This window comes from Crocuta crocuta, unplaced genomic scaffold, assembly GCF_008692635.1.
Source record: "Crocuta crocuta isolate KB4526 unplaced genomic scaffold, BGI_CrCroc_1.0 scaffold266, whole genome shotgun sequence".
In the NCBI taxonomy this organism is placed as follows: Eukaryota; Metazoa; Chordata; class Mammalia; order Carnivora; family Hyaenidae; genus Crocuta; species Crocuta crocuta.
In genome coordinates, this window is record NW_027531005.1 from 5,787,494 (window position 1) to 5,858,973 (window position 71,480).

Consider the following 71,480-nt stretch of genomic DNA (forward strand, 5'->3'; position numbering starts at 1 on the left):
TAACTGACTGAGTCACCCTGATGCCCTCCTTTTACCTTTTAAAATGTAGTTACTAGAAAATATAAAATAACATACATGCGGCTTGCATTTAAATTTCTGTTGGGTAGCACTGTCTAGACTTTAAAAAAAAAGAAAGTGGCATCTAAACAGACTCCTACTAAAATACATTATAGTTTCCTGCAAATGTACACAAAGTCTAATACATAAAAACTAAACAGTGGACTGACCTGATATAACAGGGTAGAGTAATTAATCCTCAAGAGGTAAAAAAAAAAAAATTAAAAATCCTTAATTTCAACATGAATTAAGTAATAGCCTTTTATCCCAATTGAAAAAGTAATTCATGCTGCTTGTTAAGAATTGAAACATTACAGAAATAACTCTGAAAGTTAAGGTACTCCTTAGAAATAATGAACAGTTTTAGCTATATGAAAACATATTGTGGGGCGTCTGGGTGGCTCAGTCGGTTAACTGTATGACTTTGGCTCAGGTCATGATCTCTCATGATCTCGTGGTCCATGAATTTGAGCCCCACATCAGGCTCTGTGCTGACAGCTCACAGCCTGAAGCCTGGTTTGGATTCTGTGTCTCCCTCTCTCTCTCTGCTCCTCCCAGCTCATGCTCACTCTCTCTCTCTCTCCTCTCTTTCAAAAATAAATAAACATTTAAAAAAAATTTTAAAAATAAAAATTTTTGCTATTATTGGTTATTTTTGTTTGTGTGACATGATAACTACACTCTGGGGAAAGCTGAATTGTACCCCATGACATGGACATACTATAATATATTTAAGCAATTCTTATACAGGTCATCCAATATTACAAAAGAACATTCCTTAAAAAAAAAAAAAAAAAAGGAACATTCTTGTAGTACCCTTTTTTAATGTTCATTTATTAACAGTGAATTACTAATAAATGAATTGTTATTAACAATTAATAAAAGAATGAGAGCAGGGGGAGGGTAAAAGGAAAGCGAGAAAATCCCAAGCAGTTTCCACGCTCAGCTTCTGGAGCCGATGTGGGACTTCATCTCATGATCATGACCTGAGCCAAAATCAAGAGTCAGATGCTTAACCAACTGAGCCACACAGGCGCCCTCTTGTAGTACCTTTGTATACTTTTTATGTTTACTTTTTCTGCTTTTAAAATAATATTTGCATAATAAAAACATTTAAAACATTACCGAAAACTATAACACAAAAGGTAACTACCTCTCATGTTGCCCATTCTCCCTTGTCCCAATCTGTATCTCTGATGACTGCTCCCAGTGAGTGTATGTTCCACCAGAATTGTTTTCTTTTTTTTTAATGGTTTATTTATTTCTAGGAGAGAGAGAGAGAGAGAGAGAGACAGCGTGAGCAGGGGAGGGTCAGAGAGAGAGGGAGTCACAGACTGAAACAGGCTCCAGGCTCTGAGCTGGCAGTCAGCACAGAGCCCGACGCGGGGCTGGAACCCACAAACCGCGAGATCATGACCTAAGCGAAAGTCGGACGCTTAACCGACTGAGCCACCCAAACGCCCCTGTTTTCTGTATCTATATTAACCAGCTCATTTTACAAAATTTTGGACAGACGATACATATTATTCAACATACTTTTAAAAAATGTTCTTTAAACTTCGTTTATTTATTTTGAGAGAGAACAGGGGAGAGGCAGAGAGAGGGACAGAGAGGGAGAGAATCCCAGGCAGGCACCACACTGTCAGTGCCGAGCCGGATGCAGGGCTTGAACTCACGAACTATGAGATCATGACCTGAGCCAAAGTCAAGAGTTGGACGCTTAACCAATTGAGCCACCCAGGCATCGCCCACACCCAACAACTTAAAAATATTGTTTGGGTGAAGGAAGTCAAAAAGTAAAAAGAAAAATATGCAGTTGATATAAAACAGACAGAAACTTTAAATAATACTTAAAAATTGTTTTTAAAAAGAGTGGATTGCTGGATCAGAGGAGTAACCCTATGTGTAACTTTTTGAGGATCTCCCAAAATGTGTGCCCAACATTTTCATAGGCATTTTGGAAGACACACAAATGAAGATTATCCCTCCTTCCAAAGAGCTCACAATTTACAGCGTATGGGAAGATGAAATAAACATGCCTGCATTAAACATATAATTATAATCTAGTTTATAATTAAGAGCCAAACCATGTAGCTCTGAATTAAAAATGGACCCACAGTCACAGAGTAGGAAGGGAATAGAAAAATATACGTATTATCTGGATACTTTTCCATGTTAGTGCATATATTTAAGTCACCAGTAAAGGCTCATCTGTAAGAAACGTGTTCAATAAATTATGATATAACTCTACAATAAAATACCATGTAGACATTAAAAAAATGAGATCAATCTTTATGGATTAACATGGAATGGTGTTGAAAATATACATATAAGCAAAAAAGGGAAGTTGCTGAACAGTGTATACTACAATTCAATTGTTGTAAGAGAAAAAATATTTATACAATTATCCGAGGCTATCCAAATTTATTTATTTCTAAATTCAGAGAGCAAGTATTAAAATCTGGGTAATAAATTCAGATAGTAAAGGATATTGAGTTTTCTGAATGTATCCCGGTCCTCCGTTTCAGATAGCAAATAGTAAGAGTTAGGATAAGGAGAAATATTATCTCAAAATATGTATCCAAAACTATATAGTTGTTAGGTTTGGAAAGCAAGAGTTAAGCTTATTATGTGTGTTTATGCACAAAAATGGTCTGGAAATAATACTCACTGAACTGTTAGCAGTAATCATCTATGGGGTGGAATTTTCTTTCTATTTTAACACAACTGTGTTCTGTGAGTTTCTTACAATGCACCCCACACTTCTAATCAGAAAATAACACAATAAAAATGTCACTTTTAACATTTTGGGGGGCACCTAGCTGGCTCAGTTTGGTACAGTATGCAACTCTTGAATCCAGGGTCATGAGTTCAAGTCCCACGTTGGGCATGAAGCCTACTCAAAACTAACTAAATAAATAAAAAGTAGATTCTGAGAGCCTGGCAATCCAAACGTACAATATTTCAATGAATATCCTTAAGTATGCACATATTCAGTTGGACTCATTCTTAACAGTAGATTGACAGGTCACAGGTAAATTTTTTATATTCCCAGCTTGCCCTCCAAAGAAATTATGCCAATTTTCTTTCCCACCAACACTGTTTCAAAAGGGCCATTCTTCCCAATCAGTACTGGTATCATCAAACACTAAACCTATGAGAGGCTAAAATAAGAAAAATACTTTGTTGTTTTATTTTGTACTTCTTTCATTATTTGTGAAGTTGAGCATCTTTTTGCATATCATTTAGAATCATTCAGAATTCCTCTTCTGTGAACTTTCTATCCGTGTATTCTGATCATTTTGCTACTAACTTGTTTGGCTTTATCTTATTTTTAAAAACTCTTTACATATTGGGGATATTAGGGCTTGCTCTAATTTGTGTTCCAAAATTTTTCCCAGTTTGCCTTTTCACTTTATTTACTGAGATTTTCCCCTCTCTCTCTCTTTTTTTCTCTCCAGAAGTTTAAATATTTATATGTAGTCCCAGGAACACCTTTTTTTTTTTAAGCTTCTGGATTTTATTTATATTATGCTTGGAAAAGTTTTCCCAGCTTTGAGATTAGGAAACTTTTTACTAGTGCTTTTTTTCTAGTGCTTTTGTGGTTTCCTTGTTTTATCTTTTAATTTTGTTCCATCTGGAATTAATTTTTAAAAAAGGAATTAGTTCACATCACCTTTCAGACATATTCTTCAGGAATATGTTATTCAGCATTTTATAGATGTTCTTTAATTTTGACCTCTTTTTTCCCCGCAAATGAACAGAGTCAACAGGCCTAAGTCCAAATACGTGATTGATGCTAAAGTGCACCACTTCCAGAATGTCTAATAATTTCCAGCTTTCTCTCAACTGAACTAAATTTGTAAAATCTACTTTTCTTATCACTAACGTCAACACATTCACTTTCCCATGTATACATGTCAAGAACTAAATATTCAAATAGATGTATAAACATTGATGTACTAAGATATCAACACCATTGAAAGTAACGCAGTTGTTTAAAATGTTTTTTCATGTCAAGTACAAAAATCCAATTTCTACGAGTTTAGGAGTACCGACGTATAATGGCCAAAAACTCCAGTTATTTGACCGTGAAACATGAAAGGAAAAAGGATGGGAGTTCTTTATAGTAAGATAGAATCAGGGTTACAACACTAGTCTTAACCATAGGATCCTATCATTTCCTGGAAGAGCCACAGGAAATATTCACTAGAGCAGTGATCTTTGAGATTGGTCTTAATATCGAGGAGGGGTTCAACATTGGAAGAGTCCAGCATTTGCAGATTTGGTGACTAGGCATCTCAGGCAGAGGAATCAAGTGTGGGAACGGTGGTTAGGCCGGAAGGGGCTTCTTAAAGTCCTGAGGTCACCATTCTCCACACCTCCCATCCTCTCCTCACCAAAGGAGGAAAGGATATACTGTCAGACTTAACTCTTGCCGATTGATTATTTGACCTCATTCATGATAGAAGTATTGCTCCAACCTCACATTTACATTTTATACCTTCTTATCTTAAAAGGTTTTTCCATCCTTAAACTTCAAACAAAAACAAAGCAGACCGGCAGATTGTACAGGTAATAACGGAAGAACCAAACTTAGTCATTTGCTGTGTGATGACCTGGGATACCAGGTAGACTTAGCTTCTCACCCCTAGAATGCCCCTCTTCACGGGAAGGAGGTGGCATTCTCCTTTTTGTCGAGGCCTAGATCGTGCCTTCACACAGGTCACCTTCTTCCACATCTTTCCAGCCTTCTTCCTTTCCTTGGTTCGAGCCCCCTACCTCCCACTGAGTCCCAATACACCCAAATCATTATTACACTAAACAAAAAAGAATCTTTCAATAGTATTTAAAAAGTTAATCCTACTGCTCTACTCCCTCAGCCCCAAGACTCTGCACATTTGAAATTAATTAAAAAATTTTAATACCAGTTTTCCCAACTTAGCAACCACCAGGATATACCCCTGGACCTCCTATATAACACGGATTTTTGCCAAGTGCTATGTGCTGTATTCCTTAGGCAGTGATGTGCTGGAGCCGCCTCAGACCAGCTTGCCAGAGACCAACCTGCTCCTCCCTTCCCAACTCCACGTTCACTGATGCCACTTTGGTAGCTGAAATAAGCAATAGTGGGAGTATTTATATCATGCCAATCAGCAAGTGCTACAAAATCAAGGCTTTTAACAATCAGAGCCGATTGTTAAACATTTACCAGCACACCACTGTTTTAATGATTCTTTTGGTTTCCAGTAATAGAAACCCACTTGAGCTAGAGTAAGCAAAAAGGGGAAATAATTATAAGAATCTGCTAGTGAAGTGTGTGATGCCTATGAATGCATAAACAAAGGGGTCTCAGAAATTAACTAGAACCAGGGACTTGAAAGCCATCAGATCTCTCTCTGCCCTTCACTTTGGTTTCAGTCTTATCTGTCAGTTACAACCTGCCTTCTCTGGTTCCCAGTGTGCATAATGGGAAACATGGACCCTGACAATCTGCCGTAAGTCCGGTCACCTGACACTGATCTCTTTCCTGGTCCCAATTCCAAATCCGCAGGTAGAGACTCTGATAGAAACGAAGTCCTCCTGAAATCCATGCCTGCATAAGGTGAAAGTGGGATGAACAGGCAGGATCACTATGTACCCACATTCATGAGAAGCAGGGGGAAAAGAAACTCCCGGAATAAAACAGGAATGAGGCTGTCAACGGAAAAGGCCCACAGCATTTATGAAGATCTTTTCTCAGTGTTTAAATAGTTCCCCCTATCGTCATCACAGGCCAAGTCCAGCCCCCATTAAAGGAGCACACACACTTTATTATAAGTTACTTCTCTTCAGGGGTCACGTGGGAGGCTCAGTTGGTTAAGCGACCGACTCTTGGTTTTGACTCAAGTCATGATCTCATGGTTCATGGGTTCGAGCCCCACATCAGGCTCTGTGCTGACAGCTTGGGATTCTGTCTCCTTCTCTTGCTGCCCCTCCCCTGCTCAGTCTCTATCTCTCTTTCTCAAAAATAAATAAACACTAAAAAAAATTTTAAATGAACAAACAAACAAACAAATAAATAAATAAGTAAAAGAAGTATTTATCTTCTAGGTGAAAGGAGCCTCTCTAAGAATCATAGAGAACAAAAAGATGGCTAAGACCCTGTATTAGGTGCAAGTCACAGAAAAACCAACTTAAAATGCTCAGTAAGACGAAGTTTCTTGCCCAAAAAGAAGTCGAAAGGTAGGATGTTTTCAGAATTTGTAACTTCAGCAACTCAGGTCCTAATCTCTTCCATATTCTTGCTCGGTGGTCTTCAGAGCAATAACCGATATGAATACAGGTCGTTGTCACTGCTCAGCCATCGCATGCAGACTGGACATCATTCACCAAACGAAAAAAGGGCCATTTCTTCGCTGTGCAGGTCTTTAGAAGACTGAAGAAACTTTTCTCAGAATGCCCCCCCATCACCACCAGCGAACTTCCCTTTCCAGAATTAGCTCCCATGCCCAAGTGTGCACCACCCCATTGACAAAGGAATGGCGGCAAGAAGGAAGCCCCCCACCGATACCTTCTGCATCTGAAGAGGTGCAGAGAAAAGAGACTAGAAGACCCTGGCCCGAGGTGGCATTTTTCCAAGTCCCTTTGTCCCACACTCAACTCTGACCTGTTAGTCAGTCTTACTAACTCTGGCTACAGAGCCTTCCACTGGGGCCTGGTTTTTATCTCCCTGCTTCCCTCTCTTGATTTATACTAATTAGTAGCAGAGTTGGCTCCCCGCCTGATATTCTCACGGCTAAATCAAGATTTTGAGCCCATGAAACTTCATGGTGACAGAAGGCCCTAATAAATGAAGACAATAATAGACAGCAGGCCCCCGTAATAAGGCAGCTTGAGGAATCATCTCTGAAAGCAGCCAAGCTCCAAAGATAAAAGGTGAGGACTAGAAAAGGGCATTGCCTGGGATTATAACATTTTTGTTTTGTTTTGTTTTTTTTAAAGTAGTTCATGCATGTCCTTTTGTGCACTGAGCTGTAATCTGCAATGAGAAATAAGTTATTCAAAACAGGACAATTATATGTTTTTTCATAATACATCTTTCCACTGCCAACTCCTCGAGGTCTCTCTAATAACTTCCAGTCTACATAAAAAAAAAAAAAGCTCCGTTTTCTGTTTTTATCTGTAGCTTTGTTAAATTTAGATCTGAAGTGAGGTTCTTCTTTACACTAAAAAGTGCCTATAAATGTACTATTCAGGTCATATGCAATAGATACTTAAGAAAATATATTTTCTCCCTTTGTCTCCTTCACCATCACTGCATGTTTGCATAGTTTGTATTTCCTCTTACCCTTGCATGCACCTCTGTGACCACATATTCCTGACGGAGAATATCCAGGTGGCCTGGTACTTGGAAACTTGTCAGATGTTATTCAAAGCAATAAAGAACACATCATACGAGTCTTTGGTATATTGTTACAGGGAAACTCTGTTTAAAATTTACTAATTGGGAATTTGTGATAATTTGAGGAAGGGCTGGCTGAAGTTAACCTTTGTACTATCTAAAGGGGAGAGAAAAAGAGTTCACTGAAGTTCTGAATAGTGTAAACAAGATTGGAAGGGGAATAATTATCTACTTAAAAGAACCAGTTGTTTTGAAAAGCTTTAGAAGTATCCTTTTACATACAAACAGGGTAATTACGATTTAAACAAAGGCTGGCCTGTTTCTAAGCCTTCTTTGAAATGTCAATTACAAATTACTCTTGTTTATTCATCAAGGCAAAACCTACCCCTGTTTACCAGGCAACAGTTGGTTAGCTTGCTTCCACCTACTCTATTTGAAAATAATAAACCTGAAGTTCTTTTAAAGCAGTATAGTTTAATTCAAGCTTTTCACTAATCTAGACGGTTGGTCCATCCTACAGTGTGGGTGAAGATTTACTGAGTACTAGCGTACAACACTCGGGAACGCCCAGAGTGACGACTGCCTTCCCTAACTTGGGGGGATAGCTGACTGATACAGAAAATCCACAAAGAAAACTACCCCAGAGCAGTGGCTTTTATTTTTCATTTCACCATAGTGAGAAACACATTTTGCATGGAAACTCAGTACGCACACACTGAAACAAAAACAACACTTACACTTATTGTGTGCAGCACACTGTTATTTTCTATTTATTTTTTAATGAATGCCAGTCACAGCCCTCTAAAATTGATTGCACAATCCATGAATGGGTTGCTGTTTTGAAAACACGAGGATCTGTTGAGAGACAGTATTCCATCCTGAGAGAAAGGGGCGGGTGCGGGGCAAGAGTTGTGGCTTCTCCCAGTTTTCTTGGCTCTAACCCCAAGTCCTTGGCCATCAGCCTCACTAGTCACTACTGCCTCTTGTAGTGTGCAAGCGCGTTCCTGTCCTCACCAGCCCTTCCAGCCAAGTTTCCAGCTCCCTCCTTTTCTTCAAAAGACCACCCTGAGTTTCCGCCTGAGCTATCGATGAGCTGGCCAGGCTCACCAATGGCAGATGAGGCTCTAAGGCCTCTCCACTCCATGGTAGGGGACCCCCCCCCCCGCCAACGCAAGCTTTACCCATCTCTGATTCTTGGCTCCATTTTCGATGAACAGTCCTCCTCTGGTGTCTGGACTCAGTTTGGTATTTAGGTCTCCCAGCTTCTTATCTAATTGCTCTCCATTAAGGACATGGAGGATGTATTACCTTCACGGTAAAAACAAAATCTTTGTGACCACACAAAACCCAAGACCTAGCTCCCCTACACTCACCAGCTGTGTGACCTTGGATGAGTCATTCAGTTTCCCTGACCCTCAGTTCCATCATCTGTAAAATTGGGAAAACACCTATTTTGCAGGCTTGTGAAGGGTAAATAATCCTTGTAAAATGCTTACGCTGGGGACACCTGGGTGGCTCATTCATCTGAGTGTGCCACTCTTGAGTCCGGCTCAGGTCAGCCCCGAATTGGGCTCTGTGCTGACAGTACTGAGCCTGCTTGGGATTTTCTCTCTCCCTCTCTCTCTGAGTCTTCCCCACTTGGGCTCTCTCTCAAAAAAAAATAAATAAACTTTAAAAATAAAATGAGGGGTGCCTGGCTCCGTTGGGTAAGCTTTTGACTTCGGCTAAGCTTTCAACTTTGGCTCACAGTTCATGGGTTCCAGCCCCTCAGTGGGCTCTGTGCTGTCATCTTGGAGACTGGAGCCTGCTTTGGATTCTGTGTCTCACTCTGTCTCTGTCTGTCTGTCTGTCTCTGTCTCTCTCTCTCTGCCCCTCCCCCACTTGCACTTTGTCTCTCTCCCTCTCTCAAAAATAAACATTAAAAAGCATTTTAAACAAAACAAAATAATAAAATAAAATAAAATAAAATAAAATAAAATAAAATAAAATAAAATAACTTACCTCAGTGCCTGGCACATAACAAGCATTCTCTAAATGTTGCCTGTTCTATCAGTATTACTGCTGTTATTATTGTTGGCTTAGATTTAACCTTCTCATCTCTTCTCCCACCAAAACCACACCACCCAGTCTTGGAAGGCAGACAGTGGTTCAGAGTTTGAGACAGTGTACCCTGTAGACATAGTTCTCATTCCCCGTTCTCCAGCCTCTCTCCAAATACCTCCTATGTGATACTCTTTCGTCACGACATCCACCTCAAGTTAGACCCTTGCTTCCCCCCCCCCCACACCCATAGTTCTCTGCATTGCAGTGCTTGACAAGAAGCGTGATGCTTGATATAAGCGGACAGAGGTCACTTGTGACCGTTTAGCTGCCTGAAGGGACCACAGATAGGAAGCAAGCCCAAGAATTCCATGCCTCCCCTCAAGCAAGCTACCCAAACAGGTTACAGCCTTCTACCATGAAAAGCGGAAGCTTACTTTCTCCCATGCAGCAAGGAGGGACTGAAGAAGAACTGTAAGCCAACCCTGGGGACCTCATCCTTACAGCTCATGCCAGACTCTACATGCAAGCAACTCCCGGCCACAACTAGTGTTTGCAGCCGGGGTTTCGTGAATTATCTCCCACCACACAGGTTCTGTTCCTCGCTCACTAATCCTCTTCCAACTGTGCCTGGCCATGCTTTGGCTCCTCCCTGACTCCATTGTGCCTTAGTCCATTGATTCTGTGCATTTCTCTCCTTGGCTTGGGATGTCCTCCCTGCTGTGTTTGACCCCTGTTTTGATTTAATGTATTCACAGATTCCCCTAATCTCATTATTATAGCCCTTGGTTTAACTCAATCCTGATTCCTTCTTCTACCCCCACTATCTCCTATCCCCTACTCGAATCTGTTCTGGCCCCATGGAGAAGACCAAGAAAAGTAGCTGTCTTTGCTATGACTCTTCAGATAATAACGTTTATATGACACAATTTGGTTTATACTCTAAATCCACAAGAAAAATTTCTGGGGCATGGGTCCTTACTCTGTTATTTGGAAAATAGTCATCATCTTCCTTTTCCTGGTGAGATTATGTCGCTTGGACATCACTTATGGCTGTGTGAGAGGTGGTGACTGACTTACCTCGAAATCAGGATCCTTTATCTTCAGAGAGTAATGGCGAAGATCAAGGTAATTAAGAGCCCAAGCTCTGAAGCCAGACACTGTGGGTCTAAATCTTGTCCCTGAAACTTGCTACTATATTTTCAGCTTGTTCTTTTGTGTTTTTGTTTGTTGTTTTTTTTTGGGGGGGGGGTTTGTTTTTGTTTGTTTGTGCTATTTTGGTAAACAACAAGCATCTCAATCATATCAAGTTAGAGATTCCAGAATTATTCACTACGTCTTAGATACTGGCCCCCGTCCTGCTGTCTCTGTCTCCGATTTCCCCGACACTTTCTTTTTGTATTTATTCAACTGCATTATTTATCTGTCATGTTTTCTGGCACCCTGCTGGGTCATAGAGATACTAAGATGACAAATCATGGACTCTACCTTTAAAGGTGGACAAATATGTATAGGAAACAGAGAGACTTGCAAACAAATCCATTCATTAAAAATGTTAAGGATGCTGAGATAGAGAATGTTTCAAGGTACACTAGGGCATAAGGGGTGCACAGTGTGTTTCCTCTGCCTGAGGGAACAATGTGAAAGAGGGTGTCAAGGAGTAAGAGAAGTTTTCATGGAAAAGGTCGATGCTTGAGGGGACTCTTGAAGTCCTGCTTTTTGCTCATGGCCTCAGACCTGTTCCAATACTCGGGCAATCTGAACAAGACAGTCTCCACAAAAAAAGCTCAGAACACCCCATGTTCTGGATTCTAGGGACCTAGTTCCAGTGGTTGGGGCTCCCACATTGCCCCCCCCAGTTCCCTTTGTTGCAATCAGCTAAGAAAGCTACTATTAGCAGCAGTAGCCCCTGAGCTGCAGTAACCCCTGAGCTGAAAGTCATGGCTTGTGATCTCTCTGCCAGTGAGTCATGAAAGGCTCAGTCCCTAGTATCAGGGCTGAAGTCTTTATCACTTATAATACTTAAGTCCTTCCCCAAAATTTAAGCCCTTCTTTGAACTCTAGCCCAGGACTACAGTCCCTACTGTTTATCTTGTCCTTGCCAGCCCTCTTCTCTGGGATTTGGGGCCTCCTTTCATATCCCACTATCTGCTATCTATCTGGAAAATGGTTTCCGGAATGGCCACCCATCTACAGAGGCCTACCTGAATGCCTCACTGCTCGGGGTCCCACTTAACTAAAAAGCCCAACCCCATGTATGTCTGGATTGTGGCTAACTTTCCATAAAGACTCTCTCTGACCAAACTTTAGTCAGGCTCCTCTGAGCCCTCTCCACAACCAGATCTCAACTTTGGTGTCTGGCCCAAGTTTTAGCAAGAATCCAGCTAAGCAACTTTAGTGAGAGCTTCCCAACTCTTCATATCGGATCATATCCTCATCATCTATCTTTGATGTCTAAGTCCTTGGCTATCTTTAGCAAGAATCCTGTTAGGTCAGTTTGGCAAGAATCCTCTATCCTTGAGGTCTCCTCATAGTAATCTTCCACTCATTAACCCCTTTACCTTGCTCCTTGGCTATAAATCACCCCTTGTCCTTGCTGTATTTGGAGTTGAGCTTGATTTCCTCCCTTTTTGCAAGAGATTTGACCCCTATTACAATAGTCTTTCTCTTTTCAAGCGATGGTTGATAGATTTTCTTTTGTAGCACTTTGTGGCAGAGTTATTTTTTTTAATTCTTTAATCTCATCTTTATTGAGATATTATTCCAACTTTATTGTATAAGTTTAAGGGGTACAACATGATGATTTGATACACATATATATCGTGAAAGATTACCACAATAAGGTTATTAAGCACCTCTGTCACCTCACATGATTAACATTTTGCTGTGTGTGGTGAGAACATTTTAGATTTTCTCTTAGCAACTTTCAACTGTGGAATTGTAACAGCATTGTTAACTCGAGTCACTATGCTGTATATTAGATAACCCGAAACGTATTCACCTTACAGCTGGCAGTTTGGACACTTTGACCAACATCTCCTCATTTTCTCCAGCCCCAGCCCCTGGCAACCACTGTTCTATTCTCTGTTTGTGTGAGTTTGGCTTGCTTAGATTACACATATAAGTGTGATTATACAGTCTTTGTCTTTCTCTGTCTGACTTATTTAAAAGTATGGAGCACTTCACAAATTTGCATGGCACCCTTGCGCCAGGGCTGTGTTAATCTTTAATAGTTCCAATTTTAGTATATGTGCTGCCAAAGTGAGCAGTACAGTTGTCTTGAATAAAGTTCTCCTTACCATATTTAACACGTGTCAAAAAATTTTTTTCTTTAACACTTGCCACGCCCTTTGGACAATAACCATGGACATCCCACGGTCCAGTGGCCCTTGGGGCCATGCTGCCTTCCCTCCTTGCTCTACTCTGAGGATCGGGTCTTTCTCCAGGCTCTCTTCCTCCTCATCAACTGTAGCTGATACATGTGCAGTGATACAGCTCAGAGAGTGTCACCTGAAAATATGGACCTGGAGAATGTGGTCCATTCCATGCCAACCAGTGTCACCTAATTCATTCAGTCAGCCAGCCAATCAAAACACACGAATAAATTTAAATGGTTTCTGAACATAAATATATTTTCAAAGAGCTTCTTTATTTGTATTACAGATATAAACAAAATACATGTATGTGAGGAGTAAAATAGGTCTTCCGCTCTTTTGAATAAAAAACCGTAGTAGATGCAGATCTTTGAGGTTCTAATGGGGCCATAAACAAATTCACTGGCCTGTTTTTGGACAAAGGATTATCTGACATTTTACCTCTTGGGTTCCAAGTATGTTTTTGTTGTTAGTAGAGAGACTTCATTGTAAAAGCCTCCTCACCTAGAGATCTGGTGATTTTTTGTGTTTTATTCATCTCTTTCATTTGGCTTCAAGTAAGGTAAGGACATGATAAAATTCAAAATTTACTGCATTTTGTGCTACTGTCAGGTACACAAGTTTCCTCTTGAATATCTGCCTTCGTGAGGGTTGTTCCTGAAGTATTTTGAAGGAAATGGCGTGTCAACCATTCATTGGTTCTCATGGCTTTGCAGTGGAGGCAAGGCCTTTCCCTGACTTGGTAACTTCCCACATTCCTTTGCCTCTGAGCTGTTTTCCTCTTCTTAATACTAGCTGGTGATGGGTGATGTTCGCTTTCACTCTCCTTCCACGAGGAGGCTCCGGAGTTAGATTCTTCACTGTCACACTCAGTACTATCACTATCCTGTTGGGTCTGAGTCATCTGGCTGAATTGAGAATGGCGCCTGGCCTGTCTTTGTTCAAGATACGCATTGACCAAAGCCACTTCTGAGTCAGTTACAGGGGTGAATTGGCTCTGCTTTGGTTTTTTCATCATTTGTAAAGAGTCCCAGTCACCACCTTTGCTTTGCCGCTTGAAGGAACTATCTTTGCTTGCTAACAACCAATGAAACAAATCAATATGTTAGACATATTATTGGTTACTATAACTTCATCTTACCTAAGGAAGCTTATAGTGTGTGTACACTCACTCTCAGTTGCATTTGCCAAGTCATCACTTTTCTCCACTTACTTGGAAGTGTTGGTGGCTAACTGCATCTTCCAGTACCACACCAAATCTCCTAAAGACCAGAAGGGTCAAACAGATGCTTGACACACTGCTTTTGAAGTTTTGTGGGCCCCAGATATAAGATCAAGGGAAAGGTCTCCAAGCTTTTCCAGAGAAGGACCCTTTCTAACCTTGCCTTGAAGTCTTAAAGATTCAAGTATGTATGTGACCGTGATCTGGGTAGCGGGAAACTCAAAAGGATCTTTTCTTTATGCAGTGGTGTGCTGGAGTTGTCTTCTACCAGCTGGCTGGCAAGAATGGATTGTGAAACTTTCAGGAGTTTAATAAGATCGTTGTTAAAACACAGCCATTAGTAAAAATTAAGTTATACAAACTCACCACTAAATCAATTTATGATACATAAATGTAATAAATATTCAAAACTAATCACTTCCTAATTATTTTATTACATTTTATTATGAGGTATGCTCTTAAAGCTATTTCTGTCGTATCTGGTTGGAAATACTATGTGATGATGTGCTTCTCTGCATCTCTTCCCAACTCCACATTCAGTAACATCACATTGGTAATTTGAAATCAGTTTTGCTGGGTGGGATAAAAATCAACAAGCACTAAAAATCAGGTCTTGGTTTATGGTTTTGTGGGTTGTCTAGGCTTAAAGTGATACGGAACATGTTATTAACGTAGATCACAGTTGAAAGTGTCATGGACAAGGCACCTGAGTGGCTCTTGACTTCAGCTCAGGTCATGATCTCTGGTTCATGAGTTCAAGCCCTACATTGGGGTCCTCACTGACAGTGCAGGGCCTGCTTGGGATTCTCTCTCTCTTCTGTCTCTCACCCTCTCTCTCAAAATAAATAAATAAACTTAAAAAAAATACAAAATAAAAATATCACAGGGTGCATGGGTGGCTCATTGGTTGAGTGTCTGACTCCTAGTTTCGGCTCAGGCCATGATCTCATGGGTCATGGGATTGAGCACCGTGTTGGGCTCTGCACTGGGCATGGAGCCTGCTTGGGGTTCTCTCTCTCCCTCTCTCTCTCTCTCTCTCTGTCCCTCTCCTGCTCACACATATGTGCTCTCGCTCTCAAAATAAATAAATAAACTTAAAAAAATACAAATTAAAGTGTCATGGGGCGTCTGGGTGGCTTATCGGCTGAGTGTCTGACTCTTGGTTTTGATAATGTCTAATCATCATTGACCATGGGATTGAGTCCCATGTTGGGCTCTGCATGGGGCATGGAGCTTGGGGTTCTGTCTCTGTCCCTCTCCCACTCACACGTGTGTGTGTGTGTGTGTGTGTGTGTATGTGTTCTCTCTCAAAATAAATAAACTTTAAAAAAAGGTGTCATCCTGTAGCCACCACATTGTGAATAGCACCTGAAAACAAATACTCTTCCAGGGTATTCTAAAACTATTATCCAATTCAGCAAAGAAGTCACATCATTGACAACCAAGTTAAGTTCTAACATACAGCTTCCTGTTTCTTTAATCTTACTCCTTAACTTAAAGGAAAAGAGCATTCATATTGGAACTATACTTGTTTGTCCATTGCAGCCACAGGTTGGCCAAGGGTGCAAGGGCCTGGCAAAAATCAAGGAAAGTATTTTGCTAGAACTGGCGATCTGTATGGAATTTGACATAAAAGTGTGTTACCTATTTTACTACTTGTAAATTGTGTGACCTACGTCCTTTCTATCAGCCACATTAAAAAAAAAAAAACATGTATATACACATACACATTTTTTGAGAGCTGGTTGTTAAAACATTTACCAGCACACCGCTGCTTCTAGGTTATTAAAAAAGATGTCGTATAAAGCTCACACTAACAATAAAGGTATGTGAAAGGGGAACTATATGAAGGGAGAAGGCTGAGGAATGCAAAGAGAACTTGAACTCTACCTACCAGTAATTTATAGCCTCTAGCAGCTCTGCTAAAGCAGGTAAACTGTCCTGCGCTAAAGCCAGGAGCTCACGTAAGGGGCCACCACAGGTCTGGAGAGGTCTAATAACCATTCTGGGCTGTTTGTTTCCAAACTTCACTTTCCACATTCAGCACATATTTCTCTCCTCACAGTCCAATAACAAATATGCACCAGCACTCACCTTTACTGACCGAGGTGCTGGCCCCACTGTCCTCATCCCTTTTCTTCTCTGACATCTGTTTCGGAAATACAGATTAGTAATAGCAATCTCGGTTGGTTTTCACTTACATTTCCTTATAAAACACCATTGCCCTAGACTCTTGGATAATGTCTAATCGTAAACACTCAGTACCATTCAATAAATTCCTATTGAGTTCCTATTACAGTGATCTTACTTCTGCTGCCCATGGAAGACCAGGCTTTGATGCAGAATCTGCCAACATGTTTTGAACAAACTAAATGGAACAAAGATTTGAGAGAAAATAATACTGATGAGGATCTATAGGTTATCAAGTTTTCCTGTATTCACATTGTAAAGAAATATCATTTAATATCTTTTTTTTTTTAGAGAGAGAGAGAGACAGACAGACAGAAAGAGCATGAGCAGGGGAGAAGTGCAGGGACAGAGGGAGGGAGAGAGAATCTCAAACAGGCTCAGTGTTGATCCAAAAACCTGGAATCATGACCCAAGCCGAAATCAGGAGTCGGATACTCAACTGACTGATCCGCTGCTGGTGCTCCTAAAACTCATTTAAAAACAGATTTTATAGTACTGGGATTCATTTTAAATTACTTAAAAAAATTTTTTTAATGTTTATTTATTTTTGAGAGAGAGAGACAGTGTGAGCAGGGAAGAGGCAAAGAGAGAGAGGGAGACACAGAATCTAAAGCAGGCTCCAGGCTCTGAGCTGGCAGCACAGCTCAAACTTGCAAATAGCGAGATCATAACCTGAGCCGAAGTCGGACGCTTAACAGAGTAAGCCACCCAGGCACCCCTTAAATTACTTTGTAAAAGGATATTTCATCAGATCTTTTTTTTTTATAATGCTTGAAGATCTTTACCAAAGTTCATAAATTCAATATCTCCTAAATCCTTCAGAAACTTTCCTCCAGAATGCAACCATAACATACTATCTGTGAATTTGGCAACAAAAAAGGAATGGACTTCTTTGAACAGTTCCAATTTCAAATATTCTACTCCAATATTCCATAAATAAATTCCATTGTTCAGATCAGTGCCCCATTTTTTGATGCTGAACATGATTTTGCCAAAAGATATAAATATAAAGCAACTCTTTCAGAATGTATAAAAAATTTTAGAAACACTGGTAACACTTTTGACACATAATATTCTCACTGGGAATCTAATAATCCAGGAAATAATCCCCCCAAAGAGAGAAAACTTTATGCACAAAAATAATCAGAGTGTAATTAGGATAATATAAAATTCAAAATTCAAAAGGAGGCAATGGTTACATAAACTATTGTACAATAATACAATTATAATATATAGTTGTAAAAATTATTATAATAAAGGCATATCGCAACATAAGAAAATGCACATTGTAATATTAAGTTAAAAATCATGTTAAAAATTACGTTAAAAGTCAAGAGGCAAATCTGTATATGCAATACGATCACCAGTTCGCTAAAAATATGAAAAAAGACTAAGCGATGTCCACAAGTGTTAGCAACTGTTGAGTTTGAATGAAACAGGGTTAGTTTTCCTTGTAACTTTTTAAGTTGTCTACAATTAGGGAAAAAATGAATTTTGTCGAAAGTCAAACTTCCTTTGGGTAGAAAGTGACAAACTTGGGTCTTCGTAACTACAATCCAGGACCCTTGGCCCATTCCTTTCTTAATATCTGATCCCTGCAATAGCAGGCAAGTATCTTTAACCAGGTGCCTCTCCGCTTTTTGGGTTACTGCAACCAGTCTCTGAAAATGTTAAGAATGGAATCTTCTTTTAAGAAACCACTCTTTTGAACAAACTGAGGGTTGCCGGCTGAGTGTTGGGTGGGGGGATGGGCTAAATGAGCAATGGGCTCTAAGGTGGGCACTTCTAGGGATGAGCACTGGGGGTTACATATATGTAAGTGATGAATTACTAAATTCTCTTCCTGAAATCATTATTACACTACATGTTAACTAACTTGGATTTAAATTTATATATATAAAGGAGACCACTATTTTAAAAATGGTTGGGGGAGGGGGGTGCCTGGGTGGCTTAGTCGGTTAAGCGTCNAACATTAAAAATAAAATAAAAAATAAAATAAATAAAAATGGTTGGGGGCTTATTTTAAATTGAATATGTATAGAGGTAATTATTAAATGATTAGCTGTTTATAAAACCTAAATGTTAATAGTAGTTGGTTATTTCCACATAATCTGGAGTGGTTTTTATTTCATTTCTTGCACTTTCCTATAATTTCCACATTTTCTATAATGCATACTTTCGTAATGGAAGGGGAGGGAGGAATGTTTAAAAACATTTATTAGGCTAGGGGTGCCTTGGTGGCTCGGTCGGTTAAGCATCCAACTTCAGCTCAGGTCATGATCTTACGGGTCATGGGTTCGAGCCCCATGTCGGGCTCTGTGCTGACAGTTAGCTCAGAGCCTGGAGCCTGTTTCAGATTCTGTGTCTCCCTCTCTCTCTGACCCTCCCCTGTTCATGCTGTCTCTCTCTCTCTCTCTCTCTCAGAAATAAAACATTAAAAAAACAACAACAAAAAAACACATTTACTAGGCTTATATCATTTTCACGGAAAGCTTCTATATTTGACTTGATGTCACATCAAAATATAATCACAAAATCCTAAAGAAAGATTTTTCATCAAGCTAAGTGGAATCATATGAACTGTGGTTACCCAAAGCATTTTATTAACTATCTGTGTATGAGTCCGTGAGTAAGAACAGCAGCAGAGCCCGCTGAGGAATAGGGTAGAATAGTGGAGAGATCTGGGCTATGGCTCTGTCTTTCTACCAAGGGAAACCTGCAATTTCCCCAATTCACTTAACACCTCCTAAGCTCAGTTTCCATATATGCAAAATGAGAAGCCTGGACTGGTATTGTTTGGAAAAATACCAGCACTAGCAGTCTGAATAAACACTAAACAAATGTGTAAACTAAATATAGTATTTCTAGTCTCCAAAAGCAAAAAGGTAAATGCAACCTGAAGAGTGGCAAATCCAGAGGAAATCCCTGTGCTTCACCTCGGAGGATAATTACCACCACATTTCCATCACGCTTTCACCATGACTTCAAGGTTTGTAAATAAAGGCTCATAGTTCAGCAGAGAAAATGAAGTTCAAAGTGAAAGAAAAATTCCATCCTTCTTAACTAGCTCTCATATGGTTCTCAGATTTCAAATCTGGGACCCTTCAGAGAAGCAGTTCAGCCAATTGTAACTGCCATAAAGGTACAAAATGAAAGACGAAACCTCTGAGATAATTAAGGTTTTAATCAGCACTGAATAGATTGAATTCAACATTTCAGCTATGCTTTGAAGCAAACGAATTATATGGCAGGAAACCTTGGTCTATTTCTCCTCTGTCACTAACCACTTGTGTGATATTGGACAAGTCACTTGATTTCCTTGGGGCTTATCAATTAAAAAAAAAAAAAAAAGGAGGGATACTGATATCTTACTTGCCTATAGAAAGGTCCAGAGACTGGACCACATGCTCTCTTCAGGTCCATAAAGCTCAGAGCTCTAGAACTCCAAAGAGCTTATGCAAGCAAAGGAGCAGAAGAATAGCTTAGACCTTATAAGTGGTCTTCATGATGAAATTGCCAGGAATCAATTTCAATTTTTTGTTAATTTTCTAAAGTATCTTTTCTGGCCAATCCAGACAAATTCAATATACTTAGCTAGGGAGTCTAGGACACATATAAGCGATCACTATTCTAAATCTCCTTTTGGCAAAGTATCTACTTGAAGAAGCATTTAAACTTTAGATGAAACTTCTTAGGGGGAAGAGGTGGTGAGGGAAGAGTCTCTGATTATTATAATGGAATCCAGCTGGCATAGATATAACAACCCTCCTCCTCTCCTCCTACAGCTGATGCAGCACTCAGTCTGCCCATTGCCAGCCCGGTGTTCTGACCGTAATGCCAAATGATGGTGGTTTGATTAATCATCAGCTTGTATTAATGGCCAGCAAGGACTCCATGTCAGCAATTTATAAGAGCTCGGTTACTCATAACATGTTGGAGATTCCCAGTCCTGAAAAATTGGGCTACCTCTTTCCTAAGAGGATGGTATTTTCTTCTGCTAGTAGGTGGTCTAGAATGGTGAGTTTCATTCTGTTTAATTTAGTTTAGTTCTGCATCTTATCTTTCGGGAGAGTATATTGCCTCATTCTAAAAACTCCCAAATCCTACAACACGTATTCTATAAATACGGCAGCTTTTGTGTCTTTGATTAGAATTACGTGGCTATGAAAGGAATTTGGAGGTCATTAACCAGTAGGGAAGTTTATCCCAGCATTACATAGCCTATGGACAAACTGCAAACAACCTAAATGTCTCAGAATTGCGGATTTGGTATGCTGTAACCACAAGACAAAGTTATGCAGTCATTAAGAGTGCTGCTGTGTGAACATGATTTGAGGAAGTGTTCCAATATAATATTAAATTTTTAAAAAGCAGGATATGAAACTATGCACAGTCCAATGCCAACAATGTAAGGTCAAGGAGAGATGGAGAGAAATACATCGAGATAGAGAAAAATAAAAAAAACTAGAATATGCTCCAAAATGGTAACAATGGTTATCTCTAAAGAATAGGATTACATTAGCTTACATTTTCTTCTTCACCCTTTTCTATATTCTTAGATGCTCTAGAACGAGATGGCGTTACTTTTAAAATAACTTTTAAAAAGTAGTTTCATCGAAGTAAAGTGAATTTATTTTGTGGAAAATCCCCTATTATTATAGCATTTAAAATGAAATAGGATATCCTACCCAGATAGAAGCCCGCGAGAAGAACATCAGGACCAATAGAATGACAAAGTACCAAAGCAGGAAGCTCCCTATTGCCCCACAAGAGTCATCCTTCTGGCATTCATAATCCTGATTTGGGATAGTAAAACTTAAAGGTAGAGGGGGAGGATCCACCTCCCAAAATAAGGATAAAAGGTCTCCCATGATGGCTTCTTGCTCTGGAAATAAAGCATGCTCAAAGGAATGAAGATGACTGGCAAGTACTTCACTCCATGCGTATGACCGTTTCCTTAGCAACCTATTATGACATATGCCTCAGTAACTGTGACAGGCACTGACAAACCCTCCCTGGATTTCTAAAGTTTTTGGAAGATTTCCCTAAATTATTTCTATGAAAGTTTATGGTATTTACCCCCTACGTCAATAGGGTGCGTTCTGCCTTAATCTTTTTTTTATTTTCCTGAAATTTGTATATACTGTATTTTCTTTAAATTCTAATGCCTATAAAATCTACATCTCTGAGGTATCCATTCATTTTTTCAGTCTTTTATATGTTTCATATCACATACCATATGTAAATTAACATACATAGGTCTAATTTGTTATAGACTGAATTGTGTTCCCCTGAACTCGTAAGTTGAATGAATAACCTCCAATTTGACTATAACCACAAAGAAGGCCTTTAGAGAGACAATTAAGGTGAGGGGCATCTGGGTGGCTCCGTGGGTTGAGCGTCGGACTCTTTTCATTTTTTTTTAATGTTTATTTATTTGTGAGAGAGAAAGAGAGCACAAGCAGGGTAGGGGCAGAGAGAGAGAGAGACACAAAATCCAAAGCAGGCTCCAGGCTCCAAGCTGTCAGCAGAGAGCCTGAAGCAGGGCTTGAACTCACAAGCTATGAGATCATGACCTGAGCTGAAGTAGGAAGCCCTATCTACTGAGTCACCCAGGAGCTCCACTGAGTTGGAGCCCCACATAGGGCTTTGCACTCACGGTGTAGAGCCTGCTTCTCTCTCCCTCTCTCTGCCCCTCCCCTGCTCATGAGCTCTCAAGAATAAATAAAAATTTTAAAAAGATAATTATGATTAAGTGAGGTCATAAAGATAGACCTTTGTGTCCTTATAAGAGGAAGAGACACCCCCCAGGGGTATGTGGACACAGAAAAAAACGGCCCTGTGAGTACATAGAAATCAGCAAGCCAGGGAAAGAGGCCTCAGGAGAAACCAATTCCGCTGGTGTCTTCATCTTGGACTTGCAACCTGAAAAACTGTGGACAAATTAATTTTTGTGGTTTAAGCCACTCCAGTTACTTTTTACGGTAACCCTATCAAACTAATACATAATGCCAGCTATATATATATCAAAGTTGGATAGTAGTAGTGTTCCTTTTTAAGCCTTCAACAAATGCACAGTAACTTAAGGACCTCAAGAGAGGAAAGATGTGTCTGTTGAAATGACATCAAGTGTATACAATTTTTTAGGAAAGAGAGATGGGGTGGGGAGGAACCTGGTATACTATTGACTCTACATTGAGCCGTTTCACTTTGAACAATTTTTGAGTTAGTTCGTCTCAATCTAAAACTAGAGCAAAACACTACTGCTGCTAAGGCAGTCTAAAATTTATTAAAATCGCAGTTTAAAATATGTTAGATCTTTAAGAGCATAGCATACCTGCAGATTCCATTAATTTGCAATAAATAAATACCAATTCTTATTTATTAAGGAAACTTAATTTTCTTCTATTTGACTTTTGATGCATTTTAGGAAACATTTTGGTCATTGAGACGTACATGATGTAACAATCCGCTAGCTTATTGTGAAAAGGCGTTTTCATTAGGGTAACATTTCTCCACATCCCCAATGGTGCCCTGTTCTTCCTGGCTGCTGGCCCTGTGCTTTAGGCCAGCATCGCCTCTTCCAGGAAGCTCGCCTCTGGGCTCATCGCGCCCCACTCTCCTGCCCACCTAGGGCACCAGCTGGCTGAGCTCCTCCAGACACCAACAAGGGAGCTCCACTCTCACATTCCTGCGCGCAGCTCAGCGGCACATTGTAGGCGTTTGTATTTGTTCAATAAAACCAAACTGAACTCCCTGATGGACCTTTTCCTCAGGCTTAGTTCTTCCGAAGAATATGCAAGAAAAGGAACGACTGGATTTTTTGAAACCTCAAAACCACTAGCAACTTTGACACGTTTGGGGTTTTCTTCTCACTGCTGCACCCTTATTACAAGAATATTTAAGAATTTCCATTGGGTCAGAACGTTTTTTTGTGTGAGAAACGCTTTGACGAGGCTGATGGGTATCTGGACACGTTACCACATTCTCTACCCTACAATTAGCTACCCTGCTTTAATAAAATCTGTCTTAAAATGTGAGTCCATAAACGCCCTAAGAAAGCTAAAATTATATTAATACATAGAAACTCAGCTTGTTACAGTTATTACTTTTTACTGCGAGTTCACAACTTGGTCTGAATTTCTCCCCGCAGCTGAGTAGGAGCCACAAACCCAAACGTTGTTTCCCTGGTAACGCTCCTACCCCTGAGGGCTCCCAGCCGCCCGCCCCACCCTCCTCATCTCGCGAGAAGGTCCGTTCTTCCGGTAACTAGTCCGGCAAACTGGTTGCCTTCGCCTTAGCGCTTGGCTTCGCGCATGTGCAGTAAAGGGTGGCGCGAGCCAGCAGCTTCCGGCCGAAGAACATGGTGGGTTTTCGGGGTCATTTTTGTGCTTGCAGGACGCGGAGTCCACGCGTGCCGTGGGGTTTCCACGACTGCTGATCTGCAGAGGGTTCCTCCGAAGGGGGGTGTGGCCAGGCGTCCCTCCACCTGTAGTGAAAAGGAAGGAAGAAGCGTTAGGGGCTGCTGAAGTGTGTGCTGAGAGACCCAGGGAGGGAAGCTCTCGGGACTGGGAAGTTTTGACTCGCGGACTGGGTGGCGGGAAGAGTGCTGCTCTACTTTTTGGGATACGACTCCAGATGCGGAAGTCTTAAAATGTTTTTCTGCAGGAGATGAGGCTTAGCGAAACAAAGGAAATATAAATCCCACATGGACCCAAACTGCACACTCCCCAGTGGCTCTCTTTCCCTTCACATCAGGAGTGTTCACCCTTAGAAAACCTCAATCCTTACACTTTATCAGCAACACAAAACGGGGGTCTCTGGCGCCCAGCGGTCCGAGTGTAGAGTTGTTTAGGATCGTAGGCGGGTAATGGCTTCTGCGTGAAGATGTAAGAGGAGAGTCTTTAATGGCTTATAGCTAATATGGAATATTTTCTCTCAACGCTTGGTATTTTGAGTTGTTTAAATTAGCCAGACTTTGTGACCTTCCGAACACAATACGGAATAATTGCACGTAAAATCACCACCCTTTAAATTACAAAATAAGGCATTTTTATTCATTGAAGCTGTTCTGTGAAGCGATGAGCAGGTTCTCTGTTGATAACAATATGGTGCCAATAAAGTTATAATTTAGGGCTCCCTTTTCACACGATAGTCATGAAATAAAAAGTATTGGAAAGCTATTTTAAAGATAAGGAAAGACATGTGCAGTTCTTAGTTACTATTATAAAGGACCCAAGTTGGATTTCGTAAATGGAGAAGTGGTTTCTTTTCGTTAATTCCTGTGCTTTTTGTTTTTGGATAGATGCAAGGGGAGTCAAGTCCTAGTGCTTCTCTTATTGACAGAACCATCAAGATGAGAAAAGAAACGGAAGCTAAGAAAGTGGTTTTAGCCTGGGGCCTCCTAAATGTATCTATGGCTGGAATGATCTATACTGAAATGTAAGTTACTTAGTCAAAAAAGGTGAAACTTGAAGAGGACAGTGGTTGGTTCTACAGGTTTTTGTGTTTGTTTTGATTTTAGGTGTTTTCTGTTGTTAAGATTTTGAAAAGCCTTTTTAATTTTTTCAGGACTGGAAAATTGATTAGTTCATATTATAATGTGACATACTGGCCCCTTTGGTATATTGGTAAGTAATTAATTTTTTTACTGTCATATAGGTTTGCTACCAATGAAAAACTGCATTCATGTTTAATTCAGCTTTGTAATCATTCCTTCATTGCGTAAATATTTGAGTGTGTGCTGTGTTCCAAAAACTGGGAATCTTGCAGGAAGGGAACAGGAAAGATTCTTACCCTCATGGAAGGAACATTCTAGTAGAGGAGACAAATTAAACAGTACAATTCCAGGTGATCATTGGAGTTCTGTGATGAAAAATAACGTTTGGTGATGGTGATTTGTATTTATTTTCTCTGAAATGCCTTCCCTACTTCCCTACCATTTCTCCTTTCAAGAACAATCAGATTTCCATTCCATTGATGCCTTCCTCAGTTTCCTTGTTCCTTCCTCTTCTCTCGTCTACTTCTCTCTGCTGTTTAGTAGTCCTTGAGTATAGAGTCTTTATGGCCATTAAAGTGAATTCCATAGTCCAATACACACATTAATGTGGAATCCGTGGTAGGGACGTGGTGTGGCAAGTGAATGAGCAAGAGTTTGGGAAGCACCCTGGTGGCATTGTAGGTTAAGCGTCCGACTTTGCCTCAGGTCATGATCTTACAGTTTGCGGGTTCAAACCCCGCGTCGTACTCTCTGCAGACAGCTCAGAGCCTGGAGCCTGCTTCAGATTCTGTGTCTCCCTCTCTCTCTGCCCCTCCCCTGCTCGTGCTCTATCTCTTTCTGTCTCTCAAAAAATAAATAAACATTAAAAAAAATTTAGTAAGCACAAGTTTTGAAATCTGCATACCTGAGTATAGCTGTGTGCTCTTGCAAAAGTCACTTGACTTCTCTAGTCAAATACAGGTGAAAATCTTTATTGTACAAGGTTGTGAGATTAGTGATTTTTTTTTCTACACCCAACGTGGGGCTCAGACTCAGAACCCCCAGATTGTGTTGCATGCTCCATCAACTGAGCCAGCCAGGTGGCTGATAATATTTTGAAATTCACCAGTAAATTCCCTATAATAGGCATTTATGTAATAGACATTATACATAATAGACATTCATTAAATGGCAACTGTTATGAGGACTAAGAAGATAGTTTTCAGTTTTGTTGTTAATTTGCTAAAGTATGAAGGGTTTTGTTTCCCACCCACCTTTAAATGTTCTCCCACCCTCCCCCTTAAAAAAATAAATTGTTCTCTTCCAGAGCTTGCCCTTGCATCCCTCTTCAGCCTGAATGCCTTATTTGATTTTTGGAGGTATTTCAAATACACTGTGGCACCAACAAGTCTGGTTGTTAGCCCTGGACAGCAAACACTTTTAGGGTTGAAAACAGCTGGTAAGTGTTTTATGTCTTTTGCAAAGGTGGGGGAAAGGTTGGCAATAAATCTTTCTCAATTTAATTTGCCCTTTTTATAGACTCAGCTGGAAGGGACTTCTAAAGCCATCTGGTTGAACTATATTAAACAAGTCTGTAATAAATTGTCTTAAGACCAATGATTATCATTCCTATTTGTATAAACTGAATGGAAATACTATTCAACAGCCTCATGAAAGTTTGTTCCATTGTTTAATTACAATTAAAATTAAATGACTAACCCTTAGGGATTGAAGCTAATCTCTTACTTTAAACTGTATGGAAATGGTAAAGCACTACTTTGTGTCCTTAGGTGATAATACATTATGTAATTTAAGAACCAAGTCACTCTATTACTTTCTCCTTTCTTGAAAAAAAAAGATTCATTTTTCATTGTCTATTTTTATAGAAATTTTATTTAAACATGCACACACACATTATTTATTTACTATTTATTTATTTATTTATTTATTTATTCTTTCCTTCCTTCTAGTTGTACAGACTACTCCTCCACATGATCTGGCAGCAACCCAAATCCCTCCTTCTCCATCTTCTCCTTCAATTCAGGGTCAGAGTGTGTTGAGCTATAGCCCATCTCGTTCACCCAGTACCAGCCCCAAGTTCACCACCAGCTGTATAACCGGATACAGCCCTCAGCTGCAAGGTCTGTCATCAGGTGGCAGCGGGTCCTATAGTCCCGGAGTGACTTACTCTCCCATCAGTGGTTATAATAAGGTAATGAATCTTTTCTCCTGGCCAGTCACATTATTTTACAATTGGGAGCTACCTTGAAAGTCACCAAATGAATCAAAACTCCTCATTTTCTCACTGACAGGACTGAGAAACAGTGGGTAATTGACTTGCCCAAGTTGCCGATATAAGAGCCAAGAACAGAACCCAGATCCTGATACCTAGTCAGAAGTTCCTTATACCATACCCTAAAATGAAAGAAAAAAAATAGCTTTTGCAAAGATCATGGACTGAGGGTCACCATCTAGGATCTTTCTGCAGGGTCTTTCAAACAAATTGAGACCGTGATAATTTTTTACTTTAGGTTTTTAGATTCACGTTTGCCCTCTTTCTTTGCTTGTTTATATGAAACTTTTGTATATCCTTACAGAATCTTAATGTTTTTCTTCATGTTGGAGTTATCTCCTAAGCTAAAAACTGGGAGTGTTGTGTAGTTTGACTCTTCATGATGGCCACCACCCTTCATGGGATGACTAGAAACCTTCTTTCCAACTCCCACAGTAAAGTGGGATGTTGTTCTCATTTTGGGGTTTGATAGAAGCAAAATTGACAAATATGAAATCGTGACTCCTCCCTGAAGCATAAGAATATAAAAGGAGTGTTAAAGGGGGCATGGTCACGTTTTCAGAAGATCTCACTAGTTAGAACTACTCTCTGTAGCTGCTAGCTAGATGAGGGATGTCCGGAAGTGATATCAACACACTGCCCTTACCCATTACATAATACTTCTTTGTGATGAACTTCCATACTACTGGTTCCCCAATAATAATTTTGGCAAGTAATAAAAGGTAGAAAATTTTGTACAAGTTAAATATTAGGAAGTGTGTATGTAGCAATATTTAATAACCCATAGGTAAATATGACTTGTAAAAATAGTTTTTGTTTTCATGAGGAAAAAAAAATCATAGTTTTACCACCCAAACATAATTTCTGTTTAATGGCTACTTAATACTCATCTAGTGGAAATACCATAGTTTACTCTTGAATATGCAAGTTATTTTTATTTCTTAAAAACTGTTAATCTCTACTAAATAGCTCTGTGTATAAAATTGGTAACATTAATTATCTTTTTTTCTCCTGGACTATAACCTTCTTGAGTACAGGATTGTGTGTTTTTATTCATGTTTGTTTTCTTAGCACAGTACATGAAATATAGATGCTATATATACATATTTGTTGAACTAAGTTAATACAGTGGAAAAGTTAATGAAATAGAATCATTGTTTTTCTAGGGGAAAAAAAAACGCCAAGATTGACTAAGAAGTAGAAAACTTAAGTAAAAAAGGAAGAAAAAGTTTAAACTCTAATCAAATATATCTGCAGAATATGTTAGGGTTCTGAAGTTTTGTCACTGAGTTATTTTAAATTTTCAAGAAACTTTTAAACTTCTGATAATGGAAATGTTCAAATGTAGATGAAAATGAAGGGACTGGTACAATGCATTTCTAGAGTCAGAAAATAGAGAAGGGGGCATCTGGGTGGCTCAAGTCAGTTAAGTGTCCACCTCGTGATTTCAGCTTGAATCATGATCCCAGGGTTGTGGGATAGGGTCGGGGTCCGTGCTGAGCATGAAATCGGCTTGGGATTCTCTCTCTTTCCCTCTGCCCCTCTCCCTGTTTGTGCTCTCTATCTCAAATTAAAAAAAAAATTTTTTTTTTAAAGAAAAAAAATAATAAGAGAAAGCAGGGCACCTGGGTAGCTCAGTCAGTTAAGCATCCAAATCTTGATTTTGGTTCAGGTCGTGATCTCATGGTTATGAGATTGAGCCCTATGGGCTCTGTGCTGGTCATGGAGCCTGCGTAAGATAATCTTTCTCCCTCTTCTTTCTCCCCTCTCCCCCCNCAAAAAAAGAGAAAGAAATCAATGTGGAAGAGGATTAAATTTTTCTTTTTTTTTCCAACTTTATTTTGCCACTGTACTGGAGTAAATAGTTGATAAAATAGGTAATACCAGTGACCAATAATTGTATTCTTTTAAGTTTTATTTATTTAAGTAGTCTCTACACCAAATGTGGGGCTTGAACTCACAACCCTGAGATCAAAACTTGGATGCTCTTCTGACTGAGGCAGTCCCATGCCCCCCTATTTTTAAAGTGTTTAACTTCACAAGTATAAGGAAACGGAAGTTAAATGTAAATTTTAAAAAATTCTTCTGTATTCAATAAGCATTTTAAAATCGTAAAATGGAGGTACCTATCAACTTTCTTCTGAACAGGATTAGTACAGCATTTTCATTTAATAGATGGGGAATATGTATTAAATGTTCATATGCTTTGATCAAATCATTTCAGTACTAAGAAGCTCCTGAAGGACATTCTCAGAAATTAAGAAAAGATTTATGTAGGGGCGCCTGGCTGGCTCAGTTGGTTGAGCGTGTAAGTCTTGATCTCAGGGTCATGAGCTCAAGACCCACATTGGGTGTGGAACCTACTTAAAAAAAAAGAAAAGAAAAGATATATGTACAGAGATGTTAACGTTTACAGTGGCCAAAAATTGTAGACAACTCAAATGTATTGAATGTAAAAATAAATGATGGTATATATGTATAATGAAATATTATACAGCTAGTAAGAATAATATTATAAAGAATTTTTATGGGAAAATCCTTGGTTAACTTTAAAAAAACAATGAAGTTGAGCGGCACCTGGGTGGCTCAGTCGGTTAAGCATCTGACTGTTGATTTGGGCTCAGGTCATGATCTCACAGTTTGTGAGTTCAAGCCCTGCATGGGACTCTGCACTAACAGTGCAGAGGTCACTTGGGATTCTCTCTCTGCCTCTTCCCTGCTTATGTGTGCACACATGCATGTGTGCTCATTCTCTCTCTCAAGTAGAAAAAAAATTAAAATTGAAGTTTAAAAAACAATTGTTTTTGTTTAAAAAAATGAAAATATGTAAAAACAAAAATATATTGATATAGCTATGTACAATTAAAGATTTGAAAATACAGAAAATGTGAAAAGGGATTATATTATCTCTAGGTTGTAGTTATAAGTATGACTGATTTTCTTCAAACTTCCCATTTTTTAAAACATGCACATAGTGCTTTTTAAAAAAAAAAAAAATAGACTTTATATTTTAGAACAGTTTTAGGTTTGGGCACCCAGGTGGCTCAGTCAGTTGAGTGACTAACTTTTGATTTCAGCTTGGGTCATAACCCAAAGGTTGTGTGATCAAGCCCCGTTTTGGGGCTCCACCCTGAATGTGGAACCTGCTTGGGATTCTCTCTCTCCTTCTGCCTCTCTCCCCACTGCTTGCCCTCTCTCTCTCTCTTAAAAAACAAAACAGAATAGTTTTAGTTTCACAGCAAAACTGAGCGGAAGGTACAGAGACCTGTCCTATACTTTTTGTCCCGGCCCCCCCCCCACCACCTTGGGCACAGCCTTCCCAATATCAAAATCCCCCACCAGAGTGGTACGTGTGTTCCAGTTGATGAACCTATATTGGTATATCATTATCACCCTGAGTTCACAGTTTACTCTAGGGTTCATTCTTGGCGGTGTACATTATGCGGGTTTAGACAAATATGTAATTCTGTGTATCCACCATTCTGGTATGGTATCGTACAGGGCCATTTCATTGCCCTAAAAATCCTCTTTGCTCCACCTATTCATCCTCTCCCACTGCTGACCCCAATCCCTGGCAACTACTGATCCTTTTACTTTTTCCATAGTTTTGCCTTTTCCAGAATATCATATAATTGAAATCATACAGTGTAGCATTTTCACATTGGCTTCTAATTTTAGTCAGTCATGTGCATTTAAGGTTCCTTCATGTCTTTTCATGGCTTGAGAGCTCATTTCTTTTTAATGCTGAGTAATAAATATTCCATTGTGCAGATGTACCACCCATTCACCTACTAAAGGATGTCTTAGTCGCTTCTGAGTTTTGGCATTTATGGAATAAAGCTGCTGTAAATATCTGTAGGCAGGTTTTTGTATAGTCCTAAGTTTTCAACTCCTTTTGGGTAAATCCCAAGGAGCACAGTTGCTAATCATATGGTAAGTGTAGTTTAGTTTAGTAAGAAACTGCCAAACTGTCGTCCAAAGTGGCTGTACCATTTTGCATCCCTGCCAGGAGTGAACGAGAGACCTATTACTCCACATCCTTACCAACTTTTGATGTTGTCATTGTTCTGGAATTTGAGCATCCTAATGGGTGTGTTACTTTTTGAAAGTAAAAAACCAACACAAAAATAAGTTTCAATAAGAAAAAGTTCTTTTATTTTGTGTAGTTGGCAAGCTATAGTCCCTCTCCTTCTTCTCCGTACCCTACAACTGTTGGACCAGTGGAGGGCAGTGGGCTGAGATCTCGCTACCGTTCTTCACCCACTGTCTACAACTCCCCTACTGACAAAGAAGACTACATGACAGACCTACGAACTTTGGATACTTTTCTTAGAAGTGAGGAAGAGAAACAGCATAGAGTTAAGCTGGGTATGTATGTTTTTATTCATTTCCAACTTAATATTTTTGGTGTTACTTTACATTATCCTTAACCTATTATTTTCATTACTTTGATACCTGTACGTTAATATTTCTTTTTTACTAATATACTTTGTGTAGCTCAGGAGAGAAATGCATTTTGTTTTTATATTCTGTATAGTTAGAATTTTAGGTTCGCCAAATTTAAGAAGTAAAATACAGCTGAACTGAGAATTCTTGAACCTTTTATCTACATTAAGATTGAAAGCTTTTTCTATAATTATACTTTGTATTTAAAAGTTGAGGCTATAAAATGTTTTTGAAGTGATGCAGAGCAAAGCTTATTGAAGTGCTAGTTGTCTCCTTTTGGTCCTTGGAAGATTGGCGTGACAAGAGGGATAAAGGAGAAAAAACATATTTACTCTAGAAGCGCTCCTGTTTTTCAGAATATTTTCGAACTTCTCTTTAGTTTACTTTGGGAAACAATGTTAGCAGATCTTAATCTATTTGGGGTGGATTTGATTATAACAAAGTCAATTATTTGAAACCAAATTAGGTTATTGAGCCACGTAATGATTTTTGCCCCTCAGGAACTTTCACAGAAAGCACATTAGGTGCTAACGCATGGCCACAGTGAGGAAGTCCGTTATTGGACCATGGCTCTTTGTGTCACTTGAAATCTCTCCATTGATTTTTAATTTAATTTTGCCTGAAAGTGCCAGAAATGTCAAAGAAACAAATCAATATTATCTTGTTATTTGTTGATGCCTGATTTTTCTTCTGGTGAAATTTTGAAATATTTCAAGTTTTCTGAAAATTATATAGAGTATAATGCAAAGCACAACCTATGTTGTTCCCTTTCCCTATCTTTGTCTTATTGAGATATTTTCTGGCTTCCATTTTTATTTTCTCTTTGACCCATTGGAGTTATTTAGAAGCATTGTTGTTATTGCTTAAAAGTAGTGTTAGTGATCGGTATTGCTTTTAATTTCCAAACATATGAAAGAAAGGCTTGATTATCTTTTATTTTTCCTCTTAAGTTAATTGTGCTATAGCTAGAGGTTGTAATCTCTACCCTGTTAATTCTTTGGTATTTTTTAAGACTTGCATTTAGGCCCGCTGTATAATTACTTTTTATAAATGGGTTTTGGTATATTGAAAAGGATGGATAGTCTCTAAATATTTGGCTCCATATTTGCCCATTGAACCAAACTTCCTGAAGGTGTTCTTAAATTCTTTATCTTATCAGTCTTCATGCACTTGCTCTATTAGTAAGAAAGTCCGTTAAAAGCTCCTACTGATTGTCTTACATTACATGTGTCCTGGTAATTCTGTCAAATTTGCTAAATATATATGAAATTATGTTAAGTGCATATAAATTCATGATTGTTAATATCATTCTGGTTAGTTATTCCTTGTATCTTTATCTCAAGCTTTTTTCCTTCAGAGTCTGTTTTCTCTGATATTAACACAGCTGTACTGATTTTCTTTTGCTTAGTATTTGCCTGGTGTATCTGTGTCCATCCCTATACTTTGAACTCTGTGCCTGTAGGTTTTAGGTAATTCAGTATTTATAGAAATTAATTTTTAAATCATATTTTTGTGAGGACCTACTTTAGTTTCTTTTCAAAATTATTACTATGTTGGTTGTCGTAGTGGTTTTCTCATTCCGTCATTCCTTCTGTCTTATTCTCTTTTACATTTTTAAACATGTTTTGTGATAAAATATGCGTAAGGTTCACCATTTTAACCATTTAATCCAGTGATAGTGAGTACATTCACATTGTTGTGCAAACACCTTTTACATTCTTTTGTTGGGATTCCATTGCAAAATAACACTTTTTCTTCTCCCCAATTATGTCATTTATTTTCATGGTTAGATTGTCTCAGATTTGGGTAGTGGGATCCTCTGACTTCAGTTTTTCTGTTTGTTGTTTTGTTTTACTTTCTAGCACCACAGGCCTATATTCCAGGCTTGTCTTGTACTTTCCCGGTTAACTAGCTCTGGAGTTAGTCCATTTCTCCAAGGAACCATGATTGCTTTTAGTAGAGAATGATGTTGAGAAATTAATGTCTGGGCACTGGATATGTCGTTGTTGATGGGATATCGTTACTCTAAGTCCTCTCAACAGACAGCTAGGAATATATATGTGGACACACACACCTAAATGTATTTCCGTATCCATCCATCTGTATATATGAAAAACCATGAGTACAAACTGATACCTCCAATTCCAGTCCAACTATACAGTTTATACAGCCTCCTACAGTTTATTCTAGCCTCCTCCCTTTTCATATTCGTAAGTCCTTTCTCCAATAGTAAGAAACCAGGGACTTACATTTACTCTTTCTCACGCACTTCTTTTGCTGACTGGACACTTCATCCTCAACTTTTTTCGCATGCACCTCCCAAGAACGTGAACATTTTCCTTTCTAACTACAACATAATTACTACCATGCTTGAGATACTGGTATTAATCATATTCACATTTCTTCCCAATTGACCCAATAATGCCTTTGTAGCATTTTTTTTTTCTTTTGCTGACGCAGGATCTGGTCAAGGATCATGTATCGTCCTTAGTTGTCATGCTTCTTTTGCCTTCTTTAATCTCGAACATTTGTGCATCTTTGTTTCATTTTTCATGACATTTACATTGAGTCATCCTAGTTGTTTGGCAAATTTGGATTTGTGTGATCATTTTTCATTATTGGATTAGATAAGAATCAGTTTAAACACGATTTTTTGGCAAGAATACAATTTACAGGACAGTGTGCTCCTCTCAGCGTATCACATCAGGAGACTCAAGATACCATTTTGTCCCTTTATTGGTAACATTAAATTAGATCGCTTGGTCAAGATGATGGCAACCTTGGCCTTTCCCTTTTGTAATTAATAAATAATCTATAGTGTGATACTTTGAGATTTGTGAGTCCTATTCCCTAACAGCCTTTTACCCAGTGATGTGAGCATCCGTTGATAGTCCTCTCCTAAATAAGTTACTGCAGTGGTGCTTGTAGAATGGAGACTTTCTAACACTTTTATTTCTCCTGCATTTAGTAGTTTGGCATTCTTCTGTGTTCCCCCTCACCCCACAGTTTGTTTGCACTGCTGGTTGGGTCTTCCATTAGCGGTATCTAACCTGCTGTTTAACTCATTTTTTTTTTAATTTGTAGTGTTTTTTTTTCCTCCAGTTTTCAAGGTTTTACTTGGTTCTCTTTCAAATATGCATGATTTATTTTAGGGTATCTTGTTCTTCTGTTTTCAACTTTTTCCTATCTCAGTTACTTTAAACATGACTTTTTTAAAGTGTCCTATAGTTCAGTTATCTAAAGTTCTCGAAGATTAAGTGCTCACATTTTTGTCTTGTTGATTCCTTTGCTTGGAACCCTCTTCCCTCTTGTGATTTATGTACTTCTTGTTTGTTTTTGGTAAGCTTATCTGCAGTACATTTCTATCTGAGCTTTTTCTACCCTAGGCAGGCTGGATATAAGCCTTGTCTCCTCTTGGCAGTTTTGTATTTGCCTCTGCCAAATGACTAAGGAGCATTATGGACCTTGAACTAACTTAAGTAATTTCTGGGCTAGGAGGTTCCTGGATTTCACAGGTAGTATAAATGGAATCCCATGTGTAAATGGATAATTTTTAAATACCCGTACAACTTAGACGAGTCTCCTAGTTATCTCCTAGTTATCCTGTCAGTGGACAGATTTTTTTCTTATCTACCAAAAATGTGGCCTTTTGATATTCCTAGCCCTATGCTGGTTATAGGGGATAGAGGTAGGAGAAAAGGGTCTCAGTCCAACTCTACCTCATTACCAGTTCCCACTAGGGCAGTGAAATCCAAGCTGATAGGTTTCCCAAAGCCTATAGAATTCTCCAGAGCAGCCACAGCATCAGCTCACGGGGATGCTAGGGAAAAATCGTATTTCCTGCCATCAAGGAACTCAGATTCTGTTTGGGTAAAAAGACAGACTATAGCCTTAAAGTGTAATAAGTACTCTGGTAGAATCCTCTAGAGGATGAAGTCCCCATGTTAACTATTAACATTTCCTAAAAGTAAGTTTATAAATTTAAAAATGTAATCAGCAGTCTCTTTTAATGCAACACAGGAATTATTACAGGCCATAAAGAGAACACAGTAGTACAGGGAAGAGTGAGTGGAGCTGCTGGCCCACAGAGTAGTTTATTAATAGGAGGCTGTAGTCCTACCATTTAGAAAGAGCTACTAAAAATTCAAGCAAGGGACTTCCTTAGCCTACTTATTTCCTGAGGAAATTTGTCTTTTGTTTGTTTTTTGCTGAGTCATTTGAAAGTCTCAGGGAATGAAACAAGCTTGATTTTATAACAAAAATAAACAGACACTTTCAACCACTTGATTGATATTGCTCAGAAAATGTTCTTTTTAATTTTTAGCACAGGCAGTCTGTGTTCTCTAAAGAAGAGGTGATGTCAGGGAGGAGGGAAGAGAAGAGTCTCGTGGGGCTTTGTCTGCCTCGATTGCTATCGCCTAGGTGCCCAGATACCTGGTGTTCGTGTGCTAACTCCAAATGTCAAAGTTATTACAGCACACACTGATGCGCTGTAAATTCATCATTGTAGGGAGTCCAGATTCTACCTCGCCTTCCACCAGCCCTACGTTCTGGAACTACAATCGTTCTATGGGAGATTATGCACAGACTTTAAAGAAGTTTCAGTATCAGCTTGCCTGTAGGTCTCAGGCCCCGTGTGCTAACAAAGATGAAGCTGATCTCAGTTCTAAACAAGCTGCAGAGGAGGTAAATGGGAAATAAAAATGACTTCGTATTTATGACTGCAGATTGTTATAAAGTCTCTGCTACTTCTGGAACATTTTTTTGTTTGTAATCTTTGCTATTACTGGCTAGAAACATAAATCTGTCACACATTAAACACTGGAAAGACCCCTATCTAACTTTGTGTACCTAAAACTGAATTATATTGTATGCTTTATTTTTTATTACATATAGTTGACATTAGTATCCACACTAAAACATTTTTCTGCATTCATTTATAAAAAGGTATCTCAAGTTTCTATTTGTATTTAATATATAAAAGACTTACTTTTTTTTTTTTTAATATTTTTATTCTAGGAGAGAGAGAGAGACAGCGTGAGCAGGGGAGGGTCAGAGAGAGAGGGAGACACAGAATCCGAAACAGGCTCCAGGCTCTGAGCTGGCAGTCAGCACAGAGCCCGACGCAGGGCTCGAACCCACGAACCGTGCGATCATGACCTAAGCGAAAGTCGGACGCTTAACCGACTAAGCCACCCAGGCGCCCCTACAAGACTTACTTTTAAAATATATTTGGATTGGAACATTTGAACTTTATCAATTTAATACCAAATATAAGATTTTTGTTTTGGGGGCACCTGGGTGGCTCAGTCAGTTGAGTGACTGACTTCGTCTCAGGTCGTGATCTCACGGTTCATGGGTTCGAGCCCTGCGTCAGGATCTATACTGACGGCTAGCTCAGGGCCTGGAGCCTGCTTCAGATACTATATCTCTCTCTGACCCTCCCCTGCTCACACTCTCTCTCTCTCTCTCTCTCAGAAATAAATAAAAACATTAAAAATTTTTTTTTAAATTTTTTTGTTTTGTTCATAAAGCAGGAATATTCTTTAAACATACCAACGTAAGGAATTTTAAAGATATATCTGTGCATGAATAGCAGCCAAATGGTTAGTAAGAAAATTCTTGCATATTAATTAGATGAATATCAGTGTTTATGAAGTTTTTTTCAGATATTTTTTCCACATATTTTTGAGAGCAGAGGAAAGTGACCGATTTCTGACAAGATTTTTCCACACTGATTGTTCATTTTAAACATATTTTTAATAGGTTTGGGCAAGAGTGACTATGAATAGACAACTTCTTGATCATATGGATTCATGGACAGCTAAGTTCAGAAATGTAAGTTCTGACATTACTCTTCAGACAATATTGGTGCCTCTTAATATGCAAAGTGTGTTATTAGAATATTATTTAGAGGTGTTAGTTACTGATTAGAGTATCAGAATTAATTATGAAAAGTGCAGTATGGATGGTACATATGTCAGGATAAACATGACATTTACCTTATGCTGTCTGTTTTGATCAGATTTTTTTTCTCTCTGTATTTAGTAAATCAGTTTATTTGAGTGGAGCAAGGAATAATATATCTAGTTATTAAGACCTTTCTAACAGCTCAGTTTTTTTTTTTCAATTTTTTTCTTTTTTTTTCAATTTTATTTTTCAAAGAGCTTTTCTGTCAGAACCTTTTATGTATCTAGAAATGTGAAGGAAACAAAAACGAGGTCCTTGCCCTCAGAGAACTTTTAAGTTAAAGAGAGAAGGTAATATATATTAGAAACTACTTCAGTAGCTTTCATTTCTTCAGTTGTTTTAGAGAAGAACCCTCTCAGCCAAAGGGCTGATTCATGCAGAGTGAGTGAGTGCCCTCGTTTCAGCCCTGCCTCTTCCCTCCCCTCCGTAGTCCCGGTGTGTCCGAATCCTGTTCCGTGGGACACGCTGGTCCCTCCTCCACTTCAGGGAGCACTGCTCCCGCTGTTTCACGCTTCAGCGTGCATCCATCCACCCTACAGCTTTGAGAAATAACTTTAAAATCACTTATCTACTTTTTTATTCTTTTACTATAATTTTAATTAGCTATCAGGAGGGAGTAGTGAAAATAGCAGCCTGTTTTTTCTTGAACTAGAAGTTCTGGGTGGCTTTTTAAACATAAAAATTCCCTCATGGAGATGAAAGGTACAACACAGGGAATATAGCCCTGTATGCCTCAGGTAACTTTGTTGCAGCCCTAGGGTGGCTAGCAAGTAGAATGCGTTGAATACATGCTGGAGGAATGAATGAGTAAAATGATGTCCTAGAACTGCACTCTCTTCTAATTACAGGCTTGAAAGTTTACAGTTTTGGGGATTTTTTTTTTTAAAGGTAGTGTGCATATAGCATGTAATATCGTGTAATACTACTTACTAGCAGAGTCTGGTTAGCACTCCGTAATCAGACACATTAATATTTGTAGCAAAACGTATGAATAGTCATACTAAATGAGATAAAGTCTTTAAACAGCCTCTTGGGAGTTTAGTTCAGGTCTTGCCAGTATATCTGATTTGCTTGCTAAATAGATTACTGAACAGCTTTGTGTTTTTATAGATTTCTTAATTCACAAATTTGTATAAGGAATTGTAGACTTGTATTTCATCTGAAACTTTTTCATCCTTCCATTTCATAGTTAAACAGAAGCATGGAAACAAGTAAAGTAGCAGTTAAAATTGCCACTAACACTTATGCAAAACACATAACAAACAATTCAGATGGTGTTTCTTTGACAGTCTTTTCATATCCCAGAACTAGATTGATGTTAGCCATCCTAATTGGCATTTGAAGTTTCTAATCCTAAAGTAATATTGTAATATTCATTAACCAGTATCAAATAGATCTGTTTTCCATGTAGTTAGGGAATTGGGTAAGCCTGCTGAGTTATCAATTATGTTAGTTTGAAAAACTGTCTTATTAATTACAAACCAGTATAAACACGACATGGATAAATGTATCATTAATGTAGAAATGTAAATCAGAGATTCTCCTTTCAGCTAAGTATAATAACCACAGGAAATTTTGAGAAAAACTTAACTAAAGCTTTTATATATTTTCTTCAGCAAAAAAGCAGGCGTATGTGACTTAAGAATATAACTTTTTACACTCTGCTGGCTTGCTTACTTAATTAACTGTCTAGACTTCAGGTTGCTGCTGCTTTGTTCTCTTTCATTATATTCTGTTAATATTCAAGTACAAGACAGTAAAAATATTCTTAGTGTTTCATGAATATAATTATTTGAGAAATGCTTTAGAATTACGTGTGTAAAATCTTTGCCTTGTTTCTTCCCTAGTGGATCAATGAGACAATATTAGTGCCACTGGTACAAGAGATCGAGTCTGTCAGCACCCAGATGAGACGAATGGGTTGTCCCGAGCTTCAGATAGGAGGTATGTGCAAATAGGGCCCAGCGTTTGATTTACCTTCAGTGACTCTGCCAAGCAGAAATTTTCTTTTCATATTAGGCTATTTAACAACTTCCTTTGTTACCTTGAGGTGAGGACAAAACTAGATGTTTATAATATGTATTAGAATTTACTTTCTGTATAGTTCAGCCATTTAAAGTCTACAATTCAGAGAGTTGGGTTGTGCAAACAGAATCAATTTTAGAATATCTCATCACCCAGAAAAGAAATCCCACAAAATCTTCAGCAGTCACCCTGTTTTTCCCATCACCCAAGCACCCCAGCTCAACCTGATCTTGAAAGCTATCGTATATCTTTTTATACATACCCTACAAAAATATTTGTGTATGAGTTGTTTACAGATTTGCCAAAATGGATCTGACTATTGCTTTTGGGGTGTGTACACGTGTCGCATGTTTGTTTATATAAATTTGGCCCCTGTGCCAGCAACAGTAAAATAAATTATACGTAAAGTAGATAATGGTCATTGTGAAAATAAACTATTCTGTTCTTGCTTTCACTTATTCCTTCGGCTACTGAAGGAGGAACACTCTTAAGTTCTAGAGACCCATGTGAAGAATAATGTGTGTCCTGTGTGTTTTGTTTCTCACAGAGGCTAGCATTACTAGCTTGAAGCAAGCTGCTCTGGTCAAAGCTCCCCTCATTCCAACTTTGAACACAATTGTGCAGTATCTAGACCTAACACCGAATCAGGAATACTTGTTTGAAAGGATTAAAGGTAACTAGTAATTTGAAGAGGGAAAAAAATTTCGCTACTTTGAGATAACAAGGGAAAAAAAATTTTAAGTATCACTATGTTGTATTTTATGAACATATTAATTATGGCTTAATGAAGGCTTATATACTTGAATAGTGTTTGGGTTTTATATTTCTTATTGCCTAAGAATTGTCAGAATGATGTAGTTAGCCTTGAATCTGCTCATTCATTTTATTCCGTAGAGGGGAACTTTAATGTGAGCTACATGGGCTACAGTAAATATTTCACCTATTTTCTACCCTTAAACCACTAAGAATGGGTGCCATGGTGACATTCTTTATCATTTCAGCATGTTGGTCCTTCTTTCTTTCCATTCTTGTAATTTATATTTAATGTATTGCTTCTGTGTATTTCTTTTCTATTCGGATTATTTGGAGGGAAATGTGATCTTCTGAGGAAACTGACGTGAGGATCAGGAAAGTTAGCCTCCCTTATATTTCCAAACTCTCTCTTTATGCTTCCTGCTTTTATTTGGATAAACTGTAAAATGTTCTCATCACTAAAGAAAGTTTTAGAAATAGTATTTCTTTAGAATTATCATAATTCTTAACTTGAAAACATTATGGTGCCCTCTCCCCCCACCTAGGTTTGGACTGGGATTTAGAAATAAGCATTTTTCATGACCTTTAAAAAACATTTTATTATAAGGAGAATTCAGCTATCCATAACACTAGCCACAGCAGTATGCTCAAGGCTCCTGCACATAGCCCCTGGTCCCAGCTGAAAGCCGGTAGTCCCTCGGTGTCCCCAGCCCTGTCCACATCCCCTTCTACCTCCTCCCTTCCCGTGTTATATATAGTTCTGTATGCTCTTGTCACTTCCTCTGTAAGTAGCTCTGTATATGTCTCAATTATCAGGTCTTTTGAAAACATAACCTCAGTACGATTATCACACCTAATATTTTTAAAACAATTTCTTTATATTATGCAATGCATAGCCTATGTACGTACGAATTTCCAACATGTCATAAAATGTGTAATTACTTTTTTGGTACTGTTTGCATTGGGATTCAGATATTATCACATGTTGTGACGAGTCGATACAGCATTTAAGCTCCTTTTAAGCTGTCCATCCTTTTTTTCTTTGCAACTTATTTATGGAAAAAACTGGATTGTTTGTCCTACAGAGTTGCCCATATTGTGGATTTTACTGAATGCATCCCCATGGGGTGTAGTTTTACATGATCCTCTGTTCTCTGTATTTCCTGTAAATTCAGGTTGCAATTTTTTAACAAGATTGCCTGATACATAGGTATTTGTGTATCCAAAAAAAAGTGTGTGTGTACGTGTATACAAGTACAGATAAGGTATTGTTATAGCCTAAATCAATTATACAAAAAAGCTTAAAAAGTACAATGAACACTGTGTAGGCCTTCTAGACTGAACAGTTACCAACATTTTGCTATAGTTGATTCTCTTTCTCTCTCTACATATATACACACACTTTTTTTTTTTTTTGGCTCTACCATTTGAAATTGATCACAGACACCATTTTTAGTATGCAAAAATTTTTAAATGAGAACATTCTCCTGCATAACCCCAGTACATTTAACAGACCTTTAAAATTAGCAGCATTTCTAAAATCATCTAATATACAATTCATATTCAGATTTCCCAATTGTCCAGCAATGTTACACACCCTGTTTTCCCTAACCAGAACAGAGTCTAGTTTCACACATTACCTTATGGTGTTTTATCTTTCTTTGGTCTTTTTCTCTAGAACAGTTCTGTTCCCCTTTTCTCCCTACATGACATTGACTTTTTTAAGAATCCTGAATAGTAGTTTTATCCCATGTTTTAGATTTGTCTGTTTCTTTTCTTCATGGTAGTGTGTGAGTTACTCTTAATATCTTATATTTCTTTAGGTTTGGGTGTTTTCATCAGATTTTTAAGGTGTTATGCTTCTTATTGTTATCTGTAGCCTTTTCTTCTTCTTCTTCTTCTTCTTCTTTTTTTTTTTTTTTCAATATTTTTGGCTTCTTAAATGTCATCTTTTTTGCTCCAGAACTTTCTCAGGGAGGCTGTATGAGTTCATTTCGATGGAATAGAGGTGGAGACTTCAAAGGACGGAAGTGGGATACAGACCTGCCCACTGATTCTGCAGTAAGTCCCTACTTTTTTCTCAGTTTAACATTTTCCCCTGTTAATTGGATTTATGTGCTTTTATTTTTCCATTATAAAAATAATATTAAAAAGAACTTAAAAACTAAGAAATAAAAGTTTAAAATTGTACTAGCATCTATCTTAACCGCTGCTAATATTTTGGTGGTTTTTTTGTTATTGTTGTTTTAATTTTTTTTTAATGTTTATTTGAGGGGGGGGAAGTGAGTGTGTATAAGTGGGGGAAGGGCAGAGAGAGAGAGAGATACAAAATCTGAAACAGGCTCCAGGCTCTGAGCTGTTAGCACAGAGCTTGACACAGGTGAACCCACAAACCCTGAGATCATGAGCCACAGTAGGACACTTAACCAACTGAGCCACCCAGTTGCCCCCATTGTTTTTTTTGTTTTGTTTTGTTTTTTTGAGAGAATAAGGGGGAGGACAGAGGGGGAGAGAGAGAGAGAAAATCTTTTTTTTTTTTTCTTAAAATGTTTATTTTTTGAGAGAGAGAGAGAAAGCAAGCCGAGGAGGGGCAGAGANGAACCCTGAGATCATGACCTGAGCCACAGTAGGACACTTAACCAACTGAGCCACCCAGTTGCCCCCATTGTTTTTTTTGTTTTGTTTTGTTTTTTTGAGAGAATAAGGGGGAGGACAGAGGGGGAGAGAGAGAGAGAAAATCTTTTTTTTTTTTTCTTAAAATGTTTATTTTTTGAGAGAGAGAGAGAAAGCAAGCCGAGGAGGGGCAGAGAGAGAGGGAGAGAGAATTCTAAGCAGGTTCCACACTGTCAGCGTAGAACCTGTTATAGGGCTCAAACTCATGAACTGTGAGATCATGACCTAAGGTGAAACCAAGAGTCGGATGTTTAACTGACTAAGCCACTCAAACACCCCATGAGAATCTTTTTAAAAATAAAATGTTTTTAATGTTTTATTTATATTTGAGAGAGAGCGCAAGCGAGCACAAGCAGGGCATGAGCAGAGAGATATGGAGACAGAATCCAAAGCAGGTTCCAGGTTCTGAGCTCTCAGCACAGAGCCTGATGTGGAGCTCAGACCCTTGAGCAGTGAGATCATGACCTGAGCCAAAGTTGGAGGCTTAATTGACTGAGCCACCCAGCCACCCCCTGGAGAGAGAAAAACTTTAAAGCAGGCTCCACTCTTAGTGCAGAGGCTAATGTAGGGCTCCATCTCACAACCATGAGATCATGACCTGAGCCAAAATCAAGACTCATATGCTTAATTGACTGAACCACCCATGCGTTCCAAGATTGTGCTGTTTTTTAATGCTTTTATCATAGTTGTAATTATCCCACACTTAAAATTTTGTATCCTTTTTTTATCACTTTTGCCATGTTTAAAAATTTTTTTATTACCCAGTGTCCATGAACTGTTCTCCAATATTGGACCTAAAAATTTGAGACATGTGGTAGGAGAGGAATTTTTGTTTTTCTATTTTAAATAATATTGTAACGGANCTTGACAATAAACTATTTAAAAAATAAATAATAAATGATATTGTAAGGAATGTCATGATGCATGTTTCTCCTTGGGGATTATGGCTTTAAGAAAGATTCCTAGAATAAAGATTTATGAGATCAGAGAATGTAAAGTTTTTGAACATTTAAGAGTTTCAAGATCATGTTCTTTATTTTTTAATAGTGACCGTGACTGTGTAAAAATAAAGTTTCAAATGGTGATATTCAAATTGAGAATGTATACGTATTTTTATCTTGGTTTTTTGTTATTAACTTTATGAGAATGAATGATCCACTTAACAGAAAACTAGGAATGTCTTGCTTTATCTTTTCATTTTATAGATTTCATCTTCTAAATATCACCACTTGAAAGCATTTTTGCTAGTTCTCTCTTTAGGGAAAAAATTTAAAGATTGGAGTCCCTATAAACAGTGGTGTTTTTAAAGGGCTTATATGTAAGATAGATTTTCATGCTGATTTTAAAAAATTGTTTCCTCGTCTTCAGATCATCATGCATGTATTTTGCACCTACCTCGACTCCAGATTACCTCCACATCCTAAGTACCCTGATGGGAAAACATTTACTTCTCAGCACTTTGTTCAGACACCAAATAAACCAGGTATACACCTCCTAAAAGAATGGGTTGAGATTTTCACATGAGATATATCTAGAGATTTAGCTTGATTTTTAATGTTTTTTGCAGATGTGACAAATGAGAATGTTTTTTGCATTTATCAGAGTGCTATCAACCCTCCCCATTATGAGCTAATCTACCAGCGTCATGTCTACAACCTTCCAAAGGTACTTCTTTTAAAAAAATTTTTTAATGTTGTTTTATTTTTGAGAGAAAGAGCGTGTGCATGCAAGTGGGGGAGGGGCAGAGAGAGAGGGAGACACAGAATCTGAAGCCGGCTCCAGGCTCTGAGCTGTCAGCACAGAGCCCAATGCAGGGCTTGAACTCATGAACTGTGAGATGATGATCTGACCCAAAGTCTGACGCTTAATCAACTGAGCCACCCAGGAGCCCCCAAAGGTACTTCTAAATGTAGAAATTGCTCTTGCAGAAGGTCATGGATGACTTGCTTTGATAATATTTTTTTAATTAAAGTCTCTTATTTAAGGAATAGGTAATCTTTTTAAATTAGGGAAAATGTGTTTCTTGAATGTCCCTTCTTTTAACTATAAAAGTAATATATGCTTAATTTGGAAAAGTATAAAGAAAAAGAAAGATCAGAGGCACCTGGGTGCCTCAGTCGCTTAAGCATTCAACTTTGGCTCTTTTCATGACCTCACAGGCTCATGGGTTTGAGCCCTGCATTGGGCTTGACATTGATGGTTTGGAGCCTGCATGGGCTTCTTGCTCTTTCCTCACTCTCTGTCTCTCCCCCAGTCGCACTTTGTGTCATAATAAATAAATTTTGAAAAGAAGGATCACTCATTCCTTTACTTAAAGGCAGCTGTTGTTAGCATTTTTATTTTATTGCCTTCAGTAAATTTCATTTTGGCCTTTTCTCTGTGCTGTTTTATGGGTTGAAATCATACTATTTGTGTAGTTTTATTTCCTTTTAAAAGTTAACTTTCTTAAGGAACCCTTTTGCACTGCTGGTGGGAATGCAAACTGGTGCCGTCACTCTGGAAAACAGTATGGAGGTTCCTCAAAAAATTAAAAAAAGAACTACCCTACAGCCCAGCAATTGCACTACTAGGTATTTATCCAAAGGATACAAAAATGCTATTTGGAAGGGATACAGGCACCCAGTGTTTATAGCAGCACAATAGCCAAAGTATGGAAAGAGCCCAAACGTCCCATCGACAGGTGAATGTATAAAGAAGATGTAGTATATAAATACAATGGAATATTACCTGGCAATCAAAAGAATGAAGTCTTGCCATTGCAGCAATGTGGATGGAACTGGAGAGTATTATGCTAAGGAAAATAAGTCAATCAGAGAAAGACAGAGATCATATGACTTTACTCATATGTGGAATTTAAGAAATACAACAGATGAACATAGGGGAAGGGAAGCAAAACTTAGATAAAAACAGAGGAAGACACACTGTGAGAAACTCTTAAATACAGAGAACAAACCGAGGGTTGCTGGCTGGCTGGGCGTTGGGTAGAGGGATGGGCTCAATGGGTGATGGGCATTAAGGAGGACACTGGTTGGGATGAGCACTGGGTGTTACATGTAAGTGATGAATCCCTAAGTTTGTTCCTGAAATCATGATTATACTACATGTAACTGACTTGGATTTAATTCTTTTTGAAGTGAATGTTAAAAAAAAAACTAAATTAACTTAAAAAAACATAATTTTTCATCCTATTAAAGAGCTCTCGTAGAAATACTTTTTAATGGCTATAAAAAAGTTTATTATAAGAGGGCACCCAGGTGGCTCAGCTGGTTAAGCATCCAACTTTGGCTCAGATCGTGATCTTGTGGTTCATGAGTTCAAGCCCTGTGGCCAGCTCTGTGCTGACAGCTCAGAGCCTGGAGCCTGCTTCAGATTCTGTGTCTCCCTCCATCTCTGCCCCTCTCCCACTCCCACTCTGTCTCTCTGTCTCTCTCTCTCAAAAAACAAATGTTAAAAAAAATTTTTTTTAAGTTTATTATAAGATTGTGACATAATTTATTCAACCATTCCCCTACCGTTGGACATTTTGGATGTTCTAAATCTTTGTCTCATAAATACTGCTGAATATTCATCTTTATGGATATCGCTGTCTGCATTTTGGAAAATTTTGCTAAAGTCCAAAAGTGGAATTCTAGGTTACAGAATATTTTCAAAGCTTTTATTTTTTCTTTATTTTTTCTTTTTTTACAAATAGTTTATTGTCAAATTAGTTTCCACATAACACTCAGTGCTCATCCCCACAAGTGCCCTCCTCCATGCCCATCCCTCCTCCCCTCAAAGCTTTTAAAATAGATTATCAAACTACTTTTATACAAAAGGTTATTGTACCAGTTTACATTTCTATTCAGGTATCTTACTCTTGACTATAAACTTCAGTTCTGTTGATGACCTTTGTAGTTATTGTTGTTACCAGTTTCTTTATGAAGAAATTTTACATTGATTATAATCATAAATTACGTTCTCCATCAGATTCCTAGAAGAGAGTATTTCATTTTTTTCAAGTTTAATATTTTAGCTTTCTAAGTGTTAATATTTGGACCTTTGAAGTTTCTATACAAATCCATGCAAATGAAAGTGTGAATTACATGGAGTCCTGAGTTAGTAGAATGTGAATCGATAGGATCTGCATTTATCTTTTTGTGTGGTTTGCGTAATCTTTGACTTGGCTCGGTTTAAATCTTGCTTTTTTGTCTTTATTCCAGGGCCGAAATAATATGTTTCATACATTGTTAATGTTTCTCTATATCATAAAAACCAAAGAGTCAGGAATGCTTGGGTAGGTATTGATGCCTTAAAAACGCAGGTACTCAATTTATTTACTGTTTTTCTTCCCATGTTAAGATTCTGCAGAAGCAGCAGCATATATTGAAAAGATTGTGGACTGAACAAGAGATATGGCTTCTGGTACTAGTTCAGCCCTGTCCCTAACCAATTCTGCTCCCTTGGACAAATCTGTCAGTTCCTCACCAACCTCTATTTCCCCTTTGGTTAAAAGTTGAAACACATCATTGGCTTTACAGTTGTGTCCCTCAAAGAGCAACTCTGAGATGTGTATCAAGCTCTTCCCAGTTTAAAATTTAAAAACAAAACCAAAGCCCTCCCATTTCAGATACAAAGCCTTCTGCAAAATATTTATACTTCTGGAGAGACTGAGTCAGCACCCATTCCGTAATATTATTAACTGGGATGGGAAAATGGTCAGTTGAAATTGTTTACTTTGTTATTCTAAATATTTAGTAGTGAAGCTCACATGCTGTTTCTATAAATTCAGAATTGTCATATGGTCATTTTGGTGATTCGAAATTTTAGTATATCAAATAATATTTTGAAGTAGGGGGACTACAGTTAAAGCTGGGGAAATCTCGTAATGTGAAGTCTGGAGGTCTCAAACCCTGAGGTTAAGAAAATGTGAAGGGAAAGGCTTGGAGTGCGGAACATCTGGGGTCCATTCCGGTTCTGATATGCATGCCTCTTCTCAGTTTTGCTTAGGCATCCTGTTTTATACATGTTCTAGAACTACGTTGTCTCATACAGCAGCCATCAGCCACGTGTGGCTTTGAGCACTTGAAACAAGACTAATCTGAATTGAGATGTTCTGTAAGTGTAAAGTATATAGACTAGAATTTGAAGACCCAAAAAAGGGAGCGGGTGGGCCAAAGATCTCAATATTTTTGTGCATTGATTGCCTGGTGAATTAATACATTGGATATATTGGGTTAAATGAAATAGAGTACTAAAATTAATTAAACCTGTTTCTTTTTACTTTCTATAAAAATTTTAAGTTGTCTGTTAGAAAATTTTAAATTATGGGGGCACCTGGCTGGCTTAGTCAGTAGAGCTCACAACTCTTGGTCTCTTAGGGCCATGAGTTCAAGCCCCACACTAGGCATAGAGCTCACTGAAAATAAAATATTTTTAAATATAAATATAAATTTTAAAAAATTTTAAGTAAGTNTTTAAATGATGTATGTGGTTTTCATTTGTCTGACATCACATTTTATTTGTATTGGATAGCACTACTCTAGAGAGAGCCAAGTTCCTGTCCTTAAACATCTTAGATTCAGGGATTTTTTAAAAGACATAAACAGTAATTTTAAACAAATATAAATCTTTTTTAGCTTCTTTTTATCATATTAAATTTTTAATGTTTATTTTTGAGAGGTGGGAGACGGGCAGAGAGAATTGGAGACACAGAATCCGAAGCAGGCCCCAGTCTCAGAGCTGTCAGCACAGAGTCCAGTGTGGGGCTCCGACTCCTGAGCCATGAGATCATGACCTGAGCTGAAGTCAGATATTTAACTGACCCCAGGAGCTCCTTTTATCTCTTATATATATTTTTTTTTAATTTTCTCTAATTTTTTTTTTTTTTTTTTTGAGAGAATCAAGAGTGCGAGCAGGGGAGAGGCAGAGGGAGACAAAGAATCTGAAGCAGGCTCCAGGTTCCAAGCTGTTACAACAGCACAGAACCCAACAGTGGGGCTCGAACCCACAGATTGTGAGACCATGACCCAAACCGAAGTCTGACGCTTAACTGAGCCACCCAAGTACTCCATTGTCATATATATTTTTTAATGTAAGAAAGATTAAATAGGAAACTCACTTTTGTGAAGCATCTACACTAATGTGGTTCTTTTTTCCTTATGTTTTAATTACAAAAATAATACATGTCCAATATGTAAATACTTAAATGCTACAGCAGTATATAAACCAGAAATTGAAAATTCCCTTCTGGTCAACCTCTCAATCCCACTGCATCTAAGGACCCAATGTTAGCAGTTAAAAGTGTATGTTTATAGACTACTTTCTGGGAATAAGTTGATTTGGGTTTTATTTTTAATTGTGTTTAAAAAATGTATTGTGGGGCGCCTGGGTGGCTCAGTTGGTTAAGCGTCTGACTTCAGCTCAGGTCATGATCTCACGGTCCGTGGGTTCGAGCTCCGCGTCGTGCTCTGTGCTGACAGCTAGCTCAGAGCCTGGAGCCTGCTTCAGATTCTGTGTCTCCCTCTCTCTCTGACCCTCCCCTGCTCACACTGTCTCTCTCGCTCTCTCTCAGAAATAAATAAAACATTTTTTTAAAAAGTATAGGTTTCTAAAAAATAATAATAAAATTTAAAAATGTATTGTGCCCAAACATATTATTCTGCCCTGCTTTTTATTTTTTTCATTTTTTTTTTTTTTGAGGACAGTAATCTGTGTTTTTTTAAATAGTTTATTGTCAAGTTGGTTTCCATATAACACCCAGTACTCATCCCCTCAAATGCCCTCCTCCGTGCCCATCACCCCCCCATCTGTTCTCAGTTTGTTCTCGGCATTCAAGAGTCTCTCATGGTTTACCTCCCTCTCCCCCACTATTTTTCCCCTTCTCCCCCATTCTGCCCTGCTTTTTAATCTCACTGTTTGTCTTAGACATTCTTCCATGTCAATAAATACAGATTTTTTTCCTAAAATTTCTAGCAGTGTTTAGTTATAAATATGTGCATGCATATGTATTAGAAATATGGAATATGTTATAAATATATTGTTTTATAATTCCTCACTTAATGTTTCTGAAAGGCTATTTTGAAGTGAAGAATTAACTTAGAAGTATTTTAGGGGCGCCTGGGTTGCTCAGTTGGTTAAGCATCCGAATTCGGCTCAGATCATGATCTCAAAGCTCATGGGTTCAAGCCCCACATAGGGCTCTGTGCTGACTGCTCAGAGCCTGGAGCCTGCTTCAGATTCTGTGTCTCCCTCTATTTCTGTGTCTCCCCTACTTATGCTCTGTCTCTCTCTGTCTCTCAAAAATGAATAAATGTTAAAAAAAAATTTTAATAAAAGAAATATTTTAAATCAGTAGTGAATGTTTTTAATGTTTATTTTTGAGAGAGAGAGACAGAGTGTGAGCTTGGGAGGAACAGAGAGAGAGGGAGACGCAGAATCCAAAGCACACTCCAGGCTCTGAACTTTAAGTATAGAGCCCGACATGGGGCTGGAACCCACGAACTGCAGGATCATGACCTGAGCCGAAGTCGGACGCTTAACCAACTGAGCCACCCAGGAGTTTTAACTGAAAGTTTATCTTTTCCTCTGTAGATCCAAATTGACATTTTGATGCATAAATGATTTGTCATGATAGCATGAAGTTTGTGTTGAGTGCTACTCACAATTTGTCCTGCACATAAAAATAGGAAATTTCAGAGTACTTAGGAGGTACCTGGCTGGCTCAATCTATAGAGCATGTGGCTCTTGATTTGGGGGTTCTTAGTTCAAGCCACGTGTTGGCTATAGAGCTTACTTAAAAAATAAATAAATACAGTAAAGTAAGATGAGTATTTAGTGGGGTAATAACTTGCTCAGAGGCCAAAAAGAATTGATACAGTTTTTGAAGTGCTTATCTTTTGAGCAACTTCTGTGTGGAAAAGGAACATTTTAGACTGAAAATAATACATCTTTTATTTATTTGAGATTTTTTTCTTAACCAAGGGAAAAACTTTGAAATTATTAACTTTTTAAATGATTAATCTATTTGATACATTCTAAAACAAACAAATGATTGAAAACTACTATCTTATAACTTAAAGGAAATAAGCATGTGGCTCAAATATAGTCCATTTGGAATCATGCCCATAAAGGAACAGATTGATCCAAATACATTGTCAATTCAATGCCAGGCATTTGTGCAATTACTGGAATGAGATGAATGTTTTTTCCTCCAGAAGGGGGTAAAGATCTAGACAGAATTGACTGCACAGTAATTTAAGTGTTCTGTTCAGCAAATAAATCATAAATAAAGTTTAAAGCTAAAGCTAAATGGCAAACTGAGACAGAATTTTATAGTTGCAACACGTATAGCAAGTCCAAGCTAATATCCATCATATGTAAAGAGCATATATAAATTCATTAGGAAAGAAATATATAGAAAATGGTCATAGACATGAAAAACTTGCACAAAAATCTTTGTGCAAATGGCTAATAAACACAAAAAGATGCTTAGTTAGCCTCATACAGAAGCCAAAATTAAAACATTTTTTCTATCAGATTGAGATTTATCATTGGCAGGTTTGTTTTAAAGATTTTATTGTTGTATATTTTTTAATATACGCAACATGGGACTCGAACTCACAACCCCTGAGATCAAGAGTTGCATGTACTACTGATTGAGCCAGCCAGGTGCCCTTATCATTTGCGGTTTTGGTGAAGAAGTTCCTTGAAGAAATGGGAAAAACCAATTAGTACCGAAATGACTTTTTTGAAGGGCATTTTTTTAAATATATAAATATCTATATTTTAATTTTTATCAAAATACTACTCATAATTTTACAAGTCCTGTGATGCTACAAGTTCATGACAGAAATAAGCAGTCCCCTGGTCCCCAGGCCCACTGAAGGCAGCCACTGGAAACTCTTAGTCTTTTTCTTCTGATACTACTCTCATAGTTCCAAATAACAGACGCATGCAGCTCTCTCTTGATTGTTCAGTTAGGGACTTTGGAGGTTGATTTCTTACTTTGTCAGATGAGTAATCTTTTTTTTTTAACGTTTATTTTTTAGAGACAGTGCATGAGTGGGGGAGGGGCAGAGAGAGAGGGAGACACAGAATCCGAAGCAGGCTCCAGGCTCTGAGCTATCAGCACAGAGTCCAATGTGGGGCTCGAACTCATGGACCACGATATCTTGACCTGAGCCGAAGTCAGGTGCTTAACTGACTGAGCCACCCAGGCGCCCCGAGTAATCTCTTTCTCTTATAGCCCTCTCCTCCCTTCGTACTTTGAATACTGTATAGTACTCTCTATAGTAGAAATAGATTTTTCTTTTTGTTTATATATAAGTAGGGTTTAGTTTAAGCTCTATTAAGAATCCCCATGTACAAATTCACTAAAGCATCCATAATAGTAAATTCTTAATTCGGGTTGAATAGGTAAAATTCTCTAAGAGACCTGGCATCTCTATATCCTCCATTTAAAAAATGTAATTGATACTTCTACTTTGATCTTTTTAAAAGTATTCTGTAATAGTTCTTGAATTTTCCACACCCCATAAATCCATTTGTTCCAAATTGGGGTTTTAAGCACAGTTAAGAAAGCAATTACTATTACTAGGGTCCACTTGATAAACCATATGTAACATAACTCATTACAGAATAGTGTTAAATGTTATTAATTAAATATGTGTTCCTTGTAAAGACTCTTGTTTTGTTATTTGAAAAAAGACCTTAAATGTTTGGTAATCAGTTCAACTAAAAAGTTGTGTTTTTTTTCCCCTTTATAGGAGAGTTAATCTTGGTCTCTCCGGTGTGAATATTTTGTGGATTTTTGGCGAGTAGCGGGTCATTTAATCCCAAACATTTGGACTTCTATTTGATTGAACCAGGAGTTGAATCTAAGGATCTCTGAGTCACTGCCTCTTTTGAAATAAGATACATATGTGTGTATTAACAGACTCTTCTAGATTTAACGAAAAATTAGCTATTATGAAACTTCTTGTGAAAGTATTTCCCGTGTTCTCTATACCAAGAGACATTACCTTCACTTTTTTTATTACCTTTCAGATTTTTCAGTTGTCTATAAAACTGAGCCATCAGGTATTTGTTGACCCCAAACAGTGCAATTTCCCCTTAATTAAGAAAGTTGTGTCCTTTTTCATTGTAACCTACAAATGAGAATCATCCACCTGATTTTTCCCCACAAAAAAATTATTTTTTTAATCACATTATTTGGTGTAAATATTTAAACAAGGAAATTGCTAATTCAGCTTTTTTTTTTATCACTTTACTTTCCCCTTATTCTTCAGATCAGCCCAAGGCCCATATTTAAAGAAATGAGAAAAACTTCTAAGTAATGTATTAGTCCATGTATATTTTTAAGTACTATTGAAAGAGGTTTGACAGTATTGGCATTTTTAGAAGTCTGCTCTTAGATTAACTCACAGAGTTAAACTATCTGGGTCTTAGGTTAAAAGACTGAAGACATTAAGAAACTGTTGCTTTGGTTTTAATAATTCATTTGTGTTATTTTAAGAGTTCTCTTTTAAGATCATGCGATAACTTAAAATTTTTTTAGATATGTTCAAAATATCTGGAGAGTAAGAAGTGACTGAACCTGGCTTGACTCTGTTTTCTTCCACATCTATGTAGACGACCTTGAAGGCCAGCTAGCAAGTGCATTTGTTTCCAGATCAACGTACTGTTAGACACCACTTCTGTCACCTTATGTAAACCTGGGAACAACTAAAAACTCATAATCTTCTGAGTAACTGCATTTTGGTCCTATATATGCAGCCCATTTTTAATAATTTGTAAATTCTGTTTTTCAAAAAGGTGTTCCTGTTTTTTGAAAGTTGTATGTCCAGAGGAAAGGAGGTTTCTTTTCACTGCTTTTGATGTATGTTAAATACATTTGCTGTGGTATTTTAGAAAAAGATGTCTATTAAACATGTTAGGTATAAGAACATGTGAAAATCTAAGTACTGTTTCAAAACTTACTGAAGATGTCATGGAATAACAGTTTTATACTGTTAATATCTTTATTAAAGGGAATAAGGAGAAAAACTTTAACACATAAGATAATTTTTTTTTCTTTATAGGACTTATGGCAGCTTTTAGTCCAAAGATTCAAAGCTATAATAATTTTATTTTGTGAGTGACTATCAAAAAAATAGATGGGAAATACACATGTACAAAGACTAGAGATACATACTAAAAAAGAGAAGCTCTTCTGTTTGCATACTGTGAGTCTAGTGTGGGTTACTGTATTCTAGGTAGTTTTCCTATATTGACTAGTCTCCACAAGTGCTTGAGCCAGCTTATACTTTAATGTAGCCTTTATGAAAAATACTTTGATGAATTAGTTGGAATTCACACTTCAGGAAGAAGTACACTGCAAATATGGTAATTTTTTTTTTTGGTCTTTGTGTTATAATGAGTAAATACCCACTTTTCTCTAATTAAATGTTATTTATAGGGTATTTTTCACAAGTTTTTCTTTCCATTGCTTGACTCATCTTTGTGGGATCAAATCCACCAATTATGTTGATTTTAGATTATGTTCACCGTATCATTTATCCCCCCCTCCCNTCAGCCAAGTTTGTTTTAGGAGCGTATGTAGATGTTTATAATTTAGTTCCCCCTAAGACATAAAAATTCCGTGTTGCTTGGCTTTCTCAAACTGATATATGGTACACTCTAAACTGATGCTTCAGGGGTGAGGCCACACAGCATACGGCCGGCACTTCTAAACTCGGCTTGGGTCTGTTTTTTTAGAATATAAATCTTTTAAATGTGGACTTTTCCTCAAAAGTCAGTGTTGGTCCTGTGTTTCCCTGTCTCTGCTTTTCCTTAGAGATCTCGTTCACTCCACAACTTCGTTTATCACGTCTCTGCATTTGATTCCCAAATTCACCACCGACCGTAACCTCTCTCCTGAGCTCTGGTGCTCCATTTCCTGTGACCATGACCTGTCCGGCATTTCCACTTGGATGTCCTGCCGACTCTGCAGCCGGAACTGAATTCATACCTGCTGCAGCCAGCTCGCTCTTCTAACCTCCCCTCTTCTGTGCGTTGTACTGCCAGTTGCCCACGCTCAAAACCCCGGCGTCATCTTTGATTCCTTAGCTCCCTGCGTCCCCAGTCCAATCAGGCAGCAAACCTCATCCATTCTTTCTTGACAGTGTCTCTTGCAGCTGCCCCTTTCCATGTCCACTGCCCCTGTGCTCGTTTGCACCCTTAGCAAATCACACAGGGCCACTCCAAGAGCCTGATTCATCTCGCAGCTTCCAGACTGTCCAATTCATCCCGCACGTTCTCTTCAAATTCATCTTCCTAAAACACCTGTTTGATCATTTCATTCCCCTGATCGATTCCTTAGCCTGACATTTAAAGCCCTCCGCAATCTGGCCCCATGCTAGCCTTCTCCTCCCAGACCCTCGGCCGCCTCTGTGCTGCCTCCTGGTCTTCCCGATCACTCTCTGGGGCAGCCCCGCCCCCTCTGCCGCCCACCCTGCCCACAGACTTCGCTCTGATTAAAGCTGCTATTTTTTGGAGCAAGTCCTGACCACTCCAGCTGGCAGTCATTTCTCCCCCAGGGTGATTGGATCTGTGCCCCTCCTCTGGCACTCAGCAGCCACATGCAGAGATTCAGAAGCGGCTTTGAATCTAACAGTGCATCCTCGTATCTTGTCACCTTCCTAAAAGAACTGAGTTTTTTACTAGTCTGAGCTGTCCTGCTGTTCGGGAGAACTTGACCATGGCTGAAGCCACCTTCTGGGAAAGGCCTGCGTTCTCTCTGAAGAACACCTTTTGAGCAGCCAAGCACCCTGGTTTCCTTCTGTGTCAGGCCTGAGGAGAAGAAGGAAGCAGCCCCAGGCCTGGGCAGCAGCAGGCGGGCTGCCTGAGGGAGGTGTGTGGAAAATGCTGCAACCACTTCCCTGCACCTGGGCGGGTCCTCAGTGAGCTGGGGTGAGGCCGCCACACTTAGCACATTGTTCTGAATGCCATACCTCGGGATGGCTTCGGTCGCGGCTGCCCCCAGACTGTGGGTAATAGCAAAGGGCAAAAAGCATGACTATAAGCAACATGACTATAAGCTGGGCTCTGGCGGGAAAGCTTTTGAGAAGGATCTGTGGGGGCCTAGTCTGCACACTTAACATCAGAGTGGTTTGTACAACCAGCACCTGTGCGTCTAGGCCCCTGGCGACATGGGCACATCTCACCGAGTATGCCAGTGTCTTTCTGCTGAGTCTAGAGGGTTGTTAGGCGTTTGTGCTGAGCCACATCTCTAGTCTGATCCCTGGAAGATCATCCGGGATTCCGTTTCCACACTGAGCAGTACTCACCTGGGGAACAGGTTGTGGGTTCCATACTCAGGGTTAGGAAGAAGGGTCCAGTACAGCAGGATGGGGCTGGGGAGCGCGCGGGCGTGCACCCAGGACCCTGGCCACCCAGGAATATTTCACAGCAATGTCACACGCAGGCAGTCCCAGCTACTGCTGTGGACACTGTAAGGACCACTCAGAGCCTGGAGCCTGCTTTGGATTACGTATCTCCCTCTCTCTGCCCCTCTCCTGCTCGCTCGCTCGCTCTCTCAAAAATAGATAACACATTAAAAAACATTTTTTAATAATAAAGCTATAGTTAAATCCTTTCATGTCCCCAAAGCAAAATGAATACTCCAAAACGAGTCTGGCGAGAGGAGCCCCTGGCCTGAATGGGCTGAGACTTGGGAGGACTGGACCAGGGCAATCACCTTTTACGCTGATTCTGATTCAGAGATCACTGAGAAGCTAACAGCTAAAATAATGCATGACTGTGATTTTAGGTAGGGGAAGAACTGCCTTTACAAGGTCTCAAAACAGCATATAGTGGGAAAGTAGGAAATGGCCCCTTTGTCACTGTCAAGCCACTATCTCGTTCATGGACCATGAGATCTTCATGGCCTTGACACCCCCTTGCGCCACCCAACTGCCCCTGCCCAGCTGGATCTGCTTCCTGGCCCCTCCTTCCTTCCCCCACCCCAGATCTGGCCCTTCCCCAGCATAGACAGTGTTTCCCTTGTACCTTGAAGGCTGGGCTTTCTGGTCTACCAAGAAAACCCTGTCTCCTTCCTTTCCCATTTCTAAACTAGAAGGAAAAAATAACAACCCTGAATCAGACTCTGCCTTCATGAACTGCATCCCACAGGAGGAAAGTCAGGAGGTGGTGATCTGCTTTGTTGGGGGCAAGATTTGTTTTTTCAGGAGCAGCAGCCAGGCACGATTCTTCCTCAAACACGTGGTATGTAGACTAGAATCAGGCAGCTCTGTGATAGTTTTGGCCCAGACTACAGGCATTAGCGTCCTGAGCTCCAGCCCCACAGAAAGGCCCCTTGTGCTCCTAATGGGGAGGGGTATCAGCCACTGGGCAGCCTGAGGGGCAGAGCGGTCGTCCAGCTAACTCAGGAAAGTGAAATTTGGCAGAAGGAAGTCTGATCTAAAGCCATCAGCCCCCAGACCTGGTAGTTTGAAAAGGCGTTACGTGGCTTCCATCTCAAGTTAGTTAACTACTCTTAAAAGTAAATTTGGTACAATGCTCTGCTTCTGGTTCAAAGTTCTGCGTGAGTTCTTTAAAGTCTTCTTTTTTTTTAACCATCTTGAAAATTCCTGGAGCTAACTACCTTCAAGTTGTGGTTAGACTCCACTTAGAACTTGGAGCTAAAGTCCACATCCTAGAGCTATGGATTCTCTTAAATGGGACATGGCATATTTTCTATGTAGCCAGAGAAATGATCTTTCATTTAAACTACTCTCTGAGTAAGTTGCTACTTTTTCCCACCTCAAAACTCTGCTTCCCCACATGGACCCCCCCCTTCTCCCCCACCCCCTGTAGTTTTCTGCTAGTGACGGATCTGCAGCTCTCGCTGGGCTTTTCCTCCTGACCCTGTCCAGGCAAATCCAACAGTGGGGCAGCGTGAGAACAAATGCCCAAGGAAAACTACTCGTCCTTCAGGCAGATGGAACGCCTGTAAAATGATGGAGCTTCTGTTAGACCATGGCTTCCTTCAGGTCCTTGAGAGCAGGTGCATGTGAGATACCCAGGAACTATTTACTGGATTAACAATTGAATTAAGTAGAAATGCACATGGAAAGCAATCCTTTTCTGGTTCTGGACTGGAATTTTCAATGCGCTTTCCATGCTGAAGACCATAGTGAGCCCTCTGGTTAGTGAGCAGAAGTGTGGCAGAGAGGAAATGAAGCTGGGAGTTTGCAGTTGAGTCTAAAGTTGTGGAAAGGAAGGTCAGAGGGCCCACTCTACATTTCCATACATTCTTCTTTGTTGGCCCCTGTGGAAATTAATTCAATAGTAAAGAGTATGTATATGCCTGGGGGTGGGGGGAGCCATCTGGATGCACATCTGCCAGTAGTTTCTTAGTTGAGCGCGAAATTGGTGATATCTTACAAGCTGACACAGCTGGAGCTATACTGGGGTGGATGCAGGTGTGAGGGCTGGGAACACTGGGATCTGGTCACGGGATGCCATCGTCCTGTTCCTTGACACATTGCAGAGTCTTCTCCATGTCTGTGTCTAATTGGACCAGAAGGTGTATTTTCTGAGCTGCTTCTTTGGAACATGCTTTCTCTGATGAGGAAACCAAGATAACCTTAAGTCTGTTCCACAGTTAGAGTCTATGCCACCTGCCACACCAGAATCTGCCACACACCCCCCACTGCTGGTGGCCCTGGAAATTGGTACAACCTTTTCAGAACACAACACGGGGGCTACGTGTATATCTCAGTCACCTCTGCTGCATAACAAATTATTCTCCCAAATCAGCATTTAGTATCTCTTTGCATGGGGGGAGCTGGAAGACTGAATTATCTTAAGGCTTGTTCATTTACATGGCTAGTGGTTGATGGTGGCTGTTGACGGGGGCCCTAACTGGGAATGTGGGTGGAATGCCCACACGGGGCTTCCACATGTGGCCTGAGCCACCTCATAATTCCAAGAGCAAGTATCTTGAGAAAGGGGTGGAGAAAGGGACAGAAGCATATTATCTTTTATAACCTAGACTTGAAAGTTCCACGTTTCTTCCACTGCATCCTGTTGATCGAGGCGGCTACAAAGAACTGACCATTTTCAAAGGGAGGGAGCCTAGACCCCACCTCCCAATGGAGAAAGGTCCTGGATCACAGTATGTGGGATGGGTCATATATTGAGATGGCCGTTTTTGAAAAATATGATCTACCACAATGTGCAATCCCCACCTCCTGCGATATTAATACTCTTTGGCTCATTGATCCCAGGAAAATATATCCTAGGAAAATATTCAACAGGAAAAAAAGAAGTTATGCCTAAAGATGTTCATTGTGTGCATTTGCTTATTGATTTATCCATCCACCCAGTAAACATTGTTTACCATTTTTTTGCTAGGAAAAATTATTGATTATATTATTTTGCTAGGTGCTAGGAATACAGAGGAGACTTAATATACCTGTTTTCCACTTGCAGAGTTTCTAGTCTATAATAGCTAAAACCAAAACCGATCCAAATGTCAAGTGATAGAACAATTTAATCAATTATAGTACCTCAATTCTGTGAGCTCTATCCTTGAATGAGATACTTACAGACTTATTTTGACCTCTTTTTAAAATTCCTACAACTTTAAAAAGACTATGTAAAAAGACGGGGGAAATGTCGGGTGGGAGTGAAAACAAATCAAAGTTGTATGTCTACTGTGGTTACAATTATGTAAAAATATGCATACGGATCGCCAACTACAGCAGAATATCCAAATGTGAACTAACTTGTTGAACGTGGATGATTGTTTTTCCATTTTCAATTCCCTCTCAGTGGTAGGTCGCTTTTACAATCCAAAAAGGTCCAGAAGGGGGAAAAAGGGTGGTGCAAAATAGAATTTTACAGATCAAAGGAAGAGAAGGCTCTGCTGAGTGAGGAGGTGGGGGGGGCAGGTGGCAAGTGCATTTCAGCAGGGATCTAGCCGTGAAGACAGGAGACGGGGTGCTGTCTTTGCAAAGCAAAAGATCCAAGCCGAGATGTGTTTACAGGAGGCTGAGAAGATGGGGCTGGAAGGGAAAGGTTCACCCAAGGCACTGGGCTACGATGGCAGACTTTACAGTGGAGACTCTGAAACTTCTTGAGCAGCGACTGAAGTCCTGAGGATGACAGAAGCAGGCAGGGGGGCCTGGGAGGAGGCTGCTTCTGTAATCCAGGTGGGGCAGAGAAGATCGCAGAGCACTTGTGAAAGCAAAAACAGTCACAACTTGGCAGCGTGGTACACACAACTCCCAGGATTGCAGTCTAGGCGGTTATGACGATGGCGGCACTAAGAACAGAAACAAGGAGGAAGGAGAACCGGCTTGCGGAAGAGAGATTTTCAACACGTTGAGTCTGAGCCGTTACTGGGACATTCAGATGGATGACAACAGAGAGCTGGAAACGTCAGGCTGGATCTTAGGGAAGAGATCCTCATTTTTGGCAGTACACTCCGAACCTCCCCCTCTTCCTAGAATGCTCTTCCCCCAGCTGTGTGCCACAGCCGTGTGCCGTCTTCAGTGAGCACTCGGCTCCTACACCACGTGGTTGGACCCTTTCTTGCCACCCTAAAATGGCACCCCTGTCACTCACCATCTCTCTTACCCCACTCAGCTTTTCTTCATCACACCCATGTGAGATTATACTTAGCCACACCAACATCCCCTTTAGGGATGGGACACTTGGGTCATCTTCCTATTTGAAGAACTGCGCCTTCATGGGCAACTATGTACCGATTCATTCCCATGTGAATTTCCATTATGAAGTGATAATAACAAATACCATATATTCTTCTGACTCCAGATCTTAGTCTAAAGATTTAAAACGTCTCTGCTCAAAAATACAACTTAGAAGAAAGGATACACGCCAACTAGTTTTTAAGAAAGTCTTCTACATAGTGGCAGCCACTTCCAGACATAGCCCATTGGCCAGCCCTTAATCACACGGACACATCAAGCTGCAGAGGAATCTGAGAAGAGTAGTTTTTGTCCGCCATGCTCGTGGCCATAGCCAGCTAATAATCCTAGCACTACAGAGGAAGGCGGGGCTGGGTACTGGACAGCAGCAGCAGTCACCACTGCAGGAGATGTCAGTACAAACCCACAGAGCCTTGGCTGTGCCTTACTCCAAGGACTGTTAACATGCTACAAAGCTCATCGTCCCCTTGAATGATGTAACTCACAAGCGTTTCCTAACTGGCTCCCCAGGCACTGAAAATAAGGAAATTGTTCAACATTTCTGTGTTCCAGATGCCAAGATCGGTAGAGCAAAACATTGCAGGGACATCCACAATGCTTCTGCTTGACTAACGTTCTAAGTATTTTTAGCCAGCACCAGCTACATAATTTGTGGGACCCTCGGCAAAAGGAAAATGGTGGGAGGGTGCCAGGGTGGCTCAGTAGGTTAAGTGTCTGACTCCTGATTTTGGCTCAGGTCATGATCTCATGGTTCATGGGTTCAAGCCCCGTGTTGGGCTCTGTGCTGACAGCATGGATCCTGCTTGGGATTCTCTCTCTCTCCCTCTCTCTCTCTGCTCCTCCCCTGCACAAGTGCTCTCTCTCTCTCAAAATAAATAAACTTAAAAAAAAATGAAAATGTGGGTCTCTTGTTAAAAATTATCAAGAATTTCAAGACAGCCACAACAGAGTGTTAAACCGATCACAAGGTCCTTCTTTTCTTTTTTTTTTTATATGCAGTTGCTTTTATTTATTTTATTTTTTTTAATAGTTTATTGTCAAATTAGTTTCCACATAACACTCAGTGCTCATCCCCACAAGTGTCCTCCTCCATGCCCATCCCCCCCTCCCCCCACATCCATCAGTCCTCAGTTTTTGTCAGCATTCAAGAGTCTCTCATGGTTTGCTTCTCTCCCTTTCCCCCACCATTTCCTTCTAAGTGTAGGGCCCAGGCTGCCAGCCTGTGAAGCCGGCTCTGTGTTTAGCCTAATAAAAGAAAGGATATCGATATCTATATATGTCTACTTATTTATTTTTAATGTTTTTTCTTTATTTCTGAAAGAGAGAGACAGCATGAATGGGNCAGAATCTGAAACAGGCTCCAGGCTCTGAGCTGGCTGTTAGCACAGAGCTCGACGCGGGCCTCAAACCCACCGACTGTGCGATCATGACCTGAGCTGAAGTCGGACGCTTAACCGACTGAGCCACCCAGGTGCCCCTATCCTTTATTTATTTTGAGAGAGAGTGCATGAGCAGGGATGGGTAGAGAGAGGGAATCCCAAGCAGACTCCACACTGTCAGCGAAGAGCCTGCTGTGGGGCTCGATCCCATGAACTGTGAGATCATGTCCTGAGGTGAAATCAAGAGTCAGATGCTCAACTGAGCCAGCCACCCAGGCTCCCCAAGAGCTCTTGACATATTGTAAAACACCACTTGCAAGCAGTGTTGGCTTTGGGGGCCGCTTCAGTTTCGGGGTGAGATGTTTCTCCGTGTCACAGCTTAGAAAGCCCTGAAGTGGCCTTGGGGATCAAGCAGCTGGACTGCTTCATTTTATGGAAGACCCAGGAGCCCAAGGAGGGCCTGCACTGCCCAGGGTCCTGGTTGGGCCACTTCCCAGGAGGTAGTCATTTGTCCCCATCAGGCTGGCCCTGTGGTGCCAGGCGACAGGCATCGCTGACACTCCTGGGATCTCCCACCCCCTACTCGGGCTAGATTCTTCTTCCAGCCTGTGTGCTCAAAGCAGAGACAGAACCAGGAGCCGCTCTGTTCTTGGCTCCTTCTAGAGGATGTGCCACAAGTCGTGGAGCGCTGAATGGCCACGTTGCTCTGATCCTTCCTCTCCACAGGTGCCTCCAGGCTGGGCGTCCTCGGCCTTGGTGGGGAGGTGGCCGGAGAAGTAACAGGACACAGCCTACCAGCCAGGTGCCCAGGACTCACCCCTAAGGCACTGGCTGGGGTAGGGGACAGACACGTGGGCGGCCCTCCTGGTGGGAGTTGGAGCTGGGGAGGGCGGCGGTGTGGGAGTCGCACTGAGCAGGGCCGGGCGTGGGGGCAGATGAATGTGTCACGGGAGCGGGGCGGACAGGGTGTCAGATGCGCACGCTTCTCTCCCGGGGAAAGGCGGCTGTGCGAGACGCGAGGCGGAGGACAGGGGAGTGATTAGCGAGCAGGCGTGAGTCACGCATCCCGTCCCCGTCCCCTGGCAGTGGCACGCGCCACGGGCTCCCCTGGGTGGCACTCGGTGCCAGGTGGCGCAGCTGGCGTCGGGAAAGGTGCCAGCTTTCCTGCGGGGGCCCCGCGGGGCGGGGGGGCCGGAGCCTGGGATCTGATGGCCACCTGCTCCTGGCGTGAATCCAGAGCGCTGGTGTCTGCGTCCCCCCGCCCCCCGCGGCCTGAGGACAAAGCAGGGGCGGTCCCCGCACCACAGGACGGAGGGGCACCCTGCCCTGCCTCTCAGCCCAGACAGCTGCTGTCCCTGCCCGGCCCGGACGTCCAGGCTGGTGACCACTAGCTTCCCTGTGCCGTGCGGAGCTGTGGCCAAAAGAAATCAAGTAGTTTTCATCCCCACCGTAGGCCGCAGGGCTCACCCCGCCGCCAGGCCCCTCATCCCAAAGCCACCTGGGTCCCCACTGTGGCGCCTGAGTTTCTAGAAGACTCTTTTCAGCGTCAACTGCTTGACGTGGGCCCTGAGAGGGGTGGCCGTGGGTGCGAGGGAGCCTGCATGAGAAAAGGGACTCAGGAAGGCAGGCCTGGGTGCCTCAGACCTTCTGACACAGCTCAGGTCATGATCTGGCAGCTAGTGAGTTCGAGCCCCGCGGCTGGGCTCTGTGCTGACAGCTCGGAGCCTGGAGCTTGCTTCCTACGCTGTGTCTCCCTTTCTCCCTGCCCCTCCCTTGCTCATGCTCTGGCTGTCTCTCTCTCAAAAATAAATATTAAACAAAATTTTTAAAAGAGCCTCCCCCCCCCGCCCCCCCTTCTCCGGAGCAGCAGGACCTAACTTCTGCCCTCTAACCAGGCTGCTGCTGACTAGGCCAGGGAGGCAGGGAAACAATGGCTTCTCCTCCTGAAGGCCCCTGTGGCTGTTCAGGCACCAGCTCCACCGGCTTCTCTCTGTGTCCGGGAGGCTATTCGGGGTGTCACAGGCTGGGTGTCAGCCTTTCCATTGCTGTACCAATGGCTCCTAAGGAGGAGGGCGTCTCTTACACCCATGTGGTCACTTGTGTTTGTTTCTCTCCCGAGAAGCTTCTCTCCCTTGTTTGGCCAGACCTAGGAGAGGGAAGGGCCGGGCCGGGCTTGCCCTGGCCTCTGTCCCCACCGCGCGACCGCCCCACAAGGCCTCAGAAGAAGGGACCTGGCTCCAACACTTCAGTGTCATTTCCCTGCCTTCCACGTCAGTCAGCGAATTCGCTGAACACTTCATACGCCCGGGGCCTTGCCGCTTTCACCTCCGGCTGATCACCGTCCTTCTCTGTATCCATTTTCTCCGTCTGCAAAAATGAGATCAATAAATCTCAGCTGAGAGGTAAGAGGCTCTTCCGCGGCGGAGCTGGTGAAGGAACAATAGCCGGAGGCCTTGGCCTTCCCGCGGGGCCCCAGCAGCGTGAGGCAATGACGCAGGTTGTGTCTAATGGCAGCGGGAGCCCTCCTTCAGGCCCTTGCCCGCTGGCTGCCTCACTGGTGTGGGTGGCAAATTTGCGCTGCCTGAGTCATAGATTGCAGGCTCCTGCCACGGACTCCAGCTCAGGGCGGGAGTGACTAGGCACCGGCATATTTGTGGCCTGTGGTGTATGCTGGGGGTGGGGGGCGTGTGGCTTGTGGTGCGTGGTATCGCATGGTGCATGAGGCGGTCGAGTGGTGGGGTATGGCTCGTGGTGTGTGTGAGTGTGGGGTGCGCCGTGTGTGGTTTGTGTGTGGGGAGGCTTTGAGGACACAGGATGCTGCCCTCTAAGAGTCTTAAAACACTGGAAAAATCTCATCCTTGGTTCCCTTCCTGGGGCTGCTACGGGGAAGGGCCTTGGTCTGAGGTCCTGAAAGACCCATTCTCCAGGTGCGGCTCACTGAGGCGGCTCTAACAACAGAACCGTCCGTGGACCTTTTCTCAAATGCACATTTGGTCCCATCCCAGTTTACTGGAGCAGAGCCTCTAGAGTCGAGGCCTCATAATCTGCACCTGTTAAACACGGTCCCCAGAAAATTCTTCTGCCCCTCAAGTCTGAGAGCCCCTGGTCTGGTCCGGGGAGTGCACAGGAACCTGGTACGAGGGAGCACGGTGTGCGCCGGCTTCCTTCCCACCTGAGGAAGTGCGAGTAAGCGTGAAGGGTGGCCCATCTTCCTACCTGATAGGAAGCATCTGCCTGGGTCATGGCCGCCCCCTGCATGCTAGTGTTTTTGAACTTAAAAATAATTTTTCAAATTTTACTTTTTTAAAGTTTATTTATTTTGAGAGAGAGAGTGGGAGGGGCAGAGAGAGAAAGGGAGAGAGAGAATCCCAAGCAGGCTCTGCGATGTCAGCACAGCCCAGTGCAGGGCCTGAACTCACAAACCGTGAGATCATAACCTGAGCCGAAACCAGGAGCCAGATGCTTAACCGACTGAGCCACCCAGGCGCCCCTGAACTTTTTTTTTAATGTTTATTTTTGAGAGAGAAAGAGACAGAGAGGAGCATAAGCAGGGGAGGGGCAAAGAGAGAAGGAGAGAATCCCAAGCAGCTCTGCACTGACAGCACAGAGCCCAATGAGGGGCTCAAACTCACGAATCATGAGATCATGACCTAAGCAGAAATCGGACACTTAACCGACTGAGCCACCCAGGTGCTCAGTGTTATTGAACTTTTTTTTTTTAATTTTTTAAATGTTTTATTTATTTCTGAGAGAGAGACACACACACCGCTTGAGCAAGGGAGGGTCAGAGAGAGAGGGAGATACAGAATTGGAAGTAGGCTCCAGGCTCCGAGCTAGCTGTCCGCACAGAGCCCGATGTGGGGCTCGAACCCACGAACCGTGAGATCATGACCTGAGCCAAAGTCAGACGCTTAACCAACTGAGCCACCCAGGCGCCCCCTAGTGTTACTGAACTTTTAATGTCACCTCTGATCAGCCCCCTCTGCCCCAGCTTTCGAAACCTCGTCGTTCATGTACCATAAATATGTATGCACAGCTGCTGGGGTGGTTTAGCCCTCGGACCATTTTGTCGGTATATTTGTGTTTCCTGACCTTCTTAGAATATCCGTGAGAACGGACACAGTTCGTGTTTCTTTTGTTTCCTTTTCGCTCGCCAGGGTCTAACGTGGGGGTCTGTACGCCGCTGGGGCTGCGCTGCTTGCTAAATAAAATGGTGACCGCGTAGAGAGGGTCCAGAGCGACTCTCGGTGGCCCGTGGAGGTTCCTGGAGATACGGTGTGCCCCTCTCTGTGAGGCCCCGTCTCCTCAGCACCCGCCCCTGGCTGAGGCGACCTGCGTGGGCTGCCCGCCTTCCCTCGCCCCCTTCACGACATGACTGTGAGGGTGGGACAGCTCCCGGCCGCCCCAGGGCAGAGCTGGGTGTAGCTGAGGCGGCCCCCCTCACCCCGGTGGCCATCTTGCATCCTAATGGTTGAGAGCTAGGTTGGATGGGCTCAGGCCCTTCCGTCCCAGCAGAAGGGGCTGCTCCAAGCTTATCCAAAGGGAGCCAGACCTGACCCTGCACCTCATCATGAGCTCCCAGGCAGCAGGATGGAGGGGAGGGAGCAGCACATCCCCAGAGCCCCTTCTACACTCCTATGCCAAGCAGCCCCTCCCCCACGGAGCCGGAGGATTTGGGGGCTTTAAGGGTCCAAAGTCTTGGCTCGCCTCTTAGTCTCCCCACCTCCCAAGCTGATTCAAATTTTAATTGAAGCCTGTGAAGCACAACGTCCTGCAGAACCCATTAGGAGAATCTTCTGGAAAATAGAGACTGACAAGAATCCCTGCAGGGAGGAGGATGAAAGAAATCACAGCTCACCAAGCCCTCTGGGCAACCAGTCCTAGGGCCCATCTCTGTCCTGCCAGAGTCCTCCCCAACCCTGATCTCATTAAAAGGAAACCAAAAGAGCCATATTATTTGGCTTCCATCTGGTCTCTTGAGATTTAAGGGCTTTAATCAGTAAAATGTTAAAGAATAAAATAACTCTACAATAACAAGAGAGCCGCCAGCTGGCCCTTCCAGTGACCTTGCCAGAGCGCCTGGGTAGTGGATCACACCATCTGGGCTCGACTTCCCTCCTGGGGAAGAATGAGCAATTATGCCATTTTAGGATCCAAGTTTACAAAAAATTTATTTCCCCAAATAAGAAACTTTGTGCCTCCCCCTCACCCCCCAAACAGCTTGTATCTAATATGTCCTCTGCTTCCTGCAGCCCACTGCTCCCACCCCAAACCAGCCCTCTTCTCCTCCCTTATTCCAGGCCCAGAATTCCAACATGGCATCTTTGGGAAGGGCTGACAGTTCAGGGCACCCCGGAGGGGTCCCTGTGAAGAAACATGGAAAAGTCTAAGCAGGAAATCAATGACACTGGTGGAAAAGATAGGTAAAGTGGTTGAATTCCAGATCCAAGGGAAGGACTCACCAGCCCTCTTCCTGGGGCCATCCTGCCCTCATGGGGAGAATCTAAACTTAAAGCTGTGGAGGAAAGACAGAGAGTGGGCAAGGTGCCCAGCAGGTGACAGCTGAGAGAGAAGAGAGCTGGTGGTTCAGGCCAGGTCTCCCTTTTTTTCTTTTTATCTTTTTTTAATATTTTTTTTACTTATTTCTAGGAGAGAGAGAGGGAGAGAGACAGTGTGAGCAGGGGAGGGTCAGAGAGAGAGGGAGACACAGACTCTGAAACAGGCTCCAGGCTCTGAGCCGGCAGTCAGCACAGAGCCTGACGCGGGGCTCGAACCCACGAACTGCGAGATCATGACCCAAGCGAAAGTCGGACGCTTAACCGACTAAGCCACCCAGGGGCCCCGGGGGTCTCCCTTTTTTTCAAAGAGTCACTGAGAGGGAGCTTAAGTTTATAGACCTGGGAGGCAGCCCTTAAATTCCCACATAATCGGGCAATGGCTGACTAGCCCCTGCCCCATCTGGCGTGTCCCTGGGAAAAAGAGGCAAAGGGGAGTGTGAAGGACTCCACAGTAGGCAGGGTTGAACCTGGAGCCTGGAACTCAGGCTTTTCACTCTGAAGTGCTGTGAGGAAGGGGCTCAGGCTCTTCCTCCCCAAGAGGGACAAAGAGAAAGAGGCAGTCTGAGGTAAATCTCCCCACTGAAGGATATATTTTCAACCTTGAGCCACTTGGCTGGCTCCCCCTCTCACCTCACTCCCCTCCTCAGACTCCTTTTCCACAGCCTGTGGAAGCCCATAGAAGCTTCCTTCAGAGCCATGGAAGCTTTGCCCGGTTCAAAGGATTAGGCACCACAGGCAGGCCCTGGGGTCATCGGCATCTTGATCATTAGTGTCCTGTCTGAAAGACGGGAGCACCTCCGGCCACAAAGGTTGGTGTGGCTCAAGTGTGGTGGGAAGAAACAGGAGTGAGGAAGAGCATCCTCCCTGAAGAGTGACCTCTGAAGTCAGACCCTGAGGTCAACACGGAGCTTTCTGGGTGAACAGGGTCAGTGAGTGGTACCTGGGGGCGGGGGGCAGTGGGGGACAGACTGAGTCTGGGACCAGAGCTTTTTCCAGGCTGTTAAGTATGGTGTCAGTTGCCCAGGAAATATCTAACCATGGAGCTATTGATATTCTGGCACTTTCCAGGTCACCTCAAGTTTCTTCTTATGTCTCATCTTCACAACTTTTGAGGGCAGATTTTCTCATTAAAGAATTTTTTTTTAATGTTTATTTTTGAGAGAGAGACAGAGTGCAAGTGGGGGAGGAGCAGAGAGAGAGGGAGACACAGAATCTGAAGCAGGCTCCAGGCTCCGAGCTGTCAGCACAGAGCCCAACACAGGGCTCGAACCCACAAACTGTGAGATCGTGACCTGAGCTGAAGTCCAGTGCTTGACTGACTGAGCCACCCAGGCGCCCTAGATTTTTGCATCTTAGAAAGGAGGAAGGCAAGGCCCAGAAGATCACATTCTAAGTAGAATCACTGAGCCCAAAGCCATGTATTGTTTAAAGCTCGTGTAACTAAATGCGCTGGCCAGCTGGGTCCAAGTGCGCACGCAGCACAAGCCCCCCTGGGCCTGCCGGCTTGCTCTCTTCAGGGCAGGCTCTCCTCCAGCAGAGGCCACTGGCCCCCACAGCTTCAGGCTCACAGCCTATCTGGTCGGCAACCCCAAGAGAAAGGACCCGAGTCTTTAATTCTTTAAGAGAAAGGATTGAGAATACTCTTATGCGTACTACCTGGATTTGTCGTATCTTTATATTCTGTCCTGCACTGCTGTTCTAAAACTGTTTTTTTACAGAAAAAAAATGCAGGAAATGGATAAATCGTGGTCCATTCAGACAACAGACTATTATTCAGCTCTAAAAAGAAATGAGCTCTCAAGCCATGAAAAGATATGGAAGAAACCTGAATGCCTATTATTAAGTGAAAGAAGCCAATCTGAAAAGGCTTCATGCTGTATGATTCCAACTATATGACGTCTGGAAAGGGCAAAGCTATGCAGACAGTAAAAAGATCGGCTGTTGCCAGAGGTTGGGAGGAGGGGAGGAGGGAGAGGTGGAGCATTTTTAGGACGGTGAGAACACATTTTAGGGCGATGAGAACACTGCGTATGCGGCCATACAACGGTGGGCACGTGTCATTTCACATCATCTGTCCAAACCCACAGAATGGGCAGCACCGAGAGCAGACCCTAAGGTAAACCACGGACTCTGGGGGATAACCGTGTGTCCATGGAGGTTCATCGGTTGTCACAAAGGTACATCTCTGATGCTGGACGTTGTTAGTGGGGAAGGCTCGGGGGGCAGGGCACATGGGAAATCTCTGTACCCTCTCAATTTTGCTGTGAACCTCAAACTGCTCTAAAAAAAAAAGGTAAGTCTCTTAAAAACACACAGAAATACAGGAGCATTATTAAGAACAACGACAGCCCAGTTTCCACGATGCCCCCACTGAATTCGTTTCCCAATTCAGCCATAACAAGGTACCACAAACTGAGAGGCTTCAGCAACGGGAAATTTATTATCACACAGTCCTGGAGGCTCGAAGTCTGAGGTCAAGGCATCAGCAGGATCGGTTCCTTCTGAGGCTGTGGGGGGGTGGTCTGTTCCTTGCTCTCCCCCAGCTTCAGCAGTTGGCTGGCAATCTTTGGTCTTACAGACATATCACCCCATTCTCCGTCTTCATGCTCACGTGCCGTTCTCCCTAAGTGCGTGTATCTGTTCTCAGACACCCTCTTGTTATAGGGACACCACTGGATTGGGACCCATCCTAATGACTTCATTTTAACTTGATTACCTCTGAAAAGACCCTGTCTCTAAATAAGATCACATCTTGAGATACTAGGGGGTTAGGACTGCAACCTATGTTTTGATTTTTATTTTTTTTTAAATGTTTTATTTATTTCTAGGAGAGAGAGACAGCGTGAGCAGGGAAGGGTCAGAGAGAGAGGGAGTCACAGACTGAAACAGGCTCCAGGCTCTGAGCTGGCAGTCAGCACAGAGCCTGACGCGGGGCTCGAACCCACGAACCGCGAGATCATGACCCAAGCGAAAGTCGGACGCTTAACCGACTAAGCCACCCAGGCGCCCCTGCAACCTATGTTTTAGAAGGTGGGGGTGGAGGAGGACCCATAACACCCACCGAAGACACAGCCTTGCCCTGATCTGTGGCGGCTCACTGAGTGCTGTGTTGCTATGGTGCTGTTCAGGCTGCGTGTATGACTGGCCCGGCCGACCTGACGATGTTCCATCTTGGAATTCTCACAGGCAAGATCACACGCAGGCTGCAGCTCACACCTGGCTCTCCCCATCAGCGCAGCCTGTCAACGCACAGCGTGGTTAGACACATTTTCCAGGTGTCACAGGGCAATTCAACATGTGGTGGAGTGGCCTTCACTCAGCAGGTGCAGACAAACCTCCAACCCGTCACATCCAAAGGGCCTCAGGGAGATGTGGGCGCTCGCAGTGCTTTTCTCCTTACTATGTCTCTGAGTTACAGAACCCATGCCAGACGATCCATGAGGGTAATTCCAATGAGCGTTCTCCCAAGATCTATCGCCCAAAAACACACTTACTGTCTGACACAGCCATTTTTATTCCTCTTAGAGTCCCTTTTTGCATTGCTGACTCCAAGGAAGCTAATTAATTATTAGAGACACCACTATTAAATTGACACAGTGATTAATCTGATAATCCTTTTTATGAAATTACCTCTGAAATGCTAACTTTTCATCTTTTGAAACTCACTGTGTAAATTACTCTGAAGATTACATTGTACCAGCTTTTGGCTCTGTAAATCTTAATGGCAGTTTTTTGCCAAAAGCAATAAAAGCTGTCCTGAATTTATCAGGTCAATCAGGAAAGAGGCAGGCAGGCAGGAAATTGAAGGTGACACGCTGCTGGTGGGGGGTTTGTCTGACGGATTGTTAGAACCTGCTGTTGCCAGTTAACTACAGGCGACTTTGCACCAATGAGAGGCACAATGGAAGCCTCCTGAGGCAGAGGGATAGGAGCCCTGGTCGCAG

General features: G+C 41.2%; 2 protein-coding genes and 1 non-coding gene across 5 annotated transcripts; 1 reads left to right on the plus strand and 2 right to left on the minus strand.

Moving 5' to 3' along the window:
• Positions 1–12,647: 12,647 nt before the first annotated feature.
• On the minus strand, positions 12,648–12,750 carry LOC144237115 (U6 spliceosomal RNA). The gene has a single exon (XR_013336766.1). It is a non-coding gene; the product is annotated as a U6 spliceosomal RNA (small nuclear RNA).
• Positions 12,751–13,109: 359 nt separating this feature from the next.
• SSMEM1 (serine rich single-pass membrane protein 1) lies at positions 13,110–21,197 on the minus strand. Its single transcript, XM_077770730.1, has 3 exons — positions 20,956–21,197; positions 16,172–16,226; positions 13,110–13,932 (listed from the first exon to the last, which is right to left on the minus strand). The coding sequence occupies exons 1-3, from the start codon at positions 21,136–21,138 to the stop codon at positions 13,436–13,438; spliced, it is 735 nt and encodes a 244-aa protein (XP_077626856.1). The 5' UTR covers positions 21,139–21,197; the 3' UTR covers positions 13,110–13,435.
• A 1,035-nt stretch (positions 21,198–22,232) lies between these two features.
• TMEM209 (transmembrane protein 209) lies at positions 22,233–54,344 on the plus strand. 3 transcript variants are annotated; one of them, XR_013336740.1, is made up of 16 exons: positions 23,579–23,633; positions 24,573–24,709; positions 24,839–24,897; positions 26,074–26,205; positions 26,717–26,958; positions 31,206–31,407; positions 35,996–36,171; positions 37,252–37,323; positions 39,303–39,399; positions 40,028–40,153; positions 42,197–42,294; positions 44,275–44,389; positions 44,474–44,571; positions 47,106–47,179; positions 47,883–48,000; positions 52,650–54,344. XR_013336740.1 is itself a non-coding variant. In XM_077770729.1 (15 exons), exons 2-15 carry the CDS (start codon positions 24,573–24,575, stop codon positions 52,702–52,704), a joined length of 1,683 nt encoding a protein of 560 aa, XP_077626855.1. In that variant the 5' UTR covers positions 22,233–22,251; the 3' UTR covers positions 52,705–54,344. The 3 variants fall into 3 exon arrangements, 2 of the variants coding, with proteins under 2 accessions (XP_077626855.1, XP_077626854.1); XM_077770729.1 differs by lacking the exons at positions 23,579–23,633; positions 47,883–48,000 and adding an exon at positions 22,233–22,251; XM_077770728.1 differs by lacking the exon at positions 47,883–48,000.
• The last annotated feature ends 17,136 nt before the right edge of the window (positions 54,345–71,480 follow it).

Excerpts from the sequence above, each read along its gene's own strand:
- SSMEM1 (XM_077770730.1), bottom strand. The coding sequence starts at position 21,138 with ATGGGAGACCTTTTATCCTTATTTTGGGAGGTGGATCCTCCCCCTCTA. Across the intron at positions 16,227-20,955 it reads TCTCGCGGGCTTCTATCTGG|ATGTCAGAGAAGAAAAGGGA; the intron begins GTAGGATATCCT and ends TTTCCGAAACAG. Across the intron at positions 13,933-16,171 it reads CAGCACCTCGGTCAGTAAAG|CAAGCAAAGATAGTTCCTTC; the intron begins GTGAGTGCTGGT and ends ATTGGTTGTTAG.
- TMEM209 (XM_077770728.1), top strand. Across the intron at positions 40,154-42,196 it reads CTTGTTTGAAAGGATTAAAG|AACTTTCTCAGGGAGGCTGT; the intron begins GTAACTAGTAAT and ends TTTTTGCTCCAG. Across the intron at positions 42,295-44,274 it reads ACCTGCCCACTGATTCTGCA|ATCATCATGCATGTATTTTG; the intron begins GTAAGTCCCTAC and ends CCTCGTCTTCAG.